This window comes from Pyrus communis, chromosome 16 (assembly GCF_041283825.1).
Source record: "Pyrus communis isolate YQ-2024b chromosome 16, ASM4128382v1, whole genome shotgun sequence".
NCBI lineage: Eukaryota > Viridiplantae > Streptophyta > Magnoliopsida > Rosales > Rosaceae > Pyrus > Pyrus communis.
The window spans coordinates 9790368-9853367 of record NC_142580.1 but is presented as its reverse complement, the minus strand read 5'-3'; the positions used below and the strand labels follow the sequence as shown (position 1 = coordinate 9853367).

Genomic DNA, 63000 nt, shown 5'->3' with positions numbered 1-63000 from the left:
CTACCATCTTGAATTCTTTATCACCATTTTGTTTGGATAATTAAGCCGCATCAATTTTAATTTTTCGTCATTATTTCTTCTCGTATGCAGTACATATGTGTGTATATATCATCATTTTTTTATGTAGACTTGCCTTTTGTATAATCTGGTTCATTATACTTTTATTATGCCAACCCTAAAAATCCTTGGTTGACAGAGACTGATTCACGGGCTCAAGTCACGATCTACCGGCCAAGAAAGTCGTTCCAATTCTATATATATATATATATATATATATATATATTTTAGTGCAACGGTACACTAAAAAAAGGATGATAAAATTTGGCTAAACTATATAATGAGCAATCTAATTTGGTATTGAATTCGTCATTCGCGAGATTCGAATATAAAACCTTTTACTTACAAATGAATAATCTAATTTGGTATTGAATTCTCTATTTAAGAGATTCGAATCTAAAATCTTTTACTTACAAATAAAAAAGGGATTATGATTCTCTCTCCTCCTCTTTCCATCTCCTTTCATCGTTTCCTTTCACATTATATATTTTGTCTTTATCCTTTTTCTGTAAACTTGCCTTTTGTATAAAAAATTAATATAAGATGTTAACGTGGATTAATGATGACCGTTCAAATAGATGGAGAGGAAATAAGAGAGAAATAAAGAGATGAGAGAATCTTATTTCGTAAAGAAGAATACCCCTAACTGTATGACAAGTGGTTCAAAATTTTAAATAATGGTTTTTCTATTTCTGCAATATCTTTCTCTGATTTGTTGGAATTTGCATTTGGTCACATTTGTGGATGGATCATGGATGCACATGCACTGGGTCATGGGTCACCAAACTAGTGGACCGCCTCCTTATCTGTTTGAATTTTCTATTCGTGGTTGTTTGAACTTTGAAGTATTGTATTTCTAAACTAGCCGGTTCATGTTTGTCTAGTTCGGAGACATATATTTGGTTTAAATGCTTGCCAACATAAAATAAATAGTGGCGTTATTTATACATTCATTCATTTTTAGTTAGTATATATTATTTTTAATTTTTAATTATGGAATCGAATGAGTTAAAAAAAAATTAATGATCAAAATTAATAAAAATGTGTCAGCGGTAAAAAAAGAGAAGAAAAAAATGTGAACAGTACACTTTAATATAAATTACTCAGTACATCTTTAACTACTTATAAGTTAGAGAGTTTTAATGAAAAACTTTCAATACTGTTTACTTTAACGAAAAACCACATTTTTACACTAAAAGTCAATCATAATACCATTCACTTTACCCTTTATTTTATCTTTATCGTTAAAACTTAAAATTTTCAAACATTTTTCATTAGTTTTCCTTATAAGTTATCACGAAAGTATATGATGATTACTAAGCAGCAGTCTTTATTACTTAGAATTTTCGTTGAAAACAGTTACTTTTCTTTTGGGATGGACAAGAGCAGTAGGCTTTAATTTTCTAGTTTGGAAATGTGTTTTTATAATGATTGAAAGCACTTTTGAGAAAATATTTTTTTGGTTTTAAAAACACTTGACGTGCATTCTTCAAGAAGGACATAATTGGTGCTTTTTAAAGAAAGCATTTGAAGTGCTTTTCTAAAATTAACTTGCATTTTTACTAAGAATTGATTTAAATTTTTTTTTTAAAACGTTTTCAGTTATTTAAAAGCACGAGTCCTAATTTAGGTTATCATATTTTCCAACCAAAGTAAGTATTACCTCAAATTTGTCAAGAACTACTTACTAATAATACTACATTCATAGTACCTTTTCGATGTCCAACTCTTGAGCGGATGTTATGGTTTGTTTTTGGCATAGTTGTCCAAATGAGACTGAAGCAAAATATCAACTTTTCCAAGTCAATTGCTGTTAACATAGGGAGCGACTTGAAAATTCTTCTTAGTTCTTGGGGCAGGGGAAGCCATTCTTAATTTGATGACTTGGAATATTTGTGGGTTCTGGTTATGCTGCAGAGTTGTGACAAAATCTGGTTTTGTTAGATAATGTTTTGAAGACTCAAGGGATTAAGAAAAGGAGAGAATCTGTCCCATCACAACTTGTTACGATAAGAAAAGGATGGACAAATAGTTATTTAAAAGATGTGTAAACATATTATTGTTTATAATCAATCGGTGAAACTCAAAAATTTCCCTTGTCAATAGATTTGCCTCTAAAAGATGTATAATTAACATTTTTAGGTTTTGAAGAAGTTAGTCAAAATAATAATAATAATAAAAGAAAAAAAATTTACTGCAGATCAAAGGTTGCAAGCGAGACATTAACTGATTTCATTATATTTATAGATAATACACTTACAGTCTGCAACTTTTTTTTCAAACAAATACATCAAAGGCAACCAGAAGATGATCACAACCATAACACTTATTTTTCAAAGCCGAAGTGCCCAAAACCATGGCTACTTTGGGCTGACGAGAAAAAGCATAAAAGAAAATCCACACAACCTTCGACTGATCATATGGTAAGGGTAGCACCCAAAATACCATAGAAACATATTAATTTAGTTGTATGCGTCGGGGTGGCCCTTAAGGTGGCTCTCAATAAGCTTGAACAAACCATGAGCCTTCTCTTTGCCAGCCTTGACGTGCTCTTCCTTGATCTCAACATCACCCTTGGTGTGGTAGTGGCTGATACTCTTGATGATGGAACCACTTCCAGATGCCACCAACTTGGTCTCGTAAGAGACCTTCTCAATGGTGTCTGTCAAAGCATCTCCTTCAATCAAAGTGTAGGCGTATGAGTAGTTTGCTTCGTCAACCGAGTCGATCTTGTGCTTCACGTAGCCGTATTGGCTGCCTGTGAGACAAATAAATCATTTATTATTAGACTGTGAATATAAACCGCACATAATCATATATATAGAAATCCACTAGTGTTGTAATAGTTTGACAACATCAACATGTATACGTGTTGATAAAATTTGTTAAACGAAACCATCTAAATAATTATCAATGCTTATTATCTGACCTTCACCGAAAGTGATCTTCTTGATGGTTCCGGGGCCACCGTTTCCTTCAAGGATCTCAACATGCTTGATTGCCTGGGGTGCAATCTTGGGGATGAGGTTGTCAGCATCGAGGACAAAGGCCTTGAACAATCTTGGTGGTGGAATCTCAGAGGTGTACTCGTTCTCAAATGTGTAAACACCCATGATGAAAAAAAAAGAGGGTTGAGAATGAGCAAAAGGAAGCAACTACCAAGGATGATGGTTTTAGTGAAGGTTGAGAGTTTTGTGTTGGAGATGAGTATTGAGAGATGGTATTTATAGGAGTAGAGGTTGGGGCATTTTGTCATTTTGATCATTCGATCTCTGCAAATGTACAAGGATCTTAAAATGTTTAATAATTTGTGTCACTTGTGTATTGGATATATCCAAGTGACGGTATACACACTCTTATTTTTATTTCTTACACATTATTGTTCATTGTCGTCATTGGTCTTCTTCAATTAATCTGACCCGACAAACAAAATTACAAGAAATGTGTGAGAATTAAAAATAAGTGTGTAGATAGCGCTATTTTTAATTAAAATCCATGTTTTGGTCAAATAAAGCACATTTGAATAGATTAATAAAAACGACCAACTGGGTTTTGACGGCCGGTGATTTTGTAGCCAAGAAAATAAAGGCTTTCTAGATGTATGGTTTCAATTATTCCCTTCGATGATCATCCCCAGTACTGGATGTGCATGCACACAGGGTAATAATTGTTTCTCTTGTTTAATTTTTGGGAAATGATGAGGAAGGGGTGTTGAAGACTTGACTTTTTGAATCAACAATGGCAACTGGCAGTCAACGTTGCCTATCAATTTCTCTCATTAATTTCCGGTTGTTTCTCAACAACTTCTTAGTATAAAGTTAAGTCTAGATCTTGCACTGGAGTAAACTCCTAATTAATTTACTTGGAATTAAATAAATTCGTTACAAACGTTGAATAACTAATTGTACCTTATTATACTTGGGTACGGATTTCTACATTGTAACAAAATAATCCAAGGTTTTGATTTGTAAACTCCATCATATTTATTTACCGTGAGATAAATTTTGTGGTTGATAGACTAGTTAACATTAGTTTATCGTGATCACTAAATTCAATTTGTTTCAATCAAGCGATCTGCCTCTGGTCGACATCTCTTAGTGACAAACGCTGCTAAGATCTTTTAGAATTAGTGGTATTTTGTTGTAGTTTTTGTATTTTGGGCGTTTAGGCTCGTTGCTAACAAGTTAAAGGCTAATTTATGAAAATTGAGATTAATAAAATAATGCTGAGAAACCAAAATTCAATGCTTCATTCATACATGAACTAATTGGTAGGATTAATGGGATTTGGATCTCAACCGGGTTCAAATTGTGAGGATTTTAGAGATTCTCACATTTTAACCATTCATCGTATATTGTACACGGTCAGAAATTATTTAAATTTTATTATTTAAAATTAAACACAAATAGTAACTAACGAAAACTGATCACACAATAATATACAATAAACGATTACGATGTAAATATCTTTAGAATCACCGTAAAAAGGATCCGGAGATGATTCTCATCCGGAGTAATGGAGCAGTTTACATTACCAAATACCACATACGGACAGCAACAACATGCTTCAAACTTACAGCTGGGCATGCAGTATCTCATGAATGTGACCAATTAACTTTACATTATAATAAAACCAGTAAAAAAGTTTGCACAATAATTCTGCCGAAAGCTGGAGGAAGGTCGTCATAGAACATGATAAAATTTATGCTGATTATTTTATTTTACGTCTTTTTGTAAAAAAAAAAAAAAAGGTAGTACTATCAACATATCATATATTTTTAATTTTTACGTATTCTTTTCGATTTTTTGCCGTTAAATTAAATGAATTGAAAGATATCAATAGACAAAAATTAACAAAAATATCTTACAAAGAAATACACACAATAAAAACCCCAAACAAAGTACTAGCTAGTCTACTTATATAATAAGTTTCCTAGCAGCTGTTGGAATCAATTAAAGTATATCAAACATCTTTTATTCCTTATAAATAAATCAAAGGAAAACTAATGAAAAATATTTGAAAACTTTAGGTTTTAATAATAAGAACAAAATAAAAGGAAGGTAAAGTGAATAGTACCAGGATTGACTTTTTAATATAAAAATGTGGTTTTTCGTTAAAATGAACAGTATCATGAGCTTTTCGTTAAAACTTCCATAAATCAATTATCATTTTTGTTTTTTTTTTTTGATCAAATTGTATTATTTATTACCAACAACAAACTTTACAAGCACAATAATCGAGATACAAAGTATGCACAAAATAGATCATAAAACAAAAAAAAGGCCCAAAGACAGTTTGCAGCCCAATACACAAAAACAACAAACAGAAAAACCCTAGAGAAACCAAAGTCCCTGTAGCAAAAGTCCAACATACAGTAAATCAATTATTATTTTTGTTTTGTTAAACTATTTCTACCACCAATACCGATACTACGCTCATTATTTGTATTTCAAACAACCAATTAATTTTTTTTTTTTTTTTTGCTCTATCAACTAATCATAGTTGACTAAATAGTATTATTGGTTCCATAAGCTCTTCTGGCGTAATAATATAGATATAAGCTCATGTGAACAATTATTGCAGGTTTGGCATCCAAGAATGTTTTGCCATTCTGTTTCAATCTACTTAAATCTTCATTTCTAATGCAGTGTGTATAATCCGGCAGTTTCAATGAGACATTTTGAAACACATCTTTCGTTGATAATCTTTTAGCAAGATATAGTAATGCATCAACACGTCAACACTGCAATGATGTTAATGATATCTTTCGTTATCACAAAAGTATTACGGATTTGGGCTTATTATATTCCTATACATCTCAAAATAGATCACCCCTTTGGTCTTTGGAATTATGCTTGCTTTGTTGGATATGATAACATAGGTTATTTATCTGACATGCACAAGAAACATTTTCAGACAGGTTATGTCTACACGATTGCAGACACCGCAATATCTTGTAAGTCAACCAAACAAACCTTAGTTGCGACTTTTTTGAACATGCTGAAATTCTCACCCTTCACGAGGCTACACATGAGTGTTTTTGACTGAGAGCTTTATTGAGCATATTCAGAGCACATTTAGACTTCGATGGGTCGTTGATGTCCTGACAACGATTATGAAGACAATATCGCTTTGATCAACTAGATCAAGAAAGGATACATCAAAGGAGACAATAGCAAACATATTGCGTTGAAGTTTTTCTTCTCCCATTATCAGCAAGAGCATCCAAAAATTAAAGTCAAGTAGATCTATTCCCAAGACAAGCTTGTCGACCTCATTGTCAAAGTCTACTTTTCAGAAGCTTGTTTAAAAAATTAGTATGTGTAAACTGTTTGATTTGCAATGCTTGTAGTTCTCAAGGGGAGTTTTGCAAACTCAAGAGGAGTATCCTGTAGTATACTTGTTTGACCAAAAGTGTATTCTTTTCCAACTATCGGGACCATTTGTTCCATTGAGTTTTTGTTGCCTAACGAGATTTTGAAGAGACACCAATTATAGGTTGCTCATACCTTTGTGTGCATTTTACTCGCGTTCTAGATACATTAATTTTGACTTATTACATTTACTCACTTTTTTCCTTACATTATGGATTTTGTCCATATCGGATTTTACTATAGTCAGGTTTGTGAGATCTACTCCTATATACAGTTCCCTATTTGAGACTAGCTCGAGTGTTGCCTATAAATGCCTAACGAGACGACTTCATCAACTTCTTCGACTGCCTACCTAAAGATTTGAAGCAACTACTACTTGAATATTTACACACTCAAGAAAAAGTGTTGTAATTAATATTTAACATAGGTAGTATTATAGTAGGATTTCTATGTAATACAGATAATACTTTCCTATTTGACCTTATACACTTGAAGAGCAAAATTTTCTTTCTCTATTACTTAGTATACTTACTACAGAAAAAGGCATTGGTAGAATAAAAACGCATCTCTAAGCCCTTTTCTCCACCACTCGCCCATCTATTTCCATGACCCCGCAACAAATAAGTCAAAAGTGGCTATAGTTATATACATTTATTCGTTTGAAAGTGTATGCAATTCTACAGTAATTCCAGTGAAAATGATAAGAGTAAGTGCATGTACGCCTCTGAATCGAAACATATCTAAGAGTATGTTTTCATGATTTTTTTTCTTCATATGACGTTTGGAAAATAAGAAAAAACTGTATTTTTAGAAAGCATTAGATTTTTTATGATTGTGTTGTCATTTTGTACTTATTTGTAAGTAAAATGTTTTAAATTTGAATATCTCGTGAATGATAAGTTCGCAACCATGTTGTAACACCATTACATATGAAAGTAAATGGCTCAAAATTAAATCCCAAATCTAAATAATTTCATGGTCCCTAATAATTTTATTAAAACAAAGAGTGCCGGTACGTTTTCTTTTATAATACAAGTAATATTATTACTTTAGTTACACAAGAGTAGGAGGATGATGATTTGAACTCGAGATGCAGGGAATTGATAATGCAATTCACCACTTACACTTACACTGATACCCTTTTTTTATTTCTTTTTCAAAAGAAAGGCATGTACAATTTCATGTACGTCATTAGTTTTATTCTCCGAATAATGTAGATTGCTTCACATTTAGATAAAAATAAGGGACACTTTGGATGCGGTCTCTAACTACTAATGTTCTTTGACTGAAACCTTGGTGGTTTTTAGTTTTTAATCGAAGTCTCTGACATTAATGTAATAGTATATTTCTATGTAGGTTTTTGTATTTTTAAATTAAAAATAAAATTTGTAGTTATTTATATTAATGAGATTTTAAATAAAACCCAAAATTTATGGGATTAAAAATATTAAAGATGAATTATACTCTTCAATATATTGTGTGTGTACATATATGGGTATGTTCATCAAAACTAACCGAAAAATTATTATACCAAAGCATGGGTACAATTTTCAAAAGCACAAAAAAAAAAGAAAAAAAAGAAAAAGATATTAGACTTAATAACATTATTAAATTTTTTCTATTAAACTTGACATGGATACATTCTCAAATCAACGAAATAGAATGTACCCATATAAGTTTAAAAAATGGATTAGAGAAAAGATTGAATGAAATTTTATATAAAAAATGGGTACATTTCAAATTAAAAAAAGGTACATTTTTAACAAATTAGTATATTTAAGAATGGATACGTATAAGATTAAAAATTGAATTTTTTTTTTTGTAAAAATTGAATTTTTTTTTTTTTATAAAAATTTAATGGCTACAAACTTATTCTAATTTTATTTTTTATATTTGGGAAATGCTTGAATTGTGACATCCCACATCGCCCAGGGGAGTGATCCTTAAATGTATATTCTCATCCATACCTAGTACGAGGCCTTTTGGGAGCTCACTGGCTTCGGGTTCCGTAGGAACTCCGAAGTTAAGCGAGAAGAGGGCTAGAGCAATCCCATGATGGGTGACCCATTGGGAAGTTGCTCGTGAGTTCCCAAAAACAAAACCGTGAGGGAATGGTAAGCCCAAAGCGGACAATATCGTGCTACGGTGGTGGAGCGGGCCCGGGAAGTGATCCGCCTCGGGCCGGGATGTGACAATTTGGTATCAGAGCCAATCCCTGGCCGGAAGTGTGCCGACGAGGACGTCGGGCCCCTAAGGGGGGTGGATTGTGACATCCCACATCGCTCAGGGGAGTGATCCTTATATGTATATTCTCATCTCTACCTAGCACGAGGCCTTTTGGGAGCTCACTGGCTTCGGGTTCCGTAGGAACTCTGAAGTTAAGCGAGAAGGGGGCTAGAGCAATCCCATGATGGGTGACCCACTGGGAAGTTGCTCGTGAGTTCCCAAAAACAAAACCGTGAGGGAATGGTAAGCCCAAAGCGGACAATATCGTGTTACGGTGGTGGAGTCGGGCCCGGGAAGTGGTCCCGCCCGGGCCGGGATGTGACATGAATTGAAAATTAATTAGGAGCTTAATAAGGGTGTGAGTATTAAAACTCTAAATCAATTACTAACTTTTTCTATAAAAATTATGCAACTTATATGTAATTCATTAATATATTAATATTAGGAACTTTGATCAAAATCTAAAAATTGATAAGGTCTTAATCAATAAATATTAGAAACTAAGGACCGAAAATTATTTTTTTTCTAAAAATAATTCGAAGTATGACAACTTAACATATTTCTTTTAACATTTTAAGAAAAACACACTGAGAAAATTTGCACTTCAACATTTTATCCACCTATAATTAAAAAATTTAAATTCGAGTCTTGAGTATATTTAATATTAATTTATTTTTATTAAGGATAATACCGATCGAATTATTATAGAATACGTATATTACAACATATAGATATTCAATCTACTAGTACCATGAACAACTTGTGAAGAAATATTTAAACGCACCCATCACACCTTCAGCTGGTAAGCTGGGAACTCAAGCATATTACAAATATGAATAACTTCAGATTTAGTTGTAGGCATCAGGGTTGGCCAAGAGGTAGCCTTCAACAAGCTTGAAGAGACCGGAAGCCATCTCCTTGCCAGCCTTAACTTGCTCCTCCTTGATTTCAACATCGCCCTTAGCATGGTAATGGCTGGTACTTTTGACGATGGATCCTCCATCAGGAGATGCCACCAATTTGGTCTCATAAGCTACCTTCTCAATTTTGTCAGACAACAAACCATCTCCTTCAATCAAAGTGTAGCTATATACAAAATTGTCCTTGTCAATCCCATCGATTATGTGCTTTACAAACCCTAATTGGCTGCCTAAAAAAACATAAATATTCAAATTAGTTTAAATGATGCTTGTCCACCCACACCCACCCCCCACCCACCCGCCGCCCTACCCCCACCACCCCACACCAAACCACCCCCCCCCCCCCAAAAAAAAAAAAAACAAAAAAAAAAAATTTCCGTTGTTTAAGACGCCTAATCGATGTGAGGCAAGGGATAATTGGCACTTTTAAAAGAGGGAAATGATTTTTGCTCGTCATTATGCACCTTTCTTTATTTTTGTCCATTGTATTGAATAAATTAAAAAAGAATCAATGGTATTCATGAGATAAAAAGCACATATATTATAACCTAATTTAAAGTTCATGGAGAAAATCGAAACAAGGCTATGAGTTCATGAGGTTTTGCTGATATTCTGAAGGAAAAAGGAGGAGAGTCACTTGAGCATAAAGAAATAGGGACAACTAGCTAACCTTCGCCGAAGGTAACTTTCTTAATGGTTCCAACGCCTCCGTCTCCTTCAAGGATTTCAATGCCCTTCACTGCTTGTGGAGCAAGTTTTGGGATAAGGTTATCGGCGTCGAGGATGAAAGCCTTGAACAATCTAGGCGGGGGAATGACCGAGGTGAACTCGGTTTCATAGGTGAAAACTCCCATTGTGATTTTTTGACTTGAAAAAATGATCAAATGAAGAGCAAAAAGGATTTAGAGAATTGTTTGAACCGAGGAGATATTGAGATGCAGAGGAGAATGGTATAGGTGGTATTTATAGATGAACTGAGGTTGAGATTTGAGGCCACAAGTGTTGTGAAGCTGTGAAAGGTCGGTGTAGATCATCAACCAGTTTATGCAATTGTTACTACATTTATTATTATCGGACATTATCTCCAAAAAAAATTAATTTCGAACCAAACTATTTGCTCGGTGTCGACGACGCAGTTGGACAAATTAAAGAGCTATGAAGAAGCCGGGTTTCTAGGTGGTCTTCCAACTTTCAACCGTGAATTTTCTGTTTTCATTTGGTGTCGGCGGTCATTAAAGTTAAAACCTCATTTTTGGAAAGTCGAAAAAGTGAAGAAATTTCGTTTCTAATTTCGAGTGTAAGAACTTCAAAAACTGTTTCAGCATATTAAACCCCCAATATAATATTTTTCAAAGTTCTAAAGATGCTAGGCGCTAGTTGGACGGTGGGTAGGGACATAGGCAGATTTAAGTAAATTTATTATATACCTTATAAATAAGTTCCAGCTCATACTTAAAAAAATCCATAATTGCATTTGAATATATAAACTGCAAAATATGATTACATATAGATTATAAAAGTATTAGAAAATAATGCGGTATGAAAGTTATCTATTTTATGTCTAAGTGAGAGTCCCGATCTAAGCTGATGTCTAGGCGGGTATGGGCAAGCTAGGAGGGCACCTAGACGGTCTATTCGTCATTTCTTAATTTTCAAACGCCTAAAGATTAGTCAGGATGGTGGGCAGCCGCCTAGCGCCTAGGCAAAGTTTAGGCAGCACTAGGCGGAGAATTTTGAAATAGTGATACTTTTACAATCTAAAAAATTACTCTCAAATTTTTTCTTTTTCTTCTTAAAATTAAACTTTGGTGGCAATGCAGGAAACCTATGTAGCTGAGGTTTTTATTTTGTTCTCCCTTTTTCTGACTTTTGGGTTTGGTTTCAGCAATGGCAACTAGCAGTCAACATTGGATATTGATACCTTTGAAGTTTCTTTGTTTAAAGACTTTGTTGCCTTGGTGCGCTGCGGTGTCTGTTTATACTCTATAGTGACCCAAAATATCTATTTATGTGCTACACAACGAACTTAACAAACATTTATCGAGGATGAAAATGACTCGCAACTTATAAGACTTATCGATCTATGTTAACAACAAATTTTTTATGGTATTTTCTAAACTCCGTTTTTTAACCGTCAAATTTGAATTTGTATTGTTGAATAAAGATATTTATTCATAATCCGAAGCACGCAAAAAGATCATAGTTAAAAAATAGGCACATTTGTCGATTTACCCCCTGAATTTGTATAGAGATGCTAATTTTCGCCCTAAACTTTAATTTTAGTTGATTACCCTTCTGAAATTTTATAATTAGCCAATTTCCCTCTTGAACTTTAATTTAGCCGATTACCCCCTGAACTTTTATAGATAGATAATTTTCCTCCTGAAGCTAGATTTTAAAAAATTTCATCTATCCAATTTTTTTATCCATTTTGATCACGCGGACAACACATGACAATGTTTTGGGGCAAAAAGAATTGGATGGATGAAAAATTTAAAATCTAACGCTAATATTTTAGGGGGGTAATCGGCTAAAGTTAAAGTTCATGGGGGAAATTGGCTAATTATAAAAGTTTGGGGGGTAATCGGCTAAAATTAAAGTTTTGGTGGGGGGGGGAGGAGAATTGACACCTCTATACAAGTTTAGGGAGCAAATAAACAAATACCTCTGAAAAATAAAAAGGAAAATCTAAATTGATATAAAAGGGAATCAATATTGACAATCTAAAAAATTTATACAAGGGAAAAATTTTAATTCAAAAACTGCATGATCACTTTAAAGAGTGTTTATATAGAACATCTTTTTGATAGTATTGTCCAATATTACAGTAGATAGAGTGTTGGGTTCCACTAGGGCTGGCTCGGGTCAGAATTTCGAACCGAATCCCAAATCAATAACTTTCAGGACAAGATTCTAAAATCCGAAACCGAATTGAAATTTCGAAATTCCTAATTTTTTTTGGGGGGAGGGGGGGTGATTCCGGGATAGTTCGGGATTGGGCCTTCAAGCCCAAATTGTTGGGATTTTTTAATTTATTTGAAGTTTGGACTGAATATTGGTTAATCCAAGTGGGGTATGGGCTTATCAATTCTGTAAAGATGGTTTAGTCATTGTAGGAGGGTGAATAACAATGAACAGGAGACTGATAAACAACAGAGTATTAATCAATAACCCTAAAATCTGTAGACTGATAAAAACAGGAGTATTGATCACTTCCCTTTCCATCTTGAAAGCATTGGCATTCATATCCTACTTATTAGGACGAAAGATGTATACTTTATTCTTTGTTTTATTGAGAAGAACACATGGCTCTCGTGGATGCAGACTGAAAAATGATGCTGAAAGATATATAGGTTTTAGATAGCTTCTTTATTTTAGTGGCATGAAGCTGAAAGACAGTCTTAAGCCGCTTTAACTAAAGCAAAAGCACCAATAAATAATTGTCATAACAAAAAGAATATTATATACATTAAGGTTTCAGTTTGGTTTGGGATTACCAAACTCTTAAAATGGTGAGACCGATTCTCGTACCAAATGGTTCGGGATTAGTTGGGGATATGGTACCAAAACTTTTGGGATTTTCGGTTCCAGATTTTTTCAATTCGGGATCGGGGATTTTTGGGTACGTTTTGGAATTTTTGGGAATTTTTTCTAGCCTTATTTTCCACTCATACGTCCCAGATTCAAAACTTCCTTTCCCAAAACTATTCTTTCCCAAAACTATTCTAATAGTTTTGAAGTGTCCTATTCTTTCTCCCCCTTCTTGCTCCCCTTAAATAATAATAAATTTGAAAAAAAACAATTTCAATCGAAACGTTTTTTTATTGACAATATAAATGATTATGTACGTTTAATATGCAAAAGACGTGGATCATTTTGTATTCAGGCCGAATGAATAAGTAGGAATTAATTTTTCCAGTCATATCCGTTTAATCAATCTGATCATGAAATTAGTAACAAAATTTGTTTTGATACATCCAACAAGCTGATTGTCCTCAAAATCCGCCCACGTTCAACAAACTACCTTCTAAACCAATCTTATCATGCAAATTGGTACCAAAATTTGTCTTGATACGTCCAAAAAGCTGATTGTCCTCAAAATCCGTCCACGTTCAACATACATAATAATCCGAACATGTCCTTTCTTGGTCTGACATAAAAGATACCGGATAAAGAGAAAAAAAAATATAATATTATCTACTTTATATGTTTGAAAAATAATAATATCCTTATATGCCAACGTTCTAAAAGGTGCAAGTCAGTCGACGAGTAAGAGCTTAGGCCATTTTCAACCGAATGGTTCAGATAACCAAAAAATAAAAAATAGTTCAAAAATCGTCTTCAACTGAGGGTTAGGTCAAATGACTCGTGGGCCCCATTGGACAGGCTGGCTGCTAGGCGGGGCTAGAATTTTCATTATTCATGTCAGTTATATCAAACAACATTGTACTTATTTTTGTTGATTATATCCTATAGGAATGGTAGGCCAAAATTTCAAATACAACGGCTAGTTATCGTAGGATTCAAAATTTTTTTTTTGAGCCAATTATCATTATTTTTTTATGAATTTAATTTGTAGTTTTTAAATTTAAATAATAAATTATGTTTGGCCATATGGCCCTTTGGCCCTCGATTAGAGATTGTTTTTTGTGACAGGTCTAAAATGAGCCCTACGGCCTTTTGGCCCTCGGTTGGAGATGGAGGCAAATATGGTCTTGTATTATTCATTAAAATATTAGTATCTTAGAGGGCCAGATGGCTCGTTTTAGCCCTCTAGACCTCCAACAAATTAATATTTTAATGAACAATGTAGGACCATATTTCTTACCATCTCCAATCAAGGGCCAAAGAGCCACATGGCTCGTTTTAGCCCTATCACAAAAAATCATCTCCAACCGAGGGCTAAATGGTCATAAGGCCAAACATAATTTACTATTTAAATTTAAAAACTACAACAACTTAAATTCAAAAACTACAACTAAAATATAAAAACTACAACAACTTAAATTTTAAAACTACAACTTATATTTAAAAATTACAACTAAAATTAAAAAAAAAAAAAAAAAAAGCTACAACTTATATTTAAAAACTACAACTAAATTTTAAAAACTACAACAACTTAAATTTAAAGTCTATAATCAACATCATCATCCGCCATTGTAGAAGTATAGTTGGAGGTAAACAACTGCTACTGGGCCATAATTTCCTTTTTTTTTTTTTTTTTTTTTTAATCAAAATAGGCCTTACTCATTGGATTGTAATCCAAAGTGTTCCTTTGCGTATTCCTATCATCCATCTTTTCTTGTATTTGTTTGGCCCATTCTTCATGCCTACGATTCCTTTCTTCCATGGCAAAGGCATTTTGCTCCGCCATTAATCGCAATAAGGCTGCCACTTCCTGTTGAGCGGTGTAATCATCATTTGCCTTGCCCTTTTCCTTCAACCTTCGGGCCTTGTTTCATCCCATAGCCCTACGAAGATAGATTTTCTACCCTTGTTTGTTGAATGGTAGGAGATCCATCTTCATCCCCATCTATAGCTGAGGATTGAGTTCTGAACACACAAGCATATGACCTACTCTATGTTGAGGTGGATCTTCAAATAACAACCAGCTTTTACAAATTTCCCAACAACTGTGAAACTGAAAGGGTTTTGGGCTGCCCTCCATATACAATTCCTCCGCTTGGCGTACCTAGAAAATATAATTACAAAAATTAAAGGAAATTAATTTATGAAATTAAATGTAATATAATTAAATATAATTACAAAACGTAAAGGAATATTAATTTGTGAAATTAAATGTAATATAATTAAATATTTAAAATAAATTGTGAAAACACTTACTTCGTCGTAGTAATTGGCGCCGCTTTCATGTTTACTTATGGCTGCTAACAGTACTTGATGCCATTTATTCAAACTTAGATGAAGATGTTTCTTCCATCTTGAAGAACAACCCTCGTGTTTTCGAGTATTCAGTGGAACACATAGTATTTTTTGGACACACGAGTCCAAACACCTTCACTTGTTTGAGAACTCCCCCTCACACTATCTTCCGAGACCCATCTATAAGTCCTGCAAAGAAATTCATCTTCTTTTTGGGTTCAAGCCCTACCTTTCATTGCAAATGAGACCATTTGAAAATTATTGAAAAATTTGAAGGAAAGATTATTGGAAGAGGAAAAATATGAGAATTGAAATGGTGTAGGAATGGTAAAAATTATGTGAGAAATGGTGTAGGATGACACACCCCGACCTAGGAAGGTCGAGGCATGCTAGCCATCACCGTGAGGTGATGTAACCATAAGGGCAAGTGATGTGAAAAAGTGGATAAATTTAAAACTAATTAGAACTAATTATACTAAACAGTGAAAGAGTGCGCAATCATGGGAATAACCCACTACAATTATTCAGAGCATAATAGACAGTATGACTACCGTAGAGTAGTCAAAGTAGCTAAGTACACTTATTACACAACAGTGGATAAGTTCATACTTCTAAACCAAAGAGAATGTCAGAACTGCTGAGATTCCTTGAATTCCAGAAAGAGTACAACTATCTAGGTCCTGGAGGGGCGAAAAACAAAGTTGAGTGGCTCAGCAAAACAATGTTTACACAAAAACCTTTATTTTCGAATATAGTAACCTTCATCGTAAAACAAGTATAGTTTCCTTAAAACATACTACGTAGGTATGTAAACAACAATAACAACAATATAACCAGAAATATGCCAAGTCATGATATTTCAATGCCACAGTAATAAAAATCATGTGATAATCAAGTATAGCTAAGTGCTCATCCATCAAAGCTGACACACTAGTTCGAATAGAAAATCTTTGACACGAACAGGACTAGGTGTAATCAATACGCTCTAATACTATGATTACTTGAAGGCTGGTGCAGAAGCATGGTCACATACAAGTCGGATTGCCTAATGTAATCTGCCCGACAGGATTGGCACCTAACTTGGATCTAAGGTGAGCAAATGGTGCGATGTGAACATACACGTGAAGGACTGGCCTTGGCCCTGAGGAGAGTATTAACACCAATGCAGCAAGATGAGCATGCACATATACATATAAATGTCATGACAGTAATATCCCAAACATATAGTAGCATTTATCACATTTAATATCACAATAATGAATACTTGGCAATATAAACGTAAAAGTGGAGTAATTACGCATTTAGGGAAACTATAAATATGTATAGGTATAAAATAAATTGCCCACTCACAAGTACGTCGCAAGGTCATAGCCCCTGAGCTTAACCTGGCTTTGTAAGTCATCGGGATACGTTTCCCTTATATGTGAAATAACTATAATAAAATTAATTAAAGCGCATATACAAAAACTTAAATAAAACCCCATAGTTTGCTTAAACCTAGGGTTTAAATACATGAAATCGATTTACTCGACGTCACGAACTTACAAAAATTTTCAGATAAATTTTTGGACTTAGCACGCACCATCACGCGCTAGCCAAGGCACGGCTAGACACGTCCCCACGCGTAGGCACGTGCCGTTTGTGTGACTGACGCTGTTAGGAATATTACGTGGAATATTCTGTTAAAACCTTAACAGAGATTAACAGCATTACCTGACGCCGTTAGAATATTCTGTCGACTTTGACGGAATATTCCCTGCCTTCTCTGACAAGCTCCGTCGTCCTCAGCCACCGACACCGTCGTTTGTAACTCGAATCTCGCTGGTTTTTGCAAAAATTTCAAACTTGCATAACTTCTTCATTTCTCAACTATACCAACCAACCTTAGTTTGACTAAGTTCTGAACGTCGAACTCGGAAGGTCCGAACTCAGTGAGTTTTAGTTCATTAAATTTCAGGTCGAGTTAAGGAGTTTTAAAGGTGGATGGAGCTTTCCCACAACTTTCCAAGACCTCTAAGACAATTTTGAAGAAGCTTCAACGTTGAAACAACCGAGTTTCGAGGAGTTCACTTTTGGCTGGAACTTTCGAGGTGATGGCCAACATGTTTCGACCTTCCAAGGTCGGGGTGTGTCAGAATGGTATCAGAGCCACTATGCCGTGTGGTGCGAGTGTGTTGACGAGGAAGTCGGGCCCCTAAGGGGGCGGATTGTAACATCCCATATTGACCAACGAAGAGGGGGTGATGTGCCCAATATGTACATGCTTACCTCCATATAGCACGAGGCATTTTCCGAACTCACTGGCTTCGGATTCCATCAGGACTCCGAAGTTAAGCGAGTTAGGACGAAAGCAATCGTAGGATGGGTGACCCACTGGGAAGTTCTCGTGTGAGTTCCTAGAAACAAAACCGTGAAGGCGTGGCCGGGGCCCAAAGCGGACAATATCTTGCTACGGTGGAGTCGAGACTGGGATGTGACATAGGAAGACTTAGGTATTTATAGGAAAAAATGAGAATTTAAAAAAAAAAAAAAATTGGGCAAAAAAGAAAAAACAAAATTCAAATCCAACGGTACCTAACGTTAGCTAGTCGTTGGGATTCAAAATGTGGCTTGGCCCAGGGCCGGCTGGCTGGCTGCTTTGGGCCTACTGAAGCCAGTGAGTTTGGACGAAAGCAATCGTAGGATGGGTGACCCACTGGGAAGTTCTCGTGTGAGTTCCCAGAAACAAAACCGTGAAGGCGTGATCGGGGCCCAAAGCGGACAATATCTTGCTACGGCGGAGTCAAGACTGAGATGTGACATAGGAAGGCTTAGGTATTTATAGGAAAAAATGAGAATTAAAAAAAAAAAATTTGGGGAAAAAAGAAAAACAAAATTCAAATCCAACGGTACCTAACGTTAGCTAGTCGTTGGGATTCAAAATGTGGCCCCGCCCAGGGCCGGCTGGCTGGCTGCTTTGGGCCTATTGATTGGCCCTTTGGCCATTTTTTGTCCAGTGGGGCCTACAAGTCCTTTGCCCTAACCCTCGGTTAGAGACGATTTTCGGGCTATTTTCGATCCTCTAGCCCTCTGAACCCTTCAGTTGGAGATGGCCTTATGACTAGCATAGCCGTCTAGGAGGTTTGTTTTTAGTTTTATTTAATTTTATTATATAACATACAATAAATATTTACTTATACTAAGAAGTATATAATTATATTGGAAACATAAATTTCAAAATAGATGATATGTATAGTATAAAATACTAAAACATACAAAAAATCTTGGTTACATGTACATAATGAGTGTTCATCCAAGTTTTCTATATATTTTACATAGCTAACACATTTTTACATGGATGAATCTTTTTTTCTTATATAAAAAAAATTGTACACTCAATAGTTTACAACACCTTTAAAAAAAAAAAAAGGGTATTCATAGCTATGATCAGTGGTGGAGCTAGAAAATTAGACTAGGAGGGGCCTTTGAAGCCCTAAAAAAAAAATTAGAAATATTAATTACAACTAATGAGAGGAAAATTAAAGTTTTTGTGTTTTGTATTGGCATGAAAATTTTTAATCAAACAAGAATGGTGGAGCCTTAATTTTGTAGAAAATCTTAGTTTTGAAATCATTATATCGTAAAAACAAAACTTGTTTACAAGTTTTGATATAAAAAAACTAACACATTAAATTCAAACTAAATTTAAGGTTATAACTTAAAGTAAGACATTGGTCTGGTTTTTATAGTTAAAACATAAGGCCAATTATAACAAAAAATAGGGGTTAGTTTTAATATGGCAAAAAATAAGATAACTTATAAGGGTTTTTTTCCCTTTCAATTAAAAAAAAAATCTAAAAGTGTTAGCATACCTAAAGGTCTCGAACCGTGGCCTTTTGGAAGTGCAAAACACCACCGACAAATGGGGCACAAGGTAGGTTTTGCAAATATTTGCAGATAATAGGTATTAAAAGTGATAACCGCAGGGTAGCCCTGGCCAATCCTAAGCTCTATATGGCTCCGCAACTGGCAATGATTGAACGATAATTTTGTAATGTAAGCATGTTCACGTATAATATTATACGTCAATAGTGTAAAATGACGAGCACAACGTAAAATTATCGTTGTTACAGTATTTAGGAGCCTAAAAGTTGAATTTTAATGTCATTATAACATCATTAAAATGTAAAAGTAAGAAGCTCAAAAAAAATAAATACAATAATGAAGAATTTCACGACGTCCACTAATTACATCTATCCTCTAACAAAACATTTATAGCATAACAATCAACATGATAGTGTGATAAAAATTTACATTAAATAACCTCATTAGTACTGTGTTAGTTGAACAATAATCTTTATTCAATCAAAGAATACAAGTGCTCTTTTTCTTAGGGTATCATATTTTTTTCATCAGTAAATATTTTCGTTCTTCGAAACAAAGTGAGAGAATAATGTTCTTGTATTTTTTTTGTTGATATGCATTAAAAAAAAAAAAAAAAAGTTACACCTAATTAGTCTTCAGAGACAAAGTTCTTGTATGATATACCTTTATACTATACGTACTGATCATGATATTTCTCCTCTGTCTTCCTCGCCACCTGCGCCCTTATCCAAATTATGATTTGTAAGCATCTCATCATCAAACAGCCCACCGACATTGTAAGGTTGTCTTTTCTTTTACGTCGAAGATAATGCTGCATCTTCAATAATATCTTTCATATAATCAATTTGTATTAAGTTTCTATGGGTGGCTTTCTTTGACTAATACATTTATGCATTGATTTTTCTTTATTTATTTATTTATTTTTTTTATGTATGCATTTGAAATTATACATAAGGGGCCTGGTTACTTTACACATATACCCTCCATACCAAATCTATAAATACCACCCTATGGAGAGAACATTTTCTCACCTCAACATCGATCATCCTCCTAGCTTCCTCCTTTCATTAATTTCCTTGGTCATTTTCCAAGCCCTTAAAAATCATCATGGGTGTCCTCACATACGAAACTGAATACGCCTCAGTCATCCCCCCTGCTAGGTTGTACAATGCCCTTGTTCTTGATGCTGACAATCTCATTCCGAAGATTGCTCCACAAGCAGTCAAAACTGTTGAAATTCTCGAGGGAGATGGTGGTGTCGGAACCATCAAGAAAGTTAGCTTTGGTGAAGGTTAGTTTGTTTTCCACAGTTTAATTCATTAACTTGTTAATTTTACCTATTTAATACACACACACACACACACACACACATATATATCGAAATTACTAGCTAACATCTTAATTTCTATTTCATTTTCATTTGACAGGGAGTGAATACAGCTATGTGAAGCACAAGGTTGAGGGAATTGACAAAGATAACTTTCATTACAGCTATAGCTTGATTGAAGGAGATGCCATTTCTGACAAAATTGAGAAGATCTCTTATGAGATTAAGTTGGTGGCATCTGGCAGTGGTTCCATCATCAAGAACACCAGCCACTACCACACCAAGGGAGATGTTGAGATCAAGGAAGAACATGTTAAGGCTGGCAAAGACAAGGCCCATGGTTTGTTCAAGCTTATTGAGAACTACCTTGTGGCCAATCCTGATGCCTACAACTAAAACCATCCGTCTAGCAACAATCTTGTGTTTTGCTTTCTCTGTTTACTCATATGTGTGGTTCAATTTATTATCGTACCAAAGCAATTCTTTGACTTGCACTTTATTATCGTACCAAAGCAATTCTTTGACTTGCACTTTGGATATGATTAAAGAGGATTGTTGTATTTGATTTAATGTCAATAAATAAAACATATATATACTAGTTAAATTTAAATTATTTGATGATATTTACCTTGGAGTATTATTTTCCCCTTCCAATTTCATGAATTTCACCTCAAAATTCCTTGAATAAAATCCCCCTCAAATTAACAAATGTGCAGACGTGTTCTTCTATGTAAACTTGAGCTCTACTTGTTCAGAACAAGAAGTTTGGTCAAATGATTGAGAAGAAAAGATAAAAAATTTAATTTTGGACGATACTATACTTGGTATAACATAACTAAACTAATATACGATGTGGTTTTTCAATTATATTGAAAATTCGAAAAAGCAGATGTGATAAATATATTGCAATGGTAGGATTAAGTACAATAACACCTTCAGAAGTTTATTGAGTTTTCATAAAATTTCCTCACATTTGAGATATTACATTAACATCCATTTATGTTTTAATTCACTTTTACATAGCTCCTTCAGTCAACATTTCGCTAATAAATTGACAACTTTACCCTCATAACTAATACTTCAATAATAAAGAAAATATTTATTTTATAGAAAAATAAATTAAATATTAAAAAAACATCACCGTCTTCATCTTCTTTTTCCCTGAGAAATTGAGAATGCTTATGAACAATGGGATTCTACTTCATAAGCATTCTGCTTGCAGCAATAAGAAATTAATTAATAGCAACAAAATCAGGGGTCATGAAAAATTACTTTGATATGCCAAAACAAGTCAAGAGGTGCAAGAGGAATCAACTGAAGTTGCAACTTGTAATGAAATTTCTTGTATTTTGGTCTAATTCTATTTTTTCGAACCAAAAATGAAGGAGATTGTTGCTTTTCTTTCTCAAATTGACTTCCAGAAAAAGAGTAAAATGAGAATTCCTAAAAAATAGTGGAACGTTGATGCATAAACTTATTGAATAACTTATAGTTTTCACAAACTTCAGAACCTATGCCTCTAGAACCTCGATGCCCCTCCCATTTTCTGAAAGTCTTGGTACCATTGCATTCCTAGTTACCATATCCCTCGTTGGCATCCTCCAACACACCAGACTGTTGTCTTGCAAATTCCCACACTTTGTATACATGGTTGAAAAAGCACGTCCAATTGGTACTATAAGACAGAACTCGTACTTGATGGTACGGGCATGGATTTGCTTCCTTGTTCAAAAGCACTTAGACTAACCCCGCAGTAGTCTCCATGTGATTATGCTTTGATCAAGTCAATGGTGCGTGACTTGTTGGAAATAAGAGAAATGCTAGTTATCTTTTCTGTATATTTTTTTTCACTCACCATTTGACATGTAAAATTCTAGGAGAAATGCTAGAAAGGGATACATGAATTAATTAAATATTAAAAATAAAAAAATTAAATAATTAAAAATATTTTATTTTAAAAACGTGGGACCCACCCCTACAAACCCATCCTTCTTCCCCGGTAAATCGACGACGTCCCATCTCCGGGTACCAACCTCACCACCTGCCTCCACCTCAACCTCCTCCGCCACACCTTCGACTCCCCCTCCCTCCGTTGCTCTCCTCCCCTTCTCTCCACCTCCACATCAACCCTTTCTATTCTGGAAGAACCAAAGCTCCAAGAACTCTCCCCCACCGAAGATAGTGGGTTTCTGTGATTTTCTTAGTAGCCGAACAGAAAAAGAAAAATTGGGAAGTGGGTTTTGATTCAGGAAGCATATTGAGGGATGCGTCGCAGACTAAATCTGCAGCGTCAGCAAATTGACCCGATTGACGGCGATGGTGGCGACGACTTGGCCGACAGTGTCCGCATCCTGGTAGAGGCCGGGGATGGAGGCCTTGCCCATGAAATCTCAGGTACATGATAGTGAACCTGGACTCGACGTACTTGATCCCGACCTTGTTGGGGTTAGCGGCTGAGAAGAGCACGCGAATGCTGAGAGAGAGACTGAGGCGGAGGTATGATGACGAGCACGACGGCGAGGACGAGGAGTGCTAGGAAGGAGAAGAGTAAGAAGAGACGGCAGCAGCCGCCCTTGAAGGAAGCCGATGAGGAGTATGACGACGTGGTGGTTGTTGCTGTTCTGGGGGTTTGAGGAGAGGAGGACGGCGGGCGTACTAGGGAAGCAGGGTGGTGAGGTTGGGTGCCCAGAGATGGGGGGGAGTCGAAGGACTGGCGGAGGAGGCAGGTGGTGAGGTTGGGTGCCCGGAGATGGGATGTCGTCGGTGTATGGGGAAGAATGATGGGTTTGTGGGGGTGGATCCCACGTCTTTCAAATAAAAATATTTAAATGATTTAATTATTAATTTTAATATTTAATTAATTTTTTAAAGTTAGTTGGGGTACGGAGTGGACATCGCTCTAAGCTATGTCAGCATTTAATAGAAAAATTAACAGAAAACATTTAATTGAAAAATTAGCAGAAAATTTGACGGAGGTATAACATTGCAACAAATTTGTAAGAGAGGTATGATATTGTAATTTTTAAAACATAAGGTATGAGATTGTGGTTCGACTCATAGTTGAGGTAGTTTTGTGAAATTTACCTTATAATATGTTAGGGCTTAATTGGCTAAAGATAAAGTACATGTGGGAAATTGGCTAATTACAAAAATTCAAGAGGATAATCGGCTAAAATTAAAGTTTAGGAGGAAAATTGACACCTCTATACAAATTTAGGGGGCAAATTGAAAAATACCTCTAAAAAGTAACAAGGAAAATCTAAATTGATATAAAGGGAATCAACATTGACAATCTGAAAAATTTATAAAAGGGAAAAATTTTAATTCAAAGAGTGCATGATCACTTTAAAGAGTGTTTATATAGAACAACTTTTTAATAGTGTTGTCCAATATTATAGTAAATAGAGTGTTGGGTTTCACTAGGGTTAGTTTGGGTCGGGATTTCGAACCGAATCCCAATCAATAATTTTCAGAACATGATTCTAAAGCCCGAAACCGAACCGAAATTTCGGAATTCCTAATTTTTTTTAGAGGGATTTCGGGGTAGTTCAGGATTGGGCCTTCAAGCCCAAATTGTTGGGATTTTTCAATTTATTTGAATTTTGGACTGAATATTGGTTAGCAAGTGGGGTTTATATTGACAAACAACGGGCTTATCAATTCTGTAAACATGGCGGTCATTGTAGGGGTTGAATAACAATGAACAGGAGACTGATAAACAACATAGTATTAATGAATAACCCTAAAATCTGTAGACTGATAAACAACAGGAGTATTGATCACTTTCCTTTCCATCTTGAAAGCATTGGCATTCATATCCTACTTATTAGGACGAAAGATGTATAATTTATTCTTTGTTTTATTGAGAAGAACACATGGCTCTCGTGGATGCAGACTGAAAAATGATGCTGAAAGATATATAGCTTTTAGATAGCTTCTTTATTTTAGTGGCATGAAGCTGAAAGACAGTCTTAAGTCGCTTTAACTAAAACAAAAGCACCAATAAATAATTGTCATAACAAAAAGAATATTATATATATATATATATATATATATATATTAAGGTTTCGGTTCGGTTTGGAATTACCAAACTCTTAAAATGGTGAGATCAATTCCCGTATCAAATGGTTTGGGATCGGGATTTTTTGGGTACATTTCAGGATTTTCAGGAATTTTTTCTAGCCCTATTTTCTACCCATACGTCATAGATTCGAAACTTTACTGCTGAAAACTATTGTAATGGTTTTGAACTGTCTCATTCTTTCTTCCCCTTCCCGCTCCCCTTAAATAATAATAAATTTGAAAAAAAAAAACAGCTTTTCAATAGAAACGTTTTTTTATTGACAATAGCAATGATTAAGTACGGTCAATATGCGAAAGACGTGGATCATTTTGTATTCGCCCGCATGAATAAGTAGGAATTAATTTTTCAACTCATATTCGTTTAATCAATCTGATCATGCAATTGGTAACAAAATTTGTCTGGATACATCCAACAAGCTGATTGTCCTCAAAATCCGCCCACGTTCAACAAACTACCTCCTAACGCAATCTGATCATGCAAATTGGTACCAATATTTGTCTCGATACGTCCAAAAAGCTGATTGTCCTAAAAATCCGTCCACATTCAACATACGTAATCATCCAAACATGTTTTTTCTTGGTCTGACATAAAAGATACCAGATAATGAGAAAAAATATACAATATTATCTACTTCATATGATTGAAAAATAATCATATTCTTATATACCAACGTTCTAAAAGGTACAAGTCAGCCGACGAGTAAGACCTTACGACTAGCATAAGCGTCTAGGAGGTTAGTTTTTTAGTTTTATTTACCTTTTATTATAAAACATATAATAAATATTTATTTATACTAAAAAAATATATAATTATATTGGAAACATAAAATTTAAAATAGATGATATGTATTGTATAAAATACTAGAACATACAAAAAAACTTGATTACAAACATATAATAAGTGTTCATCCAAATTTTCTACATATTTTACATAGCTAACACATTTTTACATGGACGAATCTTTTTTTCTTATATACAAAAAATTGTACACTCAATAGTCTACACCTTTAAAAAAATAAAGGGTATTCGTAGCTATGATCAGTGGTGGAGTTAAAAAAATCAGACTAGGAGGGGCGTTTGAAGCCCTACAAAAAAGAATTAGAAATATTAATTACAATACAACTAATGAGAGGAAAATTAAAGTTTTTGTGTTTTGTATTGGCATGAAAATTTTTAATCAAATAAGAATGGTGAAGCCTTAATTTTGTATGAAAATATTAGTTTTGAAATGATTATATCATAAGAACCTAAACTTGTTGACATAAAAAAATACTAACACATTAAATTCAAACTATTAAGGTTATAACTTAAATTAAGACATTGGTCTCAACTACGTGGTTTTTATAGCTAAAACATAAGGCCAATTATAACAAAAAAAATAGGGGTTAGTTTTAATATGGTAAAAAATAAGATAACTTGTAAGGGTTTTTTTCCCTTTCAGTTAAAAAAAAATCTAAAAGTGTTAGCATGCCAAAAAGCATCGAACCGTGGCCTTTTGGAAGTGCAAAACACCACCGACCAATGGGGCACACGCTAGCTTTTGAAACATTAGCAGATAATAGGTATTAAACGTATATTCAGGGTAGGCCTGGCCAATCCTCGGCTCTATGTGGCTTTGCCACTGGCTATGTTTGAACGATATTTTTGTAATGTAAGCACATTCATGTATCATATTATACTTCGATAGTGTAAAATGATGACCACAACGTAAAATTATCATTGTTACAATATTAAGGAGCTCAAAAGTTGAATTTTAACGTCATTATAATACCCTTAAAATGTAAAGGTAATGCTCAAAAGTGAATACAATAATGAAGAATTTCATGACGTCCACTAATTACATCTATCCTCTAACAAAACATTTATATCGTAACAATCAACATGATAGTGTGATAAACAATTACATTCAATAACCTCATTAGTACTGTGTTAGTTGTAACTTGTAATACAAGTACTCTCTTTTCTTAGGGAATCATATCTTTTTCCATCAGTAAATATTTTCATTTTTGGAAACAAAGTGAGAGAATAATGTTCTTGTAACTTTTTTGTTGATATGCATTAAAAATTAAAAAAAGTTAAACCTAATTAGTCTTCAGAGACAAAGTCCTTGTATGATATACCTTACACTATACGTACTGATCATGATATTTCTCCTCTGTCTTCCTCGCCACCTGTGCCATTATCCAAATTATGATTTGTAAGAATCTCATCATCAAATAGCCCACCGACGTTGTAAGGTTGTCTTTTCTTTTATGTCGAAGATAATGCTTAAGCATCTTCAATAATAACTTCATATAATCAACTTATATTAAGTTTCTATTGGTGGCTTTCTTTGACTAATATATTTATGCATTGATTTTTCTTTGTTTTTATTTTTATGCATGCATTTGAAATTATACACAAGGGGCCGGGTTACTTCACACATATACCCTCCATACCAAATCTATAAATACCACCCTCTGGAGAGAACATTTTCTCACCTCAACATCGATCATCCTCCTAGCTTCCTCCTTTCATTAGTTTCCTTGATCATTTTCCAAGCCCTTAAAAATCATCATGGGTGTCCTCACATACGAAACCGAATACGCCTCAGTCATCCCCCCTGCTAGGTTGTACAATGCCCTTGTTCTTGATGCTGACAACCTCATCCCGAAGATTGCTCCACAAGCAGTCAAAACTGTTGAAATTCTCGAGGGAGACGGCGGTGTTGGAACCATCAAGAAAGTTAGCTTTGGCGAAGGTTAGTTTAATTTCCACAGTTTATTCATTAATTTGTTAATTTTACCTATTTAATATATATATATATATATATATATATATATATAGGCCCTTTATGCAAAGGGATTTCTATTTTTTTTTTCAAAAAATGGGGATTAGATGTGGGCCCACTCCACAGTGAACTTCAATGATCCGAAAAGTATAGTTTGTAAGTCTCTATTCATAGATCATCCTTGCAAAAATTCAATTGAATCCAAAATCATTTGCCTATTTAATTATCAAGATAAAATTTCATTTTTTCTTATATAACAAAGTATTCATTAATTTTTTTGAACCCAATTAGATGTTTTAAATATTTCCGATTTGGCTTATATTTTGCAAGAATGATCTATAAGGTGCAATTTGGAAAATAGACGGTTTGGATCGTTAAAATTTGATGTTGGATGGACTCCACAACTAATCCCCATTTTAAAAAAAAGGAAAGAAAATGGAGATCCCTTCCCTTAAAGGCTTCATGTATATAGATACACACACGTACACACACACACACACACACACACACACATATATATATATATTGAAAATACTAGCTAGTATCTTAATTTCTATTTCATTTTCATTTGACAGGGAGTGAATACAACTATGTGAAGCACAAGGTTGAGGGAATTGACAAAGATAACCTTGACTATAGCTATAGCTTGATTGAAGGGGATGCCATTTCTGACAAAATTGAGAAGATCTCTTATGAAATTAAGTTGGTGGCATCTGGCAGTGGTTCCATTATCAAGAACACTAGCCACTACCACACCAAGGGAGAAGTTGAGATTAAAGAAGAACATGTTAAGGCTGGCAAAGACAAGGCCCACGGTCTATTCAAGCTTATTGAGAACTACCTTGTGGCCAATCCTGATGCCTACAACTAAAACCATCCATTTGGCAACAATCTTATGTTTTGCTTTCTCTGTTTATTCAGCTGTGTGTTTCAATTTATTATCGTACCAAAGCAATCCTTGGACTTGCACTTTGGATATGATTAAAGAGGAATGTAGTATTTGATTTTAATCTCAATAAATAAAACATATATATACTAGTTAAATGTAAATTATTTGATGATATTTACCTTGGAGTATTATTTTTCCCTTCCAATTTCATGAATTTCACCTCAAAATTCCTTGAATAAAAACCCCCCTCAAATTAACAAATGTGCAGACGTGTTCTCCGATGTAAACTTGAGCTCAACTTGTTCAGAACAAGAAGTTTGGTCAAATGATTGAGAAGAAAAGATAAAAAGTTTAATTTTAGCCGACAATATACTTGGTAAAACAATTTAATTAGAATCAATGGTTTGATAAAAATACGAAAATTTTTCACGCACATACTGTGAAACGGCGGCGGTGTAACAAAATTTTGGGATTGGAGCATGATCAAGGAGTCTGGCGTACTGATCCTTCTCAGGTGGATTTGATTGTAGTGGGCTGCTTTCAAAATCTTTTCTTGACATGCAGTCCGTGTAGGGTTCCAGAGATTACAGAATGTGTTGAGACTAGGCTTTTGATGGAGGATAGGAGACAACTCATGGGGCCGATTTTGGAAGAAGAGGTGCAACAAATTATTTTTCAAATTCCGGCTGATAAGTCTCCAGGACCGACTGGGTTTACTGGAAGTTTCTATCATGCATAGTGGGATGTGGTTGGTAAGGATATTTGTGAACATGGCAAAGGTGTTCTGGTTCTTTGGGAGGCTCCTATGGAAATTGAATCAGACTCACTTGGTTCTAATTCAGAAAGTGCCTAGTCTGAGACGGATGACTCAGTTAAGACCTATATCCTTGTGCAATGTGGTTTGTAAGGTGATTGCAAAGCTTTTGACGAATCAGATGAAGGTGGCTATGCCGCAGCTTATTAGTCAAAATCAATTGATGTTTGTGGCTGTGAGACATATTCATGATAATATCTTAGTGGCGCATGAGAACTTACATTCACTCAATCACCAACAAGATGATGATGAGGATTCGGTGGTAATGAAGTTAGATATGGCGAAGGCTTATGATCGTAAGGAATGAAGTTTTTTTTATTGGCAATGATAGATGCTATGGGGTTCCCACCTGAGGTTTGTCATCATATTGCAGAATGTATTACTACGGTATCTTACAGTGTGTTAATTAACGAAGCGTTCATTGGATTCATTCAACCCCGCAGAGGGTTACAGCAAGGGGACCCTATGTCCTTGTTCTTGTTTTTAATTTGTGCTGAAGGGTTTTCGACATTGTTACGTATGAGGGAGGAACAGGGATCCTTACATGGGGTGCAAGTAGTACCTGGTGCGATGCCTCTATCTCATTTATTCTTTGCAGACGATGCAGTTATTTTCTGTAGAGCTAAGGAAGATGAGGTTCAGGAGGTTATGGAGGTGTTACGGTTTAAGTTTTGCAGGGACTAAAGCTCAAGAAGCCACTCAAAGCCAAGGTACAACTATAGCAGCTATGCGGATCTCATTTGCTTTCTACGAGAAACAAGTGTTCGACCGACGGCTCTATAAGTTAAAAAAAATTGCAACACGCCCCGAGAGGGCTGAAGCTCAAGAAGCCACTCAAACACAAGGTACAACTATAGCAGCTACACATATTTCCTTTGCTTTTTACTAGAAACAAAAGTTCAACCGATAACTCTATAAGTTAAAATATTCGCAACATGCCTTAGGAAGACCGAAGCTTAAGAAGCCACTAAAGGCGAGATTCACGACTATAGTAGCTACGTGGACTCACTTGTTTCCTTCGGAGGCAACGAGTTTGGCCGCCAGCTCTATAAGTTAAAAGTTTCTCACCTTTTCCCTCTTGCAGGTAAAGCTCTAGAAGCCCCAAAGCCAAGACTAAAGCCTAAAGTGACAACGTGGGATCGACTGCTCCATCAAAGTAGCCAATACAACTGCTCGTCTAACGATAAAGCTTTGCAAGTCGTCTCAAGCAGGCAAGGCTCTCGAAGCCCCGAAGCCGAAACTAAAACCTAAGTGACGACATGGGATCGATTGCTTTGTTAAAGTAGCTTACCCAGCCACGCATCCTACGGTAAAGTTTCGCAAAAGACATGGAAAAATAAAAGGGTTGAAGCAAAGGAAGGAAATCTGTTTATTAAATTTCTAGTAAATTGCTAAACCGGCTCGAAGGCCAGCAAAGTTCAAATAAAGCAGAACAAAAAGGAAAAGAAGAAAATTCCTAAGTCTAAGCAAAAAGACTACTCATTGGCAGCCTGTGCAACCACTAGTTCCTCGATTACCATGCCTCAGTAGCCGCACCGCTCTTAATAGCCAAAGCGTCCATCAGCTCATCCTTAGTTGCCCTTGCCTGGACTGCCTGACCCTCAGCTGCTCCACCAAGGCAGCCTTAAAAGACAAATCAAGCAAATCAACTGGAGAAATAGAGAAAGTCTTAAAGTCATTCTCGAAAAACTCATAATTCAACGGCCTGCCATAAAGATGGTCTACATAGCCAAGCTTGTAGAAATCGGCCTAACAAGAAGCAATTGCGACTTCATGACTGGCCTTCTCATTCTTTAGCTGCACATTCTCCTCAACAAGCCCAATATGAGCAACCTGCAGCTTATCCAGTTCCTCTCTTAGGTTGTCGCTAGCAGATAACGCACTTTGCAGATTCATTTTCTTGGACGCAAGCTTACTGGCAACCTCCTTAAGATGAAACAAGTAGATCGTAGCTTCGAATTGACACGCTCAAGGTCCTCGACCATCGGAGAAACACGATTGACTTCCTTCTCTGCAGTTTCCAACACCTCCTGAGTCGCACTAAGCTTAGCCTTCAAATGGAAAACCTCCTGATGAGCGAACTCCAACTGCATGGAAGTAGGGGTAGAGACAATAAACCCCTTCAAAACGAATAGTTCAGATTTGAGCTTCTCAATCTTTTCAGCATCCGAGGGAAGCTGAGCCATCAACACCATTTCGGCCTCTTTAGCACACTTAACAGCATCCTGGTCAACGCGCATAAACTCAACTGCCAGGATCAAAGTAATCAAGGAGGATTTTCTCGAGTAGTTAGGATGCTTTGCAAAAGAGTCTGAGAGGATGATAACTTTCACAACACTGTCAACAAACTTGGCGCGTGCATTAACGTCTTTAAGTAGGTCAGCCTTTAGCAAAGCACAAACCTTGAAAAATTCTCCAGCCTCAGACTCGATGGATCCCTCACAATTGCCCGTGCGAGCAGTTTTATCTTTCCCGGCAGACGAACCGGTTATAGCAGAATGAGGAACATGACCAGGCGCCACATTTGCAATATAATCCACCTTCCCGCTCTTCATAAAGGCGAGCCTTACAGAGGTTGAATAGGGTATAGATCCTGACGCGCGCTTCGACACAAACCCAGACATTGAAGGCACCACTGAACCTTTTTGCCAGGCAATCCTCTTAGCAATGAACGTGGCCACCTTAGAAGCAACATGTTTCACATGCTCAGGCTTAACGAACTTTTTTGTTCCCTTTGGAGAAGTCAAATCAATGATAAGCTTCTCAACAGCAAATAAGCCCCCGAGAGTAGTAGAAGAAGTCCTTGGCTTTTTCTCAATCGAAGGTTCACAAGCAAGTGAGGAATACCTCTTCTTTCCACCTTCATTGGCAGCAGGCTCTATAGCAGCGATTGGACGAGCACACACCTCATCCTTTATCCGCTTTATCTCTTTTTTTAGAGGTAGCCCGCCTTTCTCATGATGAAGAGAACTGAGCAGCCAATGCTGTTCACGGTACTCATGAAGAATGCCCAATCCAACGTGCACTTTCTTCATATATATCGAAGTTCTTGGAGTTGAGCCAAACTTCGAATCTACACAAAGTAAAAAAGACAGTCAGCAAACTAAAGTCATAGAGCAGCTCAACAAAAATTCAAGTAGACCAAGAATGAATCAGTTCACTTACCACTAATAAAGACGGTTGGAATGCGTAGCTCAGGAGATGAGTCAAACTTCCAATCTCCACTCACCTCCAAGGTGTCCCTCACCCACTCATGATCACCTTTGTAGGGAGCATCAAGTAGCCTATGGCGAGATCTCAGCTGCCCCACGCCTTCCTTGTGGTCGATTTCAAAGAAATACCATAACTCATTTATGGTCAAGCCAAGATCAAAGAACCTGCTCAAGTTGAAAAACCCTACTAACACACAAATTGCATTCGAGAAGCACTAAGCAGGCTCGCATTTCATAGAGTATATCATCTTTTGAAAAAGACACGGCATAGAAAGGGTAAATCCCAACACAAAATAATACTGATAGAATTTGATAAGCCATATTCCTAGCAATAGCACCCTTGCCACACGGTTTATGGCCGCTATCGTCCTTCACCCGCTTGACGCGGCGTCATAACTAAATCGCATGCTAGTACGCCTCAAGAAAATCCTGGAACAGCTCATCGGAATTGATCTTGACATGCGTAGCCTTGAAGTAGCCTATCTTGACGGTATAAAGGTGGAGAATACTTCTCACTTTTGCAATCATAGGAAGACATCTCAAAGTCTCTGCAAAAAGTACGAAGAAAAATATTTTAGAAGGTAGCTCGTGAGAAGAGAAACAAAAAATAAATAAAAAATGAAGGACCGAGAGCCTTGCGCCCCAACGCCAGACCCTATGGCCCCGCCCTTTTACTCGCAAGCAGCACGACCCAACACTGGGGGAGGCCCACACCTCCTCTTCCCCCTTCCTTCGTGCGCTAGGCGCCCTAAGCAAGCAGGCCTAGAGCTTTCGGCCTAAGCCACTGAGACCCAAGAGTCGGCTCAAGCCGGACTCTCCCATTCTCTCACCTCACCTTTGCATAGGCCTGTGCCCAGCAGCGCTCTAAGCAGGCCCAATGGCCCACGGCCCAGTCTACCTGCAAATGGGGGGTGAGTGCCCCGCGCCTCTTTCCTACGCTCCAGCAGGCCTAAGCCTAGCACCTCGTCCCTGTGCCTTTGGCCCATGCTGAGCCATCGCCTGGCCCACGCCAGCTGCGCATTGAGCCAAACCCATGCCACATTACCACTGTGTACTGCAGCCCCATGGCATCCCTGCCACATTAGCCGCACTTCTTTGTCCCCCGTTGAGCCAATTTTTCTAGTCCCAAGACTCCAAAAAATTCAATTTTTTCTTACCTTGGTGCGGCACGAAGAAGAAAGACAACAATGAGAGACAACTCTTTGCAAGGGCAAAAGAAAAAGAAAGCTAGGGGAGGGGGAAGCAAAATTTCCTCTGGTTTCTCTTCCTTGTTGGAATAATGATTGTTCTCCAAATTTATTTAATCCCCTGCTTATGGCAGTATTAAATAGGTATTGGGGGCAATTGGTTTCCTTTTCCTAAAAGAAGTCTATCTCCAAATCAAGAAAGGAGATCAAGTTCAAATTGGGAAACAACTCTACAAGCCTACACAGCTTGGGATTTCTACACCCACTGCCCTTTTCCTATGTGTAGCCAAACAGGTGTGGGGGCATTTGTGGAGCTTCAAATAATCTCAAAAATTCTAAAGGGGACACGTGGACTTTTGCTTGAGAAAAACAAGATTGCCTTCAATAAATGGGCAGGCTTTTTAGATGGTCTCATACTCAGCTCTCACCCCTGAAGGTCTTAGTAGCTGAATATAATTGCCCAAGCTCACCTGCCCTTGGCAAGGAAAAATCAAAGCATTAAAGATAAGGATTAATTACCCAAATCCTATCTTTAATACATTCCCAATTGAAGATTAACTCCAATCAAGTAAGTAATCCCAATTTAAATCAATTAGGGATAATTACTCCATTACCTCAATATATTATTTCCTATTTAATATCTTGAGAATATTTCTCCATAAACCCTATCCCTATAAATACCCCTATATTCTACCAAATTTTGGTAAGCTTTTGCTACCCTAAAAAAGCCCTTAACACTTTACTCTCTCAAAGAAACTGACTTAAGCATTGGAGATCCATTGGCCTAAACCACACACCCCCCCCCCCCCCCCCCCCAAAAAAAAAACCTCGTGGGCGCGTAAGGCTTAGGTCCTTGATCAAATATGTTAATTGTTTTGCAAGTTTATTTTCGTCAAGATTGAAGACGGCGGAAATTTGCATCGACACTAGTGCTCTTAATACATTAACTTGTTAATTAGGCAAATTAACAAGTTAACATACTTTTTGATAGAAATTAAACAAACCTTTCACCAAAGCTGGTCTTCTTGATAGTTCCTACACCTCCATCTTCATCAGAGCAACTTCACCCCTCCTAATTGCCCTTGCAATTGGGTGATTCAATCACCCTACCCCAACAAAAACAACTCCAACCCACCCAAATCAGTGGGCCCAACCTACTAGACTTAGCAATCAGTCATTCTTGTGCCTTTGCACTTGAGGCAATATGATGTCATGCTGACTTCATCATGACGTCACAATGCAAAAATAATTTGTAGGTCATTTACAGTTCACTAAAATAGTAATTGTCTTAGCTCAATACTCTGGACAACAATTGCCTTTGTAGGATGGAGTTGCTCTCAAGAATTTCAGCAGTTTTGACTACTTCTTGCGCAATCTATGACACGAGGTTATTGGCATCAAGAACAAGGGCTTTGAATAACTCAGTAGAAGAAATGACTGAGCAGAATTCAGTTTCCTATGTGACAACACCCATGATGCTGACTTTTACGATTTGAGAAATTAAACATCTCTTCGTGGAGATTCTTGTTTGACTGATCTAAAAACATAATAATAATGAAATACGAATTTTAATGTGTTAATCTAAATATGCAGTAATAACAGCTTATTCAATTCTTACTGTCAAAGTATTAAAGCAAATTAAGCTCTCCAACATTTTCCCCTTATTAATAGAAAACTTTATTTTAATCCTTGAAAAATATCATTTTTAGACTAAAACATCATGTAAGATTAAAAAACGAATTTTAGTCAATTAACTCAATGTCCATGTCATCATACATTTAATCACCTCATATATTGATTATATTTTAATATTTAATTTGTCTTTTTCTTTCTAGTTTTAATGAATTAATTACATTTATCCTAATTTTCTTTTCATTTATTATAGTATATTTTTGATAGAGACATTTTTTTTTTCAAATTGTTATAGACATTTAGGTTAACTTATTTTTTTCATATAATATATCCTGATATACTTTGTAATCTTCATTTAAGTATATTAATTCATTTAATATATTTTGGTATATCCATTTGGCACAGACATTTAGGTATATAAATTTATTATAACAAATTTCAATACAGACATTAGGTACATCAATTCATTTTAATATATTTCAGATAATTAGACTTTTACGGCCAACCATTTGAAAAACTGCAAATGGATTGAAAATTCAATTATTAATTCATTTAATGTATTTTGATATATCCATTCGATACAGACATTTAGATATATAAATTTATTTTAACAAATTTTGATACAGACATTAGATCCATTTAAAAATATTTCAGTTAATTTGACTTTCAAGGCCAACCATTTGAAAAACTGCAAATCAATTGAAAATTCAAATTAAAATGTAAAAGAGTTAAAAGACTACACAGAGCCCGATCCCAATCAATCTTTTGTCTAGTACAGAATCAAAAGGCAAGTGTTGAAAATAATTCGGCCCCTAGTGCTCTCTTTGATAGTTTAGGACATATCGGATGGAATTGTAGTACCGACTCGCATAAACTGGTAGACAAACAAGAAGGACCGCCATCACACCTCAGCATCAGACTCTTACTTGTGATCTATAAATACCACCCTCAGCATTCTTTCCTCTCCAACTCAAAACCTCATCGTAGTTGGACAAGTGTCTTAGTATACTCTTTTTCTTTAATCATTTTCCAAATCCAAAGTTCATCATGGGTGTTTTCACATATGAAACCGAGTTCACCTCTGTCATCCCTGCACCTAGATTGTTCAAGGCTTTTATCCTCGATGGTGATAACCTCATCCCGAAGATTGCTCCACAAGCAATTAAAAGCACTGAAATCATCGAAGGCGATGGAGGTGTTGGAACCATCAAGAAAGTTACCTTTGGTGAAGGTTAAACAACCCTCATTACTCTCAGCCTCTTTTCGTCTGTTTTACACTTGAATGAACTCAAAGTTATTAACGACTTTTTTTGTACTAATTTATGTTTTAATTCATTTGCAGGCAGCCAATACGGGTATGTTAAGCAAAGGATCAATGGGATTGACAAAGACAACTTTACATACAGTTACTCTATGATTGAAGGAGATACCTTGTCTGATAAGCTTGAGAAGATCACTTATGAGACCAAATTGATCGCATCACCTAATGGAGGATCCGTCATCAAAACCACTAGCCACTACCATGCCAAGGGTGATGTTGAGATCAAGGAAGAGCATATTAAAGCTGGCAAAGAGAAGGCTTCCGGTCTCTTCAAGCTCCTTGAAGCCTACCTCGTGGCCAACCCTGATGCCTACAACTAAATCTGATGTTATCCATATATGTAATTTGTGTGTTACCTTTGTTCTCTTCATGGCATAAGTTCAAGTTTCTTATGTTTTTGTTTTTCATTCAGTGATGCTTTAGTTGGAAAAATACTATGGGTATTGCGACCTTTGTTTGAATAATATTACTATAATAATAAAAAGTTTAATGTCCTATGCTACAAAACAATTTTGAAGTTATTGAATGATATTGTTTGTTGCATTATCGACGTTGAACATCGTGTTACAGTAATAACACAAGTTATTACCCAGTCTTGTTATTCACTCTAAATTACCATTTAATGGAAGAGTGCTGCTAATACCACACATAAGTCATATTGTCTCACCCCGCTTTATATTCTCCCCCACCAATAAATATTGAAAAACGGAAGTACTCTTTTCTCACCCACCCTGATTCCTAGATAACCTCAGTGTACTTTTCTTTAATATGAAACAAATAAAATTAAACAAAAAAACTGGAGGAAAAAACTCAAGGAACCAGCATCCGTATTCACCTACCCGACGTGATAACGACAAGCACCCTTTCTCTGCTAAGTTCCGCACCAGACCATGAACAACAGACAAGGATGGATTCAAATTCTCTCTCTACTCTCTGTCTATCTCTATATGTCTTCCCCTCCTTCTCTCTTTGCATCCATACCGATTCTTATCAAAGAACAATCCCACAAAGACAAGGCCTCGTCTTTGTCCTCACAAAAGCTCCTTCCTCCGGTTGCTCTCCGGTGACAATGTCATTGAAGTCAAACAGATTAGGACGAAAAATTCAAGCCTGGAGTAGTGGGCAAAAAGAATCTGCTGCACGATTGCAATTTTTCTTGAGCAATTTGATATTTTATTGGTGTCATTGAGTGTTCCTTGTCAACAAAAATGGTTGAGTGGGTGCTCACTAGTGACATTAAGAAATCTCTTTAATTTATCACTTTGTAATTTTTAGAACTTTGTTTTGTTTAAAGTAGGTCGAAAAATTAAGTTTAATTATACTTCTACATTAGGTAAGGAAGAACATTTTGATTACCCATTGGCATATTTCAATCTTGTTTATGAAATTAATTTCATGATTATTTCACCTAAGTGCACGGAAAGTTGGGCTTCTCAAGTTTAAGAATCCATTTGGTTAACAAGGAAGTTGTCTACTAGCCCTCGAGATCGAGCTCTTTTCAAGAGGAGGAGTCTGACGTAGGACAAGATACAAGACAATTCCACGATGAAAGATGAAAAAATTTTGAAAAGAAGAATTAAAATTGAGAAATATTGGATTCAATTGATATGACGACATAATAGGCCAAGAAATATCATGGTGTCATATTGTGCGTATAATATCTCGTTTTTACAGAGAATTGAGAGCAGAATAAAACTCATGGTTATACTATAAACCCCATCGTGCTTAAGGCAAAATGAGGTCTTTTAGATTATCAAAACGCAAATAAAATTTGTAATAAATTTTGAACTTTTTTCATTTTCATTTTGTTTAATTTCCTTAGGACTCTGCCTTCCCCAGGGCTGTGCTTATGTCTTTTTACGCCGTTTGGCTTCCAATGTAACTCATCAATTCAAGAAATAATCAAATAATTCTTTGAGTTTTTCTGTCCAAACTGATGGGCTCCAGAACTTTTCTTACGTTTGTAATTCTTTTAGCTTCATGGTACATTAAAAACATAGAAAGAAAAAAAAAAAATCAGCTTTGAACGATTTCTATACGGCCATAAACAAAATTAAATGACTCAGAAGTCAATGTTAACTACATTGAAAAAATTAAAGAGCAGTGAAGAATTGAGAAGATGAAGAGCTAGAGAGCCAACAGAGAAGAAATGAAATGATCTTTATTATCAATAGACTTGAATGAATTACAATATGATTCACCACTCAGTTATATAGAGTACGAAGCTTAGCTTCAAAACTAACTGGTATAACTAATCATAACAGAAATAACCAACTCTATCAGTCTAACACCCTTTGCCACGTGGATATTGCCAACAATCAGAACCAGTTGCAGGCAAGGTATGTAGCAATTGATCCTGAATTTCCTACCCTCCAACTACTAAATAACGAAAGTACTGTCTCTGCACATATCTAGTAAACATCAGTAATTGGATGCAACATTTCTAATCTTTCTTCTAACAGAGTCGAAAAGAAAAAATAAAACAATATACATTTGAATATAACAGTTGATAATTACAGTATTCTAATTAGTACTGAAAAAATAATCAAGGGTATATTCAATATAATTTCCAACAGGATTCTCTCTAGATCATTTTAGAGAGAATATTAGGAATTCATAAATCGTGTTCGTTTATTGTACATAGTGCGATCAGTTTTTGTTAGTTACTGTTTGTATTTAATTTTAAATAAAAATATTTAAAATAATTTCTGACTGCAAGATATACAATGAGCGAATATAATTCACAGATCTTTAAGATCCTCATAAAAAGAATCCGACAAAGATCTGAATTCATATAATTGTACTTGGCAGCCAGAATTGACTCACTATTAAATTAATAATGCAGACAAGTGACTCAGAATAATCCACTACAAATTTCAATATAATATATCGAGTTAGCACACCACACAATTTTTTTACGATCAAGTTGTCGAGGCGGCTTCAAGATTTCTTTGACTAAAATTAATGTAAGAAATTGGTATTGTCCTATTAGCGTGGGCAACATTCATAGGAAGCCTAATTTTCCAAACTCCCCTCATGAATTCTCTTTTATCCACATTTCATTCTAACTTTGATAATTTTTTTTTTTTTAATAAACGATATTATTTACGCTAAAAGGAGGATGTGAGCTTAACCTCATAATTGGCTAGCGAGAAAGTGGTTCCAAATTCGATTTTGATGAGAATCTAACATAAAACTTCTTACTCACAAGTGACGACCGTAGTACTAAGTAGTAACTTTGATAATTTTTTAAGCTCTTAAGAAATCTCAATGGTAGAAGGAAAATTTTATTGAATAAAAAAAAGTTACACCTAATTGATGAGTGGAATATAAACCTTACTCCTTTGAAACAAAATGCAATATACATGAAACCGATGAGAGATATTAATATGTCCCCTCTTAAGGCAACAAGAAAAATACAAATAAAAGAGAGGAGGAGACATAAACTGGATCCTTCTTGAAAGCAAAACGAGATATACAAGAAAAATAGGTTAGGAATAAAAATAAAAGTTATAAAGCTTTGAAACACCAAAAGAAATATGTTAGGAATAAAAATAAAATAACACGTTAGGAAAGCAAGTCTAACCTGTATGCCAAGATGGACACTAATTTAAAAATCGAAAACCAGACAAGCTAAGAAAATTCCATTGCAAGAAGTAAGAACTGCCAACGATGTGAGTCATGCTACACCAAAGATGAGGAAAACAAGCTCTTAAATCTTCATCATAGGTGTGTGAGTTCATGGGCGTATTTATGGTATGATTTGCAAAATGGTTTCCAAGGAAAACTAAATCAAAATTTTCATTTCATCATCACTTTAAGTTATGCTATTATGTGGTAGAAATCCAAGTGTATTCAATTAGGTAATTGAAGTGTCGATTCTCATGTGACAATTCATGTAGCTATAAAATGGAGATTAACTGAAAGGTATTTTACAATCTCCAAAAGTAGGGATAAAAACACTAAAATACTTGTAAGAGTACAAGGTAATTGTAGTATAGATGACTATAGCAAGGTCGTTCTCCTCAGTTGAATGAATAATTTATGTTAAATCAAATCTTAATTAATTCTCTAAAACAAAGTTTGAGAAAAAGGTGATTTTTTATTTTATTTCAAATAATAAAAACGAATTTAATAGAAAATAATTAAAATAAAATGACAAAATAAAATAAGCTAAAAGAAAATGGTTTTTGAAAATTAAATTGTAAAAGCCTAGGGTTCTGCCGTCGCCTTAACAATCCTATGTAGTTTTTCCAATTACTTATGAATTACACATGCATATTTGAAGGTTAGGTTTTCCTAAAATATGCGTACTTGGACCCCTAACATAGAGCGTATATCAAACATGCAATCCGTCTGTGATATTCAGATCAAATCTAAACATGCATGACTCATTAAGCTTTATGAAACCTTTTGAAAAACCATACAACCCTTAAGACGTGGCATTCATCCTAAGTGAACTTGCACATATTAATCACAAGAAGCCTTCATCAATTTCAGGGACCGACCTCCTACCAAAATTACATCAAATTACTTTTCTAAAGATCTTAATGGTAGCTAAGCATTAAGACAATTAGATAGTTTAAACCGGTGATTAATAATTCAAAACTTGTATGCATAATATCATAAGCAAATTGGAAAGAAACTACATATTCTTACCAAGACTCATGGCCTCGCCCTAGCAAATGGAAATTAGTTACTAACAATCATAAAACAAAATATTATTAAAAACAAAGATAAAAAACACGTTGAAAATAAACTTGAATCCAAAAGCTCTCTAAAGTGTGCATGCGTTCTATTCTTTTCCCCCTCTCTTCTCTCCTAAACCCTAATGGCTAAAAAGCCTTATTTATACTATTAGAAAATAAAACCCTACCTGGAAAAGGCCTTAGAATAATAATAGGAAATCAAATAAATTAAAATAAATTAGGTAACATAATCCTAAATTGATTAGTAAAATTCGCCCAAAATCTGGATAGTCTCAAAATAGCCACGTTTCTGGATCTTCAGGCTCCAAAATAGCTAGAATTAAAGCTTGAGATGTCCCGAACATAATTGCAGAAGGCCTCGAACCCAAAGACATCATCTTGGATGCCAAAAAGCCCAAAGAATCCCATAACGTCAGTTTGACAGCACTGTGCGCTGCTCCTTTATTTCATTGCCATAAATAAACCGCTTAGTAGAAAATTATGAAACTTTGAACGATCAAGTTAAGAGACTCACAAACATCCTCCAATTAGAATCACTCCAAAATTCATCTGTTTGACTACTTTTTGCTCAAGAGGAAATCGAATGTCCTACATTAAGAATATAAATCAAAATATTAAACTTCTCACAAAATAACCAATAAATTAATACTAAGAACAGGGTAAAATATATAGTAAAATATCGACTCATCAAATACCCCCAAACTTAGCTTTTTGCTTGTCCTCAAACAAAACAAAACTAGAAAACAAAAATAAAAACTAACAAACTATAAATTTTATTAAATCTCAACTAAGACAAAAAATTTCATCTTCAAGTTGCAGTCCATAGAACACGTTAAAAATCAAAACATCTTTCCAGCAGTTCCAACTAATCCCACCACAAAGTCTAAGCCATTTAGAATCAATTAGAAAAGAATTCACAAACTTCCTTCGGTGTAAGGTGAACCAACCAACATAGTTAAGGAGACTCGACTAAAACCCTTACCTCTCGTCATTTTATTTCACATATACTAACTTCAAATATAACTATTTTTTTTGTTTTCCTTTCTTCTTTTCGATTCTTCTCAATTTTTTTTCCCTTTCATAGATTTTTTTCAGTAACAGTAGTGGTCGTGCAATGTCAGTTCCCTTTAGCTTTATATCCAACCCATGTAACGAACTTTAGGTTAATGACTCCCAAACCACAAAGGCTTTAGGGCACTAGGTGTAGAATACCCATAAGGACTTATTAACTTGAGCTGAAAATGCTACAAAACTAACTAACCACTCTGCCTCATGCCAAGACTCTACCGTTTGACGCGAGAATGATTGTTGATCAGGCAAGACTGGCCTGATTATGAATCAAAGTCTCGGGTGGAACAATTATTACTTTATTCATAACAAGAACTAAACTTTACTTTATTTATAACAAAAATTAAAAATTACTTAGACTAAAAGTAAGTGTTTCAATCTCACTCCCCACAAACCATGCTGATGTGAATGTGCAAATTGTCAAAGTATAATTTATGAATTAGTGTTTAAGCAACGATAAATAGAAGAGACTCTAATGTGAGATTAACCTTCGCCATGTTCATTTGTTTTAACATTTAAAATAATCTATGGTTATTAACTTTAAAAGAATGAAAATAAAAAATTATAAACCTAAAATTTTACTTTCCCACCCCCAAACTTATTTCACACTTTGTCCTCAAGGTGTAGAAAAATAGACACAAATTGAATAACAAAAGGGAAAACGGTAAAAGCTAAATCGAAAGCCTAAAATAAATAAACTAGAAGAAAGGTAAAGCATAAACGAAACGAATAAATTAAAATAAACAAATAATAAAGCAGAAAGAAAAAAAGAAAAAGGAAAGGAATCACCGACCTGGACAAATTTGCCAGGCGCTGGGATCGAACTCGTGACCAAGAAGCAACAGAGGCGCTGAGCCTCTTACAGACGACACGTGCAAGCCTTCCCGTGACAAGACACTATTTAAGCCGAGTTATCAGTCATCAGCTCCATGTCTCATTTCCAACAAGCTGCCGTTGGAGAGCATCTCTCTCATCTCATCTTCTCTGTAGCCTCGAGCCCAGCGCCACTCCACTTAAGACTCATCTCTCTACCCTCCTTGCATTTATCTCGCTTTTCTTATACACAACGCAAACAAACGCCCTCAGCCGCGCCTCACTCATCCACCATTTCTGCAACCCTCTGCCTTCAATAAAAACCTCAGACCTGAGCCCAGCCCACCTATTTCAGCCATCACGGTCTGCCGACGCACAAGGGTAAAACGCATCGATCTCTTCTCTGCTCATTGATTTTTTATTTCCAGCCCAAATGCAATAGTGAAATCCGAGTCTAATGTATTTGCATGTCTGTGAGCTTGTGTTGCAGACGACGATCAGAGGTGATGGCGAACACGACAAGGAACGGTTACAACGTCAAACTTGCGATCTGCAGAAAAATGAGCAGCGGCAACCTTGATATCCACAGATCTCAAAAATACAGGTATAAATGCTGCTGAATGCATGCACTAGTAGAAAAACATGTTTGCGCGACTGAATTTTGCGCGACGCATAACATTTCGTTGCGCAAAGTATGTTTGCGCGACCAAAAACACAAAACGTCGCGCAAAAGGACTTTGCGCGACGAAACATTGCGCAACAAAGAGTGGCGTCGCGCAAAACAGCTTTACACGACGCATTAGCTCTTGCGCCGCGCAAAGGTATTTTGCGCAACGTTAGCCTTAGTCGCGCAAATGCCTTTTGCGCGACGTTTTATGCGTCGTGCAAGATCTTGGCACCAAACAAAGAATACTTTACCCTTTTTTTGCCAACTTTGCGTGACGTAGGCTTAAGGAGTGTACCTGTAAAAAAATCATAAAAATCGAAGTTAAAATAACCATTAAATTGTGATTTTTGGTTATAACTGATGAAATTTTTTGTCCCGTTACTTGATCTCTGAATGTTTTTTTTTTGCGATTTTTTGCGTATGCGATCTCAAAGTATATACAAACAAGTTTGACGGTTGAATCATTGAATCTAATTTCGTACCCCCATCAAATTCAATGGTATATGTATTTAGTAAGTAGATTTTAATTTATATATTTTGTACTACGTCGCGCAAAGTCCCTCTTTATTAATTTTTTTGTTTTTTTGCCCTTTTCCTTTTCTTTTAGGGTTCTTGCATTGCCTTTTTCTTTTGAGGTATCCACTTGTGTAAATATTTTAAATTGACGATCAAATCAGTTCATTATATTCATATAGGGTTAAATAGTGTAGCTGTAAAAAATCATCAAAATCGGAGTTAAAATAACCATTAAATCATTATTTGATCTCTACAAGTTTTTTTTTTTTTGCAAATTTTGGCGTATGCGATCTCAAAGCATATACAAACAAGTTTGACGGTTGGATCGTTGAAACTAGTTTCGTACAATGCGTATCCCGTCAAAACATTAGATTCACTAACACTTGGAGTATATTTATGCTTTCATCAAGATCAAATGAGTTTCTTGCATTCATACAAGATCAAGGAGTGTAGTTGTAAAAAATCATCAAAATCGGAGTTAATATAACCGTTAAATCGTGATTTTTCGTTTATAGCCGTCGAAAAGGTTTGTCCCGTTACTTAATCTGTGCATGTTTGTTTTTTGCGATTTTTGACGTATAAGATCTCCAAGTATATACAAACAAGTTTGACGGTTGGATCGTTGAAATTAGTTTCGTACAATGCATTTCCTATCAAATTCAATGGTATATATATTTACAATGTAAATTTTAATTTATTTATTTTGTACTTATAAGCAAAACGGTTTTTTTTTTTTTAAAAAAAAAAAAAGACTTTGCGCGACGTATGTACAACTGCGTCGCGCAAAATAGGTTTGCGCGACGTAAATGTACCTACGTCACGCAAAGTCCCTTTTTTTTTTTTTTTTTTTGGTTTTGGCCTTTTGCTTTTCTTTTGGGGTTCTTGCATTGCCTTTTTCTTTTGTGGTATCCACTTGTGTAAATGTTTTAAATTGATGATCGAATCAATTCATTGTTTTCATATATGTATTTACTGAGTAGATTTTAATTTATTTATTTTGTACTTATAAGCAAAACGGGTACAAATAAAACAAAGCATGTTCATTGATCTCCGAGAAATTACAAGTTCCAATCTGTTTTGTTTCCAAGTTTCTGTTTTAATTTCAAATTCATCCAAATTCACCAAAGTGCTCAAAACTGCCCAGAAAGTGTTTTTAAGGAAGTTTTGAGTGTTTTGGGTGACGTTTGAGTCTTTTGGTTTGTTTTAGTGTTTTAAGCGTTTAGTTTCGCATTCTTTGAGTCTAGTTTAGTGTTTTAAACTTTATTTTACGTTTTTGAGTCAGTTTCCAAGTGATTTTGCTAATCCCTTGGATTGTTTATTTTCGTTTGTTTTTATTTTATTCCAGATTCTTAATCTTGTTTTATTTTATTCCAGATTCTTAATCTTGTTTTCTCATCCGATTCGTGAACATATCCTGGAGTGATTGGGTTCTTCGTCCGACTGCAAGACGTAAAAGAAAGCGCTAATTGGGAGGCAACCCAATACACTGAATAAAACAAAACATGTTCATAAAAAAAATAAATAAAAAAAAAAAAACATGGCAGAATGATGGAGCCTTCACAAAGGTTGTTTACGTGAAGCCCTACTACGTGGCAAAACTCTAGAAGCGGAAGGCATCGGAGCGGAAGGCATCGGAGCAGGAGGCATCGGAGCGGAAGGCATCGGAGCAGGAGGCATCGGAGCGGAAGGCATCAAAGATAGAGCATTCGAGGCCTCAATACTGGGTGGAACGCTAGATGACCCAGGAAAAAGGTGCCTTTGGAGATAAGCCGCAAGCCTTTGACGGTCACTTTGAATTCGACCTTCAGATTCTTGCAGCTCATCAAGCTTCCTCTTCATACCCGTCGAATAATTATTTGCAAGCACATGCAAACTTCTATTCTCATACTTAAGCTGTTTGATCTCTTGCTTAAGATTTTCCACCTCTGCCATCAATGATTCCACTTGACGGGATCGAGCAAGCAGGCGTTGGCCCATGTTGGACACAGAGCCCGCACACTGAACACTGAGAGCGAGGGACTCTTGAACGGCCAACTCATCGGACCGTCCTGAAAGCAGCCTACTATCTTTGGGAGTAAGGAGGTTCCTAGCTACTATCGTAGCTGTTGTTGCATTCGTCATCACGGAGTCTTCACCTGTAAGAGGACCATTAGAAGATAAGAAAGACGGGCACCATACATTACCTTGACGCGGCGCAACCGGATCACTGCTGAGACTCAAATCTAAGCAAATGTTAGATGGGTTAGCCATTTTCAAAGATGTTAAAAGAGAAGGGTTGGATGGAGTAAAATCTCAAATGGCCGGAGACGATTTTCACGGATGGGCAATCTTCAAAGTGTGCATGTTAGAGGTGATCGATCACCTCTATAAAGACTTTGCGACACAACCACCGGATTTTCCTGCGTAAATTTCATCAACACTCTTCAGACACAATCTCGGGTTTTCATATCTCTGACAAAGTTGAAGACGCGTGGAGGTTTGAAATGAGAGTAGTGAGAGATGTCTCTCATTTTTCTAGAGAGAACAAAGGGCTTCGGGGTTTACAACAAATAATATTATTATCCTTCTGCACAGGGGATGGGAATGGACAGAAGAGAGCCGTTTGGCTCTGGGGTCGAGAAATCAAAGAGGCGTTTGTTCAGAAATCGAAGGGCCGCTTATTCAAAGATCGAAGAGTCATCACTATTTGAAGTTCAGAAATCAAAGAGGCGTCGTTCAGAAATCGAAGAGGCGTTGTTCAGAACTTTTGTCGACAAGGGTAAAAGAACAGTACCACCACTTGCTATTGAGAAATCCCTATATATGTCGACCTTCATCTTTTATGGCAAGGTAGACCTGAAGAAAATGCCCAACTCTTCCTCACCTTTGAGGGCGCACTCCCAGCAAAGCCTTTCGAAATACTCATTTTTTTCTTCTTCCCCAAAGAAGATACCAGATGCCTGGAGTACAGATGACCCAGGAGGAAACGGTAGATTGAAGCATGTGGAGACAAGCACAACAAATACATGTGCTGATTCATTCACCGTTTCTTCAAAAGCAAAGGTATCTCATATCATCAAGGTCAAAAGCAAAAGTATCTCATATCATGCTTTTTCCCTGTCTTTTTCTTTGTCCTTGTTCTTACTCGCATGGCAAAGTGAAAGAAGCAATCAGCCGGCACTTGGAGTCAGTCTTCCGATCTGGATCCGACTGCCTGGAATCTATTCCCTGGTTGCTTACCTAGCGTTGCTCTCGAGTAGTCATCTTCAACGGTTGATACACTTCCAGAGAAGGGACCACTTCTGCAAAGGGGAGCAAGTAAGGCAAGTGAAAATGATACATTGTAGCATGTGGAGACAAGCAACAACTGCATATGCTGAGCTATCCTCTAACCCTCTTCAATACGAATTGGAAAGATTGAACAAAGAAACAGATAAAATGAGGAAGCTCAGACCTTCGGGGGAGACCAAAAGAATCCTGCTGCCCAGTTTAAGAGTAGCACAAAGGAAAATCAACGAGTGGAGGAGACCAAAAGAATCTTCCAGCCCAGTTCAAGAGTAGCCTGTGGAAAATCAACGATTGGAGGAAACCAAAAGAATCTTCCAGCCCAGTTCACGAGTAAGCCTGTGGAATCACCAAGATCAAGCCTCAATGCAATCACCAAGGAGAAGATGGAATTGAATAATATATGTAAAAAAAATTATTATGGGTTTTTTTTAGAATAATATATTATTGCGGGGTTTATGTGAAATAAAAATTGAACTTGAAAGGAGTAAAGTCACATTTTTGGTAATTTTTTAATACTTTAATTCAATTAACTAAAGTTGATTCAATTAACTAAAGTTTTTCTACAAATGTTGTCCCGAAGGTTGGACATAATCATTACTTCCTATTACAATTATTAAAGTTAATTCAATTAAATAAAGTTGATTTGAATGTGATGATGATGGAGATATTTGCATAGGTGATAGAATCTTGCTGACAACTTTCGATATTCAGATGGAATTTGCGTAGGAAGGGGACGGGTGGCACTCTTCTTCTTCTTCGATATCCACATGAATGCAAATAGTGTTGTACATCATAAGTATTTAGAACTCTCTGCATGTTTAGTATGGTTTTAAAACCCGCAGCATCGCTGCATGTTCGTTTATCTAATTTCAATTAGCAGCAATGCGATTTTGTTTCTGGTTTCTTCGTTTACATTTTTGTGTTGGTTTGGCTGTTTGAAGATCCTCTTGTCTGATGCTTGATTTGATTTCCCGGGAAAATTATATTTAGAAAGCTAATTAATCGAGTTATATATGGTTTGGATGATTGTGTGAGCCCTTGACAACTGTAACCGGACATGAAGCACTTGATTTTCCCTCTTTCTTTCCCTCTTTCCCTCCCGTATAAACCTCTTTCCTTCTTCCCTTTTTCCCTTTTTCTTTCCCTCTTTCCCTCTTTCCCTCTTAATCTAATAGACCACTTAATATAATTAATAGACCACTTGATTTTCCCTCTTTCTTTCCCTTTTTCCCTCTTTCTTATAGACCACTTAATATTATATACGGATAATACCACTCTAATTAAAAAAAATGATTGTGTGAGCCCTTGACAACTGTAACCGGACATGAAGCATTTGTCACCACATGGATGATTGTGTGAGCCCTTCTTCCCTTTTTCCCTTTTTCTTTCCCTCTTTCCCTCTTTCCCTTTTAATCTAATAGACCACTTAATATAATTAATAGACCACTTGATTTTCCCTCTTTCTTTCCCTCTTTCCCTCCCGTATAAACCTCTTTCCTTCTTCCCTTTTTCCCTTTTTCTTTCCCTCTTTCCCTCTTTCCCTCTTTCCCATATATTGAATCCGAATTTGATTTTTAAGACTCATCTTTCTCCCTCTCGTTCGCAAGGCAGTGACGCCAAACTCGAAGCCGACGCAAATTAAGTGTATAGATGTCGCATTTGATCAATCGTCGTCGGAGCGTGACCAATGCGCCTCCTACACCCCTTACTGAGGCTACTCCTATGGGGCCCCAGGTGCCTGTCTCATCGACGTCATCAGTATCCATTCACCCGCTCAGTGCACGACGACCTCACCGACGTCGTCGTGAGCCGGACCCTTCTGATCACACTTCCGCAACATCCAGAGTCGAGGGTGAGGCCTCCCATCCAGGTAGTTTTTTTTCTAATTCTTGATGACTACGTTGTATTTTTTTTTTCATTTTAAAATTATTATTTTTATGATGCTAAAAATTTGTTGGATTGTGAAATGCTATACTATTAGGGGAAGTTATGTTGGATTGTGAAATGCTATATTATCATTTTGGGAAATGCTATACTATTAGGGGAAGTTATATTATCATTTCCCCTAATAGTATAGCATAACTTCCCCTAATAGTATAGCATTTCCCAAAATGATAATATAGCATTTCACAATCCAACATAACTTCCCCTAATAGTATAGCATTTCACAATCCAACAAATTTTTAGCATCATAAAAATAATAATTTTAAAATGAAAAAAAAAATACAACGTAGTCATCAAGAATTAGAAAAAAAAACTACCTGGATGGGAGGCCTCACCCTTGACTCTGGATGCTGCGGAAGTGTGATCAGAAGGGTCCGGCTCACGACGACGTCGGTGAGGTCGTCGTGCACTGAGCGGGTGAATGGATACTGATGACGTCGATGAGACAGGCACCTGGGGCCCCATAGGAGTAGCCTCAGTAAGGGGTGTAGGAGGCGCATTGTTCACGCTCCGACGACGATTGATCAAATGCGACATCTATACACTTAATTTGCGTCGGCTTCGAGTTTGTCGTCACTGCCTTGCGAACGAGAGGGAGAAAGATGAGTCTTAAAATCAAATTCGGATTCAATATATGGGAAAGAGGGAAAGAGGGAAAGAGGGAAAGAAAAAGGGAAAAAGGGAAGAAGGAAAGAGGTTTATACGGGAGGGAAAGAGGGAAAGAAAGAGGGAAAATCAAGTGGTCTATTAATTATATTAAGTGGTCTATTAGATTAAGAGGGAAAGAGGGAAAGAAAAAGGGAAAAAGGGAAGAAGGGCTCACACAATCATCCATGTGGTGACAAATGCTTCATGTCCGGTTACAGTTGTCAAGGGCTCACACAATCATTTTTTTTAATTAGAGTGGTATTATCCGCATATAATATTAAGTGGTCTTTAAGAAAGAGGGAAAAAGGGAAAGAAATAGGGAAAATCAAGTGGTCTATTAATTATATTAAGTGGTCTATTAGATTAAGAGGGAAAGATGGAAAGAGGGAAAGAAAAAGGGAAAAAGGGAAGAAGGAAAGAGGTTTATACGGGAGGGAAAGAGGGAAAGAAAGAGGGAAAATCAAGTGCTTCATGTCCGGTTACAGTTGTCAAGGGCTCACACAATCATCCAAACCATATATAACTCGATTAATTAGCTTTCTAAATATAATTTTCCCGGGAAATCAAATCAAGCATCAGACAAGAGGATCATCAAACAGCCAAACCAACACAAAAATGTAAACGAAGAAACCAGAAACAAAATCGCATTGCTGCTAATTGAAATTAGATAAACGAACATGCAGCGATGTTGCGGGTTTTAAAACCATATTAAACATGCAGAGAGTTCTAAATACTTATGATGTACAACACTATTTGCATTCATGTGGATATCGAAGAAGAAGAAGAGTGCCACCCGTCCCCTTCCTACGCAAATTCCATCTGAATATCGAAAGTTGTCAGCAAGATTCTATCACCTATGCAAATATCTCCATCATCATCACACTCAAAGGTGAAACATTTACATATATGAAAACAATGAATTGATTCGATCGTCAATTTAAAACATTTACACAAGTGGATACCACAAAAGAAAAAGGCAATGCAAGAACCCCAAAAGAAAAGCAAAAGGCCAAAACCAAAAAAAAAAAAAAAAAAAAAGGACTATGCGTGACGTAGGTACATTTACGTCGCGCAAACCTGTTTTGCGCGACGCAGTTGTACATACGTCGCGCAAAGTCTTTTTTTTTTTTTCTTTTTTTTTTTTTTAAAAAAAAACCCGTTTTGCTTATAAGTACAAAATAAATAAATTAAAATTTACATTGTAAATACATATACCATTGAATTTGATAGGAAATGCATTGTACGAAACTAATTTCAACGATCCAACCGTCAAACTTGTTTGTATATACTTGGAGATCTTATACGTCAAAAATCGCAAAAAACAAACATGCACAGATTAAGTAACGGGACAAACCTTTTCGACGGCTATAAACGAAAAATCACGATTTAACGGTTATATTAACTCCGATTTTGATGATTTTTTACAACTACACTCCTTGATCTTGTATGAATGCAAGAAACTCATTTGATCTTGATGAAAGCATAAATATACTCTAAGTGTTAGTGAATCTAATGTTTTGACGGGATACGCATTGTACGAAACTAGTTTCAACGATCCAACCGTCAAACTTGTTTGTATATGCTTTGAGATCGCATACGCCAAAATTCGCAAAAAAAAAAAACTTGTAGAGATCAAATAATGGGACAAAACTTTTCGACGGTTATAAACGAAAATTCACGATTTAACGGTTATTTTAACTCCGATTTTGATGATTTTTTACAGCTACACTATTTAACCCTATATGAATATAATGAACTGATTTGATCGTCAATTTAAAATATTTACACAAGTGGATACCTCAAAAGAAAAAGGCAATGCAAGAACCCTAAAAGAAAAGGAAAAGGGCAAAAAAACAAAAAAATTAATAAAAAGGGACTTTGCGCGACGTAGTACAAAATATATAAATTGAAATCTACTTACTAAATACATATACCATTGAATTTGATGGGGGTACGAAATTAGATTCAATGATTCAACCGTCAAACTTGTTTGTATATACTTTGAGATCGCATACGCAAAAAATCACAAAAAAAAAACATTCAGAGATCAAGTAACGAGACAAAAAATTTCATCAGTTATAACCAAAAATCACAATTTAATGGTTATTTTAACTTCGATTTTTATGATTTTTTTACAGGTACACTTCTTAAGCCTACGTCACGCAAAGTTGGCAAAAAAAGGGTAAAGTATTCTTTGTTTGGTGCCAAGATCTTGCGCGACGCATAAAACGTCGCGTAAAAGGCATTTGCGCGACGGAACTTTGCGCGACTAAGGCTAACGTTGCGCAAAATACCTTTGCGCGGCGCAGGAGCTAATGCGTCGTGTAAAGCTGTTTTGCGCGATGCCACTCTTTGTTGCTCAAAGTTTCGTCGCGCAAAGTCCTTTTGCGCGACGTTTTGTGTTTTTGGTCGCGCAAACATACTTTGCGTAACGAAATGTTATGCGTCGCGCAAAATTCGGTCGCGCAAACATGTTTTTCTACTAGTGCATGATTGATATTTTAGTGTAAAAATGTGATTTTTCGTTAAAGTGAACAGTACCGTGAGCTTTTCGTTAAAATTTCCTAGAATAAACCCAAAATAAAATACTGATTAACTAAAAACAATTAATGTTTTTGTGTTTTTCAATTTTCATTTTTTTAAAGATTTATGATAAAGACTAAAAGGAAGAAAATAAAATGAATGAAAATAAAAAGAAAAGAGTTTAGAAAAATCGGGTTGCCTTCCAATAAGCGCGTTAGTTAACGTTTATAGCTAGACATAGAGGAATGAATTGATGATCACGTCACTTGTTCTCTTAGAGTCAATCACTACATACCAGCATCACAGGGCAAAAGTGGGTACGGAATTAGATGTTTATCAATTATGGGTTTCAGGTAAGTGGTTGAATCCTTCATATTTGGCCTTCTATGTATATAAATCTTTGTAATCAAATAGACTCTGTTCTAGCGAGGTTTGTGTCTTTGTCGAACTAACTTAAACCTTGTATTTAACACCCACAATTTCTGCATTGGCCAAATTCTTCTACGAGGAATTTGGTTGCCACAAAATGTTTTCTTCTTCTCGTTGTATATCTCAGCCTCCTTGTAGGACTTGCCCTGATTTGCTTTAAATTTGATGGGCTATGCTACTGGAATGTCTAATTCAGCAACAAAAACTGTATCAGTAATCATTTGCTCTGTATCCAAATATGTCAGATTGGTTAAGTGTTGGTCAGGTGGTGGATTAGATTCTATCTTTGTAAGAATAACCCCTTCGAACATGTCAGTTTCGATGCATTCATGCAGCTCAGTTGGTTGCCTTGCAGTTAGACCTGGCATTTGTGTCGTGTTTCTCGTGTTCATGTCATACCCGATAGCTTAACGGATCGTGTCGTGTAATACCTGTTAAAGTAAACGGGTAACATGATCTGACCCGAAATCAACCCGTTAATATTATCAAGTAATATGATCCGATCCGTTACCCGTTAAGAAAAATATATTTTAAATCAATAAAAATGAAAATAAAAAACATAATTTGACCCCAAAAAATGTAAAACATAATACTAAATTAGTATATATATATTAAATTTCGGAGTTGACCCCTTCAAGAAAGTTGTAAAGCTTTTCATTACGAGTGATTACATTTTTCAAACTTCTACAATAATTATTATTAATTTTATTAATTTTGCACTCAAATAAAAAAAATACTATTCATGAGATTTGGAGGGTTTTAAAAATCTAAATGATCATGTAACCATCGTCTAAGCGTTGAGGATGCAATTATGAACATTTATTATGCTTTCACATCTTTTGGACTTCTACATTAATGATTATGAATTTTGTTTATTTTGAACTCCCTTAAAAATACTATTCATGAGAGTTTGTATAGTTTTAAAAATTCACATGATCATACCCATCCTCAAAGCGTAGAGGATGCGATTACGAGCATTTGCATATTTTTTTGCACATGTAAATTAATTATTATAATTTTTTTAATGTGTTTGGTATTTTTAAATTACTTGATATTTTTATTTTTAATGTGTTTTATGATTTTTAATCTCAATCTTTGCCTATAATATACTATAAAAATAAATAAAACTTCAATTTTAAAATTTATTTAGAATAATAATAAAATAATAATTAATAAACAATGTATACATATTCATTATATCTATTGTATTTTATAGTAAGTTTTTTTTTAGTAGTTTAAAAAATTAAAATTATCAAAATAACTTTTTTCTTATCGTGTCAAAACAGATTACCCGCGTGTCACTCTCATGTAAACCTGTTAAAGACCCGTTATTAATGGGATATTATCGTGTGACCTGATAATGACCCGATTAGTTATCATGTTGATCCGAAACCCGGTATTTTCATGTCATTTACTTGTCATGTTAACAGGTCGTGTAAGAAATTGCCAGGTCTACTTGCAGGGTCGGGATAATGTATGAATGGTGCACAGACTTTTGTAGGAGTAGATTCTATGGAAATTTCAAGGTCATCAGGGGTTGTTTCCTCATTTGGGTGTGAACGAGTGGCAGATTGCTCCTCAATATCTGCACTAATCTCCTCTTGATCATCAAAGACATTCCTACAGTTTAATGCTTGAATTTGAAATCCATGACTGGTTATTTCTATGTACAACTCAGTTGATTCTAACAATTTAAAGAGCTTGTCCTCTACAGGAAGTTCTTGTGGCACATTAAACTGCTCAAAATAGTGTTCAAGATGCTTTTCCAAACTTGGATTGTAGGATTCTGAACAGGGATTGTTCCAATGCCTTTTTGAGTCGTTCCTCATATTAATATGAACATATACTGGAAAATATTCTTTCTCAAGACATTGCAAAATATCATGAGTATTTGAATTGCAAAGAGCACAAACTGTAGGCCTAAATCCATAATAACCTGTTTCTGCTAATGAAACCCAAAGAGGTGGTCCACCGGGTGTTAGATTGAATTCAGGGGGAACTGCAAATTCCATTGTTGCACTGCTAAAAAAGAAACAAATTGTAACCTATAAAAACACAATCAGCAATTAAATAAAAAGATATAAACAATAATAATTAACTAAGAGTTAATAAAGGCAAATTATTTAAAACAATCTCCGGCAACGGTGCCAATTTCTTGATATGGATTTTACCACTTGCAAAAGTAGGTATAAAAACACTAAAATACTTGCAAGAGTACAAGATAATTGATGGCTCTAGCAAGGTCGTTCTCTTCAGGGATTGAATAAATAATTTATGTTAAATCAAATCTTAATTAATTATCCAAAACAAAGATTGAGAAAAAGGTATTTTTTTTTTATTTCAAATATTATTGCACAGTGTAGAAAAACATGAATGATACGCTGATAATATGAGTAATGCTAAAGTATGATTAGGACATTCCCAATTGCATTATATTAGCTGGTCTGCTTGTCACTGTCTTCCTCACAATGACACTGTCACTGTTTGTTTGTCATTGCCTTCCTCACATGAACAAAGCTCTCACTCACTTCCTCATAATGTCACTCTCTGTTTGTCATTTCCAGTCATATTTAGCAAGGACCTATCAAAATTGCCTAGATGCAATTTACGTATGAAAAATTTTCAGGTAGCAGTTACCTTGATAAAACAATAAATGGTTTTATCTTCTCCCTCCCACAATCTCCAACCTAATACATATTCTCTAGCTGTCAACTGTGGAAACTTTTGTATTGTCCGTCCAACTTCAACGCCATTGTTTTTGTTCATCTATAACTGCTCATGCTAAATCAGCATCTTGTCCCATTGCTTTCTGTAATCATTGTCCATGTAGAAGTCTCTCAGCTTCTCAAGAGAGCAATTCTCAAATAGCATCACACTCAAGTATGTCAAAGAACCATCCTGAATGCAAGAAAAAAGATACATAAACTTAATTCCATAGCCTTTATTTGCTAAAACCAGTAAAGTTAAACAAGGAATCAAGTATTTCATGCGACCAACAGATTCTAGAACAAGAGTAAATGCCAGTAGTAATTTTGGGGTACCGAAAGGATAAGTTAGTATATCATAGTCAATCAACGACTAAGACAAGATGAATGACCTTAGGCTTGCAGCACTTAGCATAGTAAGATAGAATATCATTTCTTTTGTCTATGACATTTTCCCATTTCACATTTTCGCCTATCTTCTCCGCGAAGTTATCAATCAGAAACTTCAAATCTGCATCTGTCACCAGTTCTGAGGTACTGCAGAAGTAAACAGAACGAACACTTAAGTAACACATATCTAGTGTAAATAGTGGTGAGAATATTCTTCATCGCATCTATAAGTGATCTTCTTCAGTGCATAAAATTGTTGTATGCCCAAAAAATGTTTGAAGATTATTGATTTGATAATATGTTGGCTTTAATTTTGTAATGGCATGTGTTTGAAGATTATTGTAGATGGGTAAATTTGTTTGTTTATTTTCATGAAAAAAATGTTCCTTGCAATCCTCAATTTTATTTCTATCCCATGTTTTCATTCACCTTATATATGTGAAATGAAATGCATATAATAATTTGATTATCTAAACAAATTCATGATTGTTTTTGTAGATGTCCAACTTAATATCAAACCGGCAGTCAACTAGTAGGGGCAGTGAGACACCTTCTCAAGGAGGTAATGTTGCTGGCACCTCCACACGTAATTTGGACACGACGGGTGTCCCTCCGATCACGCCATTGGGGCCAACGGTGTCTACGGCTGCTGCGTCATCGACTTGTTCGATGACGCATCCTATCCTAAATGCCCGATGGACTCATTGAAGGCCCCGGACTTCTAAGGAGGCTCAGCCATCTGGTGACACTTCTTCTGTCCATGGAGAGGCGTCCCAGACAGGTAAGCTTGCTCCCTCCCTCCCTCTCGCCTTCTCCTCCTCTTCTGGTGTATATTAGTGTAAATAGCTTATATGCAAACATATTTAACCAAAAAAAAATAGGGAACATATAATTATGGGGATGCTCGTTTAAAATGATTCTATATCCTTGACTGTATACACCAGTTGATGAAGCACTTGAAGCACAATAATCGTTTTGATCTTGTTTTCAAAGAGCATCATAATTAAATACTATTCTAAATCTGTTCACTGAAACATTGAGGGAAATTATTAAATTGCATGGAATTCCCTTATCATTAATCAGCTTTATTTCTAAAGTGACTTGATGCTGCTAAAATTTGTTTTTTTTTTTTTTTTTTTTTTTTTTTTTTAGAAAAACAGTAGCATGCCTGTTTTAGATTTAAATTTTCCTATATTTCCGAAGTCGAAAAACCTTGAGATTTTAACACAACTTCGTTGTAGGTGTCTACTTTGAATCTAGAAATTTTCATACTTTTTGGTTAAACGAATTATTTTCGGTGAATTTTACGGTACAGGTTGTTTCTGCAATTTTTATTACCATAATGAGTCTTTAACTCTATTTCTTTGAGTTACCTTTGTAGTTTGGTGTAATGTAATTGTTGAGTTTAAATCTTCATTGACATAATCTTAAGCTAATATTTATTTTACACCCTTAAACAACCTTTTTATTCTATTTATCTCTTAATCTCACACCTTGAGTTTTGGGGTGTGACAATTTTGCTCTTAGCAACTAGAGGCATAAAGTCCTAATTTACTGCATTATTAGTTGCAGATAATCAAACTTCCACTTAAAAGATGGATATTCAAAATCCCACCATTTTGGTTCAAGTATAGAATGTGAACTTATCTTGTGTAATTAAAATGTGAACCATAATATAATTAAGGAGTCTTATCTCTCTAATAATAAGCAGCAACGTTAAAAATATTTGATGCAAATCGTAGTGATCTTTTAATTTATGCAGAAAATAATATGCATGCTAGCTAGTTATTTTGAATTGTGATTTTAACCTATATTAATGATTGTTAAGTAGCACTGAGAACTCATATCAACAAGTTGTAAATTTTTAGCTACGTTATTTTATTTAATTAAGTTTATTTGGTTTTTGTTCATTTGTCCCTTTTAATTACCTAATTTGGTATGATGATTTGTTTCGTCGCAGATCATAAGAAGGTGTAGTTCGTGAGGTATTGAATGCTTTAAATCATTCGTTTTCTTTTATCGTTTTCTGGGTTTTTGCTTAATAATTGTGAAATATTTTTCTGATTAAAAAAAAGTGAATTTAGTGTAGGCTTATTTAACTAAAGCATTATAAGTAAAAGATTTAGTGGTATTTTTCTTCGCTTGTAAATTAGTGGTCTTTGGTTCGATTCTCAGCAAAAGTGAAGTTGAACCACATTATAGGAAACTCATTGTAAGGCTTAGCCTACTCCCCCACCCCTTAGTGTATATACTATTGTTTATTGTTTGTTAAAAAAAAAAATCTAAAGAATTATAGAGAGAGGTGCGGCAACACAAAGAGGTGAATTCTGAGGTGTGTATTATCTCACCCCATTGTGCCTTTGTTTATAATAGTAGGGAAGGTAAATTCCTTACCTTTTAGGTATTACATTACAATCAGGAAGTTAGCCAAAAAATGGTAGAATCCCATAAAGATTTACTAGGATTTACAAAAGCACATTCAATTCCTAACTAAATTAGAATTGCAACACCCTCCCTTGAGTGTGTAAAAACTCAAGTAAATGGTGCATCATGTCTTCATCGATGAAGTAAGTATAGTTGATGAAGTTGTCGGCACATGATCGAATGTGAGTCTCAAATCAACGAAAAAATGCATAGATAGTAAAACTCACAAGACCTCGCTATGGTAAAACCTAGGATGAGAGGAGAAAAAAGAGAATTTGCAATAAGTAAAAACTATACGTCTTCAGAACGCAAGTAGAGCACACACAAGGGTATGACTAAGCCTAAAGCCTTGTCAGGTAACAAAAACCCAATGGGAAAAATGCTCCTAAGTGTAGAGAAAAATAGTACATTAAGGTTAAGTGAGTATACTTCTGGATACTCCCCCTGAGTTTGACAAAACTTCCAAATGAAAATAACAATCATTGCAAATAAATAGTTACGCATACTAATTCCTCAAACAAGTTATGTTGAAGGCTGATGTTGGCAATGACTTTATGAAAAGGTTGACAAGGTTGTCTGGGATCAGATTGCTTAACTTCAATCTCTTGATGCTTTGCTAATGTGATGTAGACGTAATATGCTTAACGTTTACTTTGTTGATGTATTGTGTCTTGGTCTGATCGATACAAACAGCATAGTCTTCATGGACTTTGCTGATGGATGAAAAACTGTAGGTTTTCGAATATGCTCAACAAGAGCTCTAAACCATGTCTTGTGAGGGTTTGATAGGTAACCTGCATCAGCATAACAACAAGGTAAACACATCTTGAGGACCAAGGGGGTTGAATCTGCTTGGGATCATCATGTGCTTTGCAGTTTTTTGAAGCTCTTCCAGAGTCTTAGTGAGATTCATGTCATCGATATAAACTGCAACTCTAACAATTCCAAATATGACTTCTTAATTGAACAGACAAGGGCATTTATTCATATCACTGACTGATCAAATAATCACTTAGATGGGTATACCACATCCGCCCAAAATTGCTTAATCTAAGTGAACACCTCAATTGAATTGAGAGGGTGTTCTATGGTCTCAAACTATTTGAATTAGTCCATGTAATTCTTTGGCAACTTACATGTAATTCTCTGTATCAATATCCCAATGAAAAAAAATTAACCATTTTGATAAGGCTGTAATCAATCTCAAGGCAATTGAGAGAAGTCTTGCACCATAAGGTGTGCATTACATGTCATTATTTTATTCATTTCATTACGTTTCATTTCCCACTTATAACACAAAAAGGTTACCTTGGACAATGTAGAAACAATAGGTCCAAACATACTTTGGTAAGGAATTAAACGTAGATTATAATTTCAGTTGTCCAAATAATTTTAAATTATTTTTATTTAAATCATGAGGCATTTTTTCTTAATTACTAACATTGTGAAAAGGGGGTTAAAAAATAATCATATTTTCGTTCAAATTTCTGTTGTTTAATTTCCTACAGTCCCTACGTTTTCGCAACGCTGTGTTCATTAAGCTGTTTGGCTCTCAATGTAACTTTCAAGAAATAATCATTAATCAAATAAACTTCGGAGTTTTTCTATCCAAACTGTTGAACTCCAGAACTTTGTTGTTCTACTCTTGTAGTTCACTATTATATGAATCAAAAATCCAAACCAGTTGCAGGCAAGCTATGAAGCAATTGATCATGAATTTTCCTACCCTCCAACTACTAAATAACGAAAGTACTGTCTCTGCAGATTGTAAACATTAGTAATTGATTGTAATATTTCTTCTAACAGATTCGAAAAGAAAAAAAAAAAAAAAAAGAACCTTAACATATTTGAATATAACAGTTGATAATTACCGTATTCTAAGCATTAAGAAAAATAATCAAGGGTATATTCGATATAATTGTACTTGGCAACCAGAATTGACTCACTATGAAAGCGGACAAGTGATTTAGAATATTCCACTAGAAATTTCAATATCATATATGGACTTAGCACACCAAGCTTGATTTTTTTTAGATCATGTTGTAGAGACGGCTTCCTGCTTTCTTTGGCCAAAATTAATGTAAGATATTGGTATGTCCTATTAGCATGGGCAACATTCATGGGAAAATTAATTTTCCAAACTCCCCTCATGGATTCTCTTTCCCTCATATTTATTCCAACTTTTAGATAATTTTCTAAGCTCTTAAAAAACTTCGATGGTACAAGAAAAATTATTGAATAAAAAAAATTACACCTAATTGAGCGGAATATAAACCTTATACCTCTAAAACAAAATGGAATATACAAGAAAAAAAGGGGAGACATAAATCTAATCCTCTTTAAGACAACAAGAAAAATACAAATAAAAGAGGGAAGACATAAAAGCGATCCTTCTTGAAAGCAAAATGAGATATACAAGAAAAATAGAGGATGTCATGAGCCTAACCCCTCTAAAAGTTATAAAGGTTTGAAACACCAAATATTTTGGGAATAAAAATATAATAACACATTAGGAAAGGGGATCTAACCTGTATGCCATGATGTGCACTAATCTGAAAAATCAGAAACCAGACCAACTAAGAAAAATTAGATTGCAAGAAGTAAGAGCCGCCAACGGATGTGAGTGTGTTAGCTCATGGGTACGTATTATGGTATGATTTACAAATTGGTTTACAAGGAAAATGAAATCAGATTTTTCATTTCATCACTTTAATTTATGCTATTACGTGGTAGCTAGAGATCCAAATGTATCCAATTTTTATGGATTTATGATTAGTTGGTAATTGAAGTGTCGATTCTTATGTGACTAGCAAAACTCATGGAGCTATAAAAGTGGAGCTTAACATTATTGTCCCAACAATATTGCAAAACAAAACTTGCAAGAATCATCAGATCCATAAATTTCATTTTTATTTATTATTGCAGATGAAAGGAAATACAGCATTCACTCTTTAATCAAACCTTCAATATTACGTAGAAGCCAGTTTTCGAAGGGAAAAAGAATATAAAAGGGATTAAAACCACACCAATATTTCATGGAAAAGATGACACGAGACTGAATAACACATGAATGCAGCAACAAACAATGTTTAGTTGTAGGCATCCTGGTGCTCCAAGAGGTAGTTCTCAATCAACTTGAAGAGGTGGGAGGCCTTCTCTTTGCCAGCCTTGACATGTTCTTCCTTGATCTCAACATCACCCTTAGTGTGGTAGTGGCTGGTGCTCTTGATGATGGAACCACTGCCAGAAGCTACCAACTTAGTCTCATAAGAAATCTTCTCAATTGTCTCAGAGATGGCATCTCCCTCAATCACACTATACTTGTACACAAAGTTGTCCTTGTCAAGCCCATCGATTCTATGCTTCACATAGCTGTATGTGCTACCTTCACCAAAGTTGATCTTCTTAATGGTTCCAACTCCTCCATCTCCTTCAAGGATCTCAGTGCTCTTCACTGCCTGTGGTGCAATCTTGGGGATGAGGTTGTCAGCATCAAGGACAAAGGCATTGTACAACCTAGCAGGGGGAATGACGGAAGTAAACTCAGATTCGTATGTGAAAAGACCCATGATTCTGAGATGTGTTTAGGATGTGGGAAAATAATAACTGATGAAGAGGAAGACTAAGAAAGAAAGATGATGTATTGGGAGATTTTGAGCTGTGAATAAGTGAGGAGGATGTATTGGTATTTATAGGCTGAGGCTGAAGGTGTGGATCAAAAGGTTTATTCGTCGTAGACGTGGGAACCATTACTTTTGTACAAGGAAATTTGCAATGTAATCAAGGAAAGAACCATCTGGAAATTGAATAAAGAAATGCCCAATTGCTCCGCGAGGTGGACTAACCTAATTTTCTTTTAGTTTCTCTGTCATTTCCTATTTTATAAGAAAAAATGATCATATATATAGCTCAAATAAAACAATATTGTCCGTGGGCTATTGAAACCCGCTTGGGCTGCATGCACCCATAGACTGGATGATATGAATCATTAAGCAAAGCTGAGAGAAATTAATTTTATCCTGATGACGTACAATAATTTAGTTTTTTTTTGTCCGATCATACAAATGCAATGCGGATGCGGTGTGTCTTGCGCTGTTATACACAGCCGACTTTTTAATAATTCAATTTTTGTTGTCGAATTGTTTAGCATTTGTTATCGCATCTTTGATCAACGTTTCCCGTGACAATCGACACCTACTGACTCGTCAAACTAGGGATTTAAAGTTGATTAGATTTCGGAAAATTTAATTTGAACTCATATAATATTTTTTTACATATAATTTATTATTTATTTTCATATTACTTTTAATTAAACTATCAATATCTTTTTAAACCCAA

General features: G+C 35.5%; 5 protein-coding genes and 1 pseudogene across 6 annotated transcripts; 3 read left to right on the top strand and 3 right to left on the bottom strand.

Annotated features, from left to right (window-relative positions):
- Positions 1-2265: 2265 nt before the first annotated feature.
- On the bottom strand, positions 2266-3268 carry LOC137730760 (major allergen Mal d 1). The gene is made up of 2 exons (XM_068469720.2): positions 2987-3268; positions 2266-2815 (listed from the first exon to the last, which is right to left on the bottom strand). Exons 1-2 carry the CDS (start codon positions 3168-3170, stop codon positions 2520-2522), a joined length of 480 nt encoding a protein of 159 aa, XP_068325821.2. The 5' UTR covers positions 3171-3268; the 3' UTR covers positions 2266-2519.
- Positions 3269-9312: 6044 nt separating this feature from the next.
- On the bottom strand, positions 9313-10529 carry LOC137730977 (major allergen Pru ar 1). The gene is made up of 2 exons (XM_068470005.2): positions 10248-10529; positions 9313-9807 (listed from the first exon to the last, which is right to left on the bottom strand). The coding sequence occupies exons 1-2, from the start codon at positions 10429-10431 to the stop codon at positions 9506-9508; spliced, it is 486 nt and encodes a 161-aa protein (XP_068326106.2). The 5' UTR covers positions 10432-10529; the 3' UTR covers positions 9313-9505.
- A 9812-nt stretch (positions 10530-20341) lies between these two features.
- Positions 20342-21264, top strand: LOC137731436 (major strawberry allergen Fra a 1-3-like). Its single transcript, XM_068470541.2, has 2 exons — positions 20342-20615; positions 20752-21264. Exons 1-2 carry the CDS (start codon positions 20432-20434, stop codon positions 21045-21047), a joined length of 480 nt encoding a protein of 159 aa, XP_068326642.1. The 5' UTR covers positions 20342-20431; the 3' UTR covers positions 21048-21264.
- Positions 21265-27194: 5930 nt separating this feature from the next.
- Positions 27195-28567, top strand: LOC137731134 (major strawberry allergen Fra a 1-3-like). The gene is made up of 2 exons (XM_068470226.2): positions 27195-27474; positions 28080-28567. The coding sequence occupies exons 1-2, from the start codon at positions 27291-27293 to the stop codon at positions 28373-28375; spliced, it is 480 nt and encodes a 159-aa protein (XP_068326327.2). The 5' UTR covers positions 27195-27290; the 3' UTR covers positions 28376-28567.
- A 7566-nt stretch (positions 28568-36133) lies between these two features.
- On the top strand, positions 36134-37069 carry LOC137731510 (major allergen Pru ar 1). Its single transcript, XM_068470630.2, has 2 exons — positions 36134-36469; positions 36581-37069. Exons 1-2 carry the CDS (start codon positions 36286-36288, stop codon positions 36877-36879), a joined length of 483 nt encoding a protein of 160 aa, XP_068326731.2. The 5' UTR covers positions 36134-36285; the 3' UTR covers positions 36880-37069.
- Positions 37070-61553: 24484 nt separating this feature from the next.
- On the bottom strand, positions 61554-62465 carry LOC137731569 (major strawberry allergen Fra a 1-3 pseudogene; annotated as a pseudogene). The gene has a single exon (XR_015957986.1). The product of XR_015957986.1 is annotated as a major strawberry allergen Fra a 1-3 pseudogene (transcript).
- Between the last annotated feature and the right edge of the window lie 535 nt (positions 62466-63000).

Coding starts and splice junctions, on each gene's coding strand:
- LOC137730760 (XM_068469720.2), bottom strand. CDS start 3,170: ATGGGTGTTTACACATTTGAGAACGAGTACACCTCTGAGATTCCACCA. Junction 2,816..2,986: donor GAAGATCACTTTCGGTGAAG/GTCAGATAATAA, acceptor TTTGTCTCACAG/GCAGCCAATACGGCTACGTG.
- LOC137730977 (XM_068470005.2), bottom strand. CDS start 10,431: ATGGGAGTTTTCACCTATGAAACCGAGTTCACCTCGGTCATTCCCCCG. Junction 9,808..10,247: donor GAAAGTTACCTTCGGCGAAG/GTTAGCTAGTTG, acceptor ATGTTTTTTTAG/GCAGCCAATTAGGGTTTGTA.
- LOC137731510 (XM_068470630.2), top strand. CDS start 36,286: ATGGGTGTTTTCACATATGAAACCGAGTTCACCTCTGTCATCCCTGCA. Junction 36,470..36,580: donor GAAAGTTACCTTTGGTGAAG/GTTAAACAACCC, acceptor ATTCATTTGCAG/GCAGCCAATACGGGTATGTT.
- LOC137731436 (XM_068470541.2), top strand. CDS start 20,432: ATGGGTGTCCTCACATACGAAACTGAATACGCCTCAGTCATCCCCCCT. Junction 20,616..20,751: donor GAAAGTTAGCTTTGGTGAAG/GTTAGTTTGTTT, acceptor TTCATTTGACAG/GGAGTGAATACAGCTATGTG.
- LOC137731134 (XM_068470226.2), top strand. CDS start 27,291: ATGGGTGTCCTCACATACGAAACCGAATACGCCTCAGTCATCCCCCCT. Junction 27,475..28,079: donor GAAAGTTAGCTTTGGCGAAG/GTTAGTTTAATT, acceptor TTCATTTGACAG/GGAGTGAATACAACTATGTG.